Raw genomic sequence first — 70,061 nt, forward strand, 5'->3', positions numbered from 1 at the left:
ATCAAAAACCATGGCGGAATATACCTGGACCACGAAAATCATGAAAGAACATACCTAGACATTGAAAATTATGGAGAAATATACCTGGACATCCGAAACCATGGAGGAATATACCTAGACATTGAAAACTATGTAAACACATACCTAGACATCGAAAGTTATAGAGCCATCGACCTAGATCACGGAAATGATGGAAAAATATACCTAGAGAACAAAAACTATGTAAATACAGACCTAGCCATCGAAAACTGTTGAGCGGTCAACCTAGACCACGAAAAATATCGAGAAACATACCTAGACATCGATAACTATGAAGCCGGCGACCTCGCGCACTAAAACCATGAAAAAAAAACGAAAACCATGGAGGGACATAGCTAGACATAAAAAAAATGATGGAATAATACACCTGGACATCGAAAACTATGTAGAAACATACTTAGCCGACGAAAGCCAAGGAGAAGCATACCCCGCAAACGAACAGTATGGAGCTGTCCACGTAGACATCGAAAACCATGGAGGAATCTACCTAGACCACGAAAACCATGGAGAAACATATCGAAACATCGAAAACCATGGAGAAATATACCTGAACCACGGAAACCATGATGGAACATGCCTAGATATTGAAAACCATGGAGGAATATACCTAGAAATGGAAACCTATAGAGGAATTATCCTAGACCACGAAAACCCGAGAGAAACATACCTGGACATCAAAAACTGTGGAGTCGTCGTCCTCGACTGCGAAAACCATGAAGAAACATACCTAGACCACGAAAACCATGAAGGAATGTACCTAGATCACGAAAACCATGGAGGAATATACCTGGACCACGAAAACCATGGAGGAACATACCTAGACATCGAAACCCATGGAGGAATTATCCTAGACCACGAAAACCCGAAAGAAACATACCTGGACATGGAAAACTGTAGAGCCGTCGACCTCAACTGCGAAAACCATGAAGAAACATACCTAGACCACGAAACCATAGAGGAATCTAACTCGACCACGAAAACCATGGAGGAATCCACCTAGACCACGAAAACCATGGAGAAACATATCCATACATCGAAAACCACGGAGGACTATACCTGGACCACGAAAACCATGAAGAAACATGTCTAGACATTGAAAACCATGGAGGAACATACCTGGACATCGAAACCCATGGAGGAATTATCTTAGACCACGAAAACCCGAGAGAAACTACTTGGACATCGAAAACTGTAGAGCCGTCGACCTCGACTGCGAAAACCATGAAGGAATCTACTTAGAACGAAAACCATGGAAAAACATATCCATACATCGAAAACCACGGAGGAATATACCTGGACCACGAAAACCATGAAGAAACATGACTAGACATTGAGAACCATGGAGGAATATACCTAGACAGCAAAACCCATGGAGGAATTATCCTAGACCACGAAAACCATGGAGAAACATACTCGGACATCGAAAACTGTGGAGCCGTCGCCCTCGACCGCGAAAACCATGAAGAAACATGCCTAGTCAACGAAAACCATGGAGGAATATATCTAGATATCAAGAAATATGGAGAAATTCACGTGGACATTCAAAACCATGCAGGAATATACCTAGGCGTTAGTGGACTATGGAGAAATATACCTGGATATCCGAAACTATGGAGAAATACACCTGGACATCAGAAACCATGGAGGAATATACCTAGACATCGAAACCCATGGAGAAATTATCCTAGACCACGAAAACCATGGAGAAACATACCTTAGACATCGAAAACTGTGGAGCCGTCGACCTCAACCGCGAAAACCATGAAGAAACATACTTAGACCACGAAAACCATGGAGAAACATACCTGGATATCGAAAACTGTGGAGCCGTCGACCTCGAACGCGAAAGCCATGGAGGAATATACCTAGACATCAAGAATAATAGAGAAATACACTTGGACATTAAAAACTATGGAGAAATACACTCTCACATCAGAAACCATGGAGGAATATACCTAGACATCGAAATCCATGGAGGAATTATCCGAGACCACGAAAACCATGGAGAAACATACCTGGACATCGAAAACTAAGGAGCCGTCGACCCAGACCTCGAAAACCATGAAAAAACATACCTAGACGACGAAAGCCATGGAGGAATATATCCGGACATAAAATATTATAGGGTCGTCGACCTAGACATACTCGAAAAATCCTGCGGCGTCGACCAGGATTTTATATTTTTTTTATTTTTATTATTTATTATTTAATTTTATTTTTAATATTATATTTTTTCATTTTATTATATTATTATTATATTATAATATATATTGTATAATATAATATATATATTGTATCATACATTAATTATAATAAAATATTTATTATAATTTATTTTATTATTTATTAATAAATAAAATATATATTATATAATAATACGAGTTATGCGTAAGCCAGGAGCTGGTATTGCCCCCGCTGTCCGCACATTCTCTGTCTCTCTCGCTCGGCGACGCGCAAGAGAGGGGGTAGCCGCGTTCAGCGTACTGTGTGACAGGAGAGCCGAGAAATGTATACCAGGCCTGCAAAGGCCGTAAGTCCGAACGTAAACATGCTCAACTTACGCCTCTCTGTCTCTAAGAAATGAAATTTATCGTAAAGCGTTCGGTCTCAATTCTTTAAAGAGACATATCTCGGGAATGGCTGAATGGATTTACTTCCAACAAAGACCAATGGAAAGGGAAAAATCGAAAAAAAATTCTCACCAATTTTTAGATTTTTTAATAATATGGTTTGTCCGCAAGCGCCGTTTGAAAACTCTGTGACGTCAAAAATCGGCATATTCGCGTATATAAGAGTGCGGCAGGGCTCGCGCTGGCTTTTTCTTTACGCGCTGCTGATTTTCCTTTTAATACTTGGCGTCGAGCCGCTACCGCGTCTCTTGATATCGAAAAATATAAAATTGTCGAATATATATTGAAAAATATGAAGGCATCCACCTAGACGTCGAAAACCCTATAGTCGCCAACCTAGACATCGAAAACAATAGAGCCATCGACCAAGATATCGAAAACCATGCAGTCGTCAATCTAGACATCGAAAACCATGCGGTCGTCAACGTAGTCATCCTTAGAAAAACTGACTGCACCATCGGAAACTATGGAGCCGTTGACCTTCATACCGGAAACCATAGACAAATTCACCTCAACATCGGAAACTATGAAGTTATCGACCGGGATAGTGAAAACTATGAAGTCGTCGATCTAGTCCACGAAAACAATGGGAAAACATACCTGGACATTGAAAACTGCCGAGCCGTTGATCTAGACCTCGAAAAGCATGGAAAAACATACCGAGACGGCGAAAACCATGAAAAAATATACCTATCCATCGAAAACCATAAAGCTGTCGACGTAGCCATTGAAAACAATGGAGCCGACGACCTAGACCATGAAAACCATGGAGAAACATATCCAGACAACAAAAAGTATGGAATTGTTGACTTAGCATCAAAAACCATGGCGGAATATACCTGGACCACGAAAATCATGAAGGAACATACCTAGACATTGAAAACTATGGAGAAATATACCTGGACATCCGAAACCATGGAGGAATATACCTAGACATTGAAAACTATGTAAACACATACCTAGACATCGAAAGTTATAGGGCCATCGACCTAGATCACGGAAATGATGGAAAAATATACCTAGAGAACAAAAACTATGTAAATACAGACCTAGCCATCGAAAACTGTTGAGCGGTCAACCTAGACCACGAAAAATATCGAGAAACATACCTAGACATCGATAACTATGAAGCCGGCGACCTCGCGCACTAAAACCATGAAAAAAAAACGAAAACCATGGAGGGACATAGCTAGACATAAAAAAAATGATGGAATAATACACCTGGACATCGAAAACTATGTAGAAACATACTTAGCCGACGAAAGCCAAGGAGAAGCATACCCCGCAAACGAACAGTATGGAGCTGTCCACGTAGACATCGAAAACCATGGAGGAATCTACCTAGACCACGAAAACCATGGAGAAACATATCGAAACATCGAAAACCATGGAGAAATATACCTGAACCACGGAAACCATGATGGAACATGCCTAGATATTGAAAACCATGGAGGAATATACCTAGAAATGGAAACCTATAGAGGAATTATCCTAGACCACGAAAACCCGAGAGAAACATACCTGGACATCAAAAACTGTGGAGTCGTCGTCCTCGACTGCGAAAACCATGAAGAAACATACCTAGACCACGAAAACCATGAAGGAATGTACCTAGATCACGAAAACCATGGAGGAATATACCTGGACCACGAAAACCATGGAGGAACATACCTAGACATCGAAACCCATGGAGGAATTATCCTAGACCACGAAAACCCGAAAGAAACATACCTGGACATGGAAAACTGTAGAGCCGTCGACCTCAACTGCGAAAACTATGAAGAAACATACCTAGACCACGAAACCATAGAGGAATCTAACTCGACCACGAAAACCATGGAGGAATCCACCTAGACCACGAAAACCATGGAGAAACATATCCATACATCGAAAACCACGGAGGACTATACCTGGACCACGAAAACCATGAAGAAACATGTCTAGACATTGAAAACCATGGAGGAACATACCTGGACATCGAAACCCATGGAGGAATTATCTATGACCACGAAAACCCGAGAGAAACTACCTGGACATCGAAAACTGTAGAGCCGTCGACCTCGACTGCGAAAACCATGAAGGAATCTACTTAGAACGAAAACCATGGAAAAACATATCCATACATCGAAAACCACGGAGGAATATACCTGGACCACGAAAACCATGAAGAAACATGACTAGACATTGAAAACCATGGAGGAATATACCTAGACAGCAAAACCCATGGAGGAATTATCCTAGACCACGAAAACCATGGAGAAACATACTCGGACATCGAAAACTGTGGAGCCGTCGCCCTCGACCGCGAAAACCATGAAGAAACATGCCTAGTCAACGAAAACCATGGAGGAATATATCTAGATATCAAGAAATATGGAGAAATTCACGTGGACATTCAAAACCATGCAGGAATATACCTAGGCGTTAGTGGACTATGGAGAAATATACCTTGTAACGGTACGCTTTTATGATGTCACCCGTTACGCGTGTTTTCGAGCTACTAAAAATTTAGGAGCAGGCATGAAATGAACGAGAGATTAAGGATTTGTGTGTAAAATTATAATAATAGTGTTTATTCAAAGTAACTTTATTAAACAAATGAGAATGCGATGCGAATCGTTGGTGTTTCGTGGTACGAATGAAAATATTTCTCTAATTTCAAAACCAGGAAAAAAATTCTATAGAAATAATAAACGAAAAATTAAGTTCAAAAAAATCCAACAAAAATAAAAAAACAATTGAAAAAAATTCTGTAAAGAAAAATAAAAAATTTTCAAAAAAATTCATAAATATTGAACAAATTGAAAAATGTACTATCCAAGTTACATGCAGTCTAAAAATGTATGATATCAATTGGAGGACAAGTTTTTATTGATAATTTGGAATATTTATCGAACAAATCGGAAACTTTCATTGAAAAATTGACGTTTTACGCATAGGAGCCACTAATCATTCATGATAATTATTTTCAAGAAAAAAGTTCTTGAAAAAAAAGTCATAACGGAAGTTACGTGCAGTACTAAAATGTATTATATCAATTCGAGGCCAAGTATTTATCATTTATTCGAAATATTATCTCCGGCGACAAATGAGCGTTGAGAATCCTCGTCGGGCTCAGAACGTTTTATCAAAATTACTAAAAAATTAATGGAAATAAAAAATCGCAGAATCTTTCTTTCGAATAATAAGAACGATGTCAAACCATTTCTTTTTAACCAGACCATATAAAAATCGTTAAAAATTCACATGAAAGTCATTCGTTACTTCAACAAGGTACAGACTTTAAAGAATCGATTCCCCTCCGACTTTCAGGATCCTCTGGTATTATTCACAACATTCAACTTCGATTGGATCGGTACAAATTATGTTCAAATACGTCTTAAACGTACTTGTCCGGCCCATCACTTTTTATTCAAATTGCTCATTCGAAAAAAAATCAGGGCTGTTCTATAATCCCAAATATAATAAAATGGATAGAAATAAAAATAATATCTCCAAGTAATTTGAACTTGATTGTTCTCAGGTTCGTATAGCAATATCCACTTCTCATTTCCTTCAGGGAACACATACCATTCGGTAAGAACCAATGGAAATGAGAAATAATCAGGCACATTACAAGAAATTTTCGAACCTATTCAGCCGTGCAATGTTTTTTTTCGATAGTCACGTACACATTTTGATAAATATCACTAGTCGAGTACGACACGTGGATTCCTGGAATTTGGAGAAAAATGATTTTGTTGTGAATTATGACTCCATACAATATAAATAGATTAATCAACTTCATCTTCCATTTTCGTTTCATTTTGACAAGAGCGATTTCAAGGAAAATTATTTTCTCGGGAATTACTGTTCCTTAATATTAACACATGCATTAACTTCGTTTTTGATTTTTTTTCGAATGAGCAATTTGAATAAAAAGTGATGGGCCGGACAAGTACGTTTAAGACGTATTTGAACATAATTTGTACCGATCCAATCGAAGTTGAATGTTGTGAATAATACCAGAGGATCCTGAAAGTCGGAGGGGAATCGATTCTTTAAAGTCTGTACCTTGTTGAAGTAACGAATGACTTTCATGTGAATTTTTAACGATTTTTATATGGTCTGGTTAAAAAGAAATGGTTTGACATCGTTCTTATTATTCGAAAGAAAGATTCTGCGATTTTTTATTTCCATTAATTTTTTAGTAATTTTGATAAAACGTTCTGAGCCCGACGAGGATTCTCAACGCTCATTTGTCGCCGGAGATAATATTTCGAATAAATGATAAATACTTGGCCTCGAATTGATATAATACATTTTAGTACTGCACGTAACTTCCGTTATGACTTTTTTTTCAAGAACTTTTTTCTTGAAAATAATTATCATGAATGATTAGTGGCTCCTATGCGTAAAACGTCAATTTTTCAATGAAAGTTTCCGATTTGTTCGATAAATATTCCAAATTATCAATAAAAACTTGTCCTCCAATTGATATCATACATTTTTAGACTGCATGTAACTTGGATAGTACATTTTTCAATTTGTTCAATATTTATGAATTTTTTTGAAAATTTTTTATTTTTCTTTACAGAATTTTTTTCAATTGTTTTTTTATTTTTGTTGGATTTTTTTGAACTTAACAATTTTTCGTTTATTATTTCTATAGAATTTTTTTCCTGGTTCTGAATCTTTTTTCTATATCATCAAACAAGGGATCATCAATGGACTTGTCCCAACCTTTTTTTCCCTAGGGGAAGTTTATGGTTTGATATCACGCCTTTTTTCTCAAAAGTTCCTCATTTATCTTATGGTGGCTATAGGATTTTAGTTTAAATTTCTACGAATTATTTGCTTAGTACATTTTTATAGATTCCATTCTCATACGAACATTTTTTATGGGATAATCTTTTTTATGAAATTATCAGCAAATAAGGGACCATCAATGTACTTTTCCCAACCTTTTTTTCCCTGGGTATGATGTTCGGCTTATAAAGTTGGTTTCCACCATAAAAGACCAATTTTTCGTAAAAATTGTCGTGAAAATATTTTGTCACAAGTCCGTCCTTGAACTTCGACGATTTTTTCCTTATACTCTAATATGTTATGCCTATTAGGAACCTAACAATATGCAGGAATCCGGGATGAGCCCCGAGAAACGAATTTCGGTTTATAATCAAGAGACTCGGTAGAGTCTCGGGACAAGTACATTGACAGCCCTGTCGTCCGCTGGCCCGAGGCTCTCGTCGAGACTATACTTTCTCTGAATAAAACGATTCGCGGTGGTGGGGGTAAAATTGGCATGTGATTTTCTTTAATTGCGAAGCCTATGAGTTATGTACGACTTTGAAAATTGAACTTTCAGCTAATTAAGAAATTCTCTTTCGATTGCGCCCAAAATCAATACGATCGGTGGCGTAATTGCTGAGAAAAAACTTTGCACGGGCTCAAGATTATGCAAAAGTTACTAACACATCTATGGATTTACTGTGTCTGTGCAGAACACCATCAAAGGCCTCTTGATGCCAGCTATAACCCATTTCTATGGAAGCTCGGGTCCCGGGATCACGGCTACAGAAATAATGAGTTGTGATTGGTCAGGACACTTGCTGTACCGTTCCAGCGGAATACAGTTTATGAATATATATACAAGACCATCAGTCAGCCGTCAGTTATTGATGTTATAACAAACGGATTTTCGACATTACGAAGTGCGGGGTGACAAAAAAATATTTTTCATCTAATAAAGTGTTAAATATGTATTTATTTTATTAAAAATAGTGGTATGTGGTGTCATACAGTATTACGAAAACCAGACATATAGTGACTTTGACGTGATATATAATACATCCATCTGTCAGTTTTTGATGGCATGAGCAAATTAATAGCAACAGCGATCTGAATGATAAAATTTCGGAGAAATAGTGCGAGCTGTATGAATTCGATTCAAAATTCTTATATGACTATAAAAAAAAAATGTTATGTAAGTTTTGTGAAAACCATGTCGGTTAGTTTACGCTCATCGCAATCGGTTCGCGAGTGTTTGTTATATAGAACATATATTAGTATTGGGAAATTTCTCCTTGTACAAATTCTTTGATATTTTACGTTTATTTATGACATAATTTTGTTGCAATCCTGGTTCTGGTTCTTCAAAAATTTTCAACGGGAGTTATGTGAGAAAAATAAACTTTCGCTCATTATATAACCTCTCAAACGTTCTTTCCAAACAGAAATTTTATGTTGTGTAATTACATTATAGAAAAAATATGCGTGATTGTATGTAAATGAAAGCAAATAAATGTTGAAAAACTTCGGTCAAGTAAAAGTGTCTAATTCAATGTATTATTGTCATATTTTCTTTCATTTCGTTTGGCCGTGTTCACCGGGCCCTTTTTCCCACCTCCTTAGCTTACAGTGTATCCATACCAATTTCTATTCATTCTCTAGACAATTCGAGTGACATTCGTATTTCTATTTCCTCATATTGATGTCAATAAATTGGAAAATTCATATAAAAAAATAAGTCATTGGTTGCTTATTTTTCGTGATATCAAAATTTGTATCTTCCAAATGCAATGAACACATCTTAAGTTTGACAACATGATGAAGCGACACGTATATTGAGTATTTCCAGACCATGTTTACGATTGACATTATGGATTAAAAAATTCATGTGTGTGAGTCTACGCCTGATCATTTCTGGATGTGATCAAATATTTTGTCTGTGTATAACCATGGAGACATACTAAATTACACTATTTGATTTACTTCAACATGCAGCGTATCTGTCTGTCACTTTTTACACTATTTGATTTACTTCAACATGCAGCGTATCTGTCACTTTATTTATTGAATATCCCATAATAAGTTTCAAAAATGTGGTTCGGGTAATTTTAAAGTTTTTTGCCCCATAGCACCAAAGTCTGTATTACTGGTACGCAGCGAGTACCTATGAACTATATTCCTGCGAAGCGGTAGGTGTGCCAATCTTTTCACTTTTTGGTTCCAACTGTAATATATGAATGAGATACATGAAACAATTATGCGTTCTGTTCACTTTCAAGTGCGCTGTCTTTTTTCCTTTTAGTTTTAGCATAATAAATTTTATGAATCGGTGGTAATTTTTTCTGTCTGTACCAAAATTTAGATGAATAAATCGCAGCGAATACTTGCAAATTTGGAAAATTCTGTGTATTGACATGCATGCCAGGTATTAGTACTTCCTTTTTTTGATTATGGAATATGGATATCTACAAATAATAAAAATTATACATGAATTATAGGATTTGGAAATGGATTATAAATAATAATCAATAATAAAAAATAATGATGAATGATACAAAAAGTCAGCGATGGCCTGTTTATGAATGGCATAAGAAGTTATGTTTTCAAAATGCAATGCTCATATTAAAAAGTAAGCAATTCTGTTGGTCTTGACGCACTTCATACTTTTTCTTTTGTCCGGTTGAACCTTGGTGGCTACATGCAGAGTTTGAAAATTTTGTGCATCGACGTGGGTGCGTCAACTTTCTATCTCTGGGAATGATAATACGAATGGAAAAGATTGCTTCAAAAAGTCCTTGGAAGCACGTTTTTTAATGAAATAAAAATAACTAGCATTAGAATTCATTAAACATATGTGAAAATTGCGAATTCTGGTGGACTTGGTGAACATTATATATATTTTTTTCTTTCTCCTTCTGTCAAATTTTAAGGAAAATCAATCGAAAAATTCGTTTCATTGAAAAATCTTCATGTTTTCTTTATTCACAATGATTTCATCAAAACAGATGAAAACAAAATTTATAAATGAAGGGGGAAAATTCCACAATGATACAAAATATTGAAAAACCTTACGGAATATGATTTTAATCCCAAAAAATTATAGACACATTCGAAATGGTTGAAAAATTGAGAATATCACTTCAAACATTCGAAGAATATCAAACTGTTATAAATTGTACAAAACTTAAAGAAAATCATTGGAGAAAGGAGAATTATTTTTAAATATCACAATAGAAACATTGGAGGACTTGAGAAAATCTTATTTAAGAATATTTTTTGTGGTTTAGAACTACCACAGAAAAAAGATTTGATATCAAGCCGTAAAAATCCTTTCTCGGAGAAAAAAAATTTGGACAATTACATTGATGATCGCTCGTTTTCGCATTATACCAAAAAAAATGTAAACAAAACTTCTTAAATCACACAACAAAAATGATTTCGAACCGTAAGAAAATATCAAATATATTACAATCCTACAGCATTAGTGTATAATGTTCTTCACTAGTATACTGATTGTGCGGTATCAGTCTTTTTTCAACGAATCAGATGTTACAAGCCAAAATCATATCTCGGCCTCCAACCCGCTTTCCACCGTGCTTTTGGGTTCCTAATTGACAAAACATATTAGAGTACAAGGAAAAAAATCGCTGAAGTCCAACAACAGACCTGTGACGAAATATTTCCAGTACAATTTTGACGAAAAATAGGTCTTTTTTCGTGAAAACCAACGTTATAAGCCGAAAATTATATCTCGGCCTCCAACCCGCTTTCCACCATGCTCTTTGGTTCTTAATTGACAAAACATATTAGAATACAAGGAAAAAAATCGCCAAAGTCCAAGGACAGACTTGTGACGAAATATTTCTAGCACAATTTTGACGAAAAATAGGTCGTTTTTCGTGGAAACCAACGTTATAAGCAGTAAATCGTAAATAATTCATAGCAATTTAAATTAAAATTATATATTCATCAAAACATAAATAAGGAACTTTCGCGAAAAAAGACGTGATATCAAACCATAAACTTCCCCTAGGGAAAAAAAGGTTGGGACAAGTACATTGATGGTCTCTTGTTTCTGGATGGCATAGAAAAAAGATTTAAAACCAGGAAAAAAATTCTATAAAAATAATAAACGAAAAATTGAAAAGTTCAAAAAAATTCAACAATAAAAAACAATCGAAAAAAATTCTGTAAAGAAAAATAAAAATTTTCAAAAAAATTCATAAATATTGAACAAATTGAAAAATGTACTATCCAAGTTACATGCAGTATAAAAATGTATGATATCAATTGGAGGCCAAGTTTTTATTGATAATTTGGAATATTTATCCAACAAATTGGAAACTTTAATGAAATTCATAATAATTATTTTCCCGAAAAAAGTTAATGAAAAAAAAGTCATAACGGAAGTTACGTGCAGTACTAAAATGTATTATATCAATTCGAGGTCAAGTATTTATCAGTTATTCGAAATATAATCTCCGGCGACAAATGAGCGTTGAGAATCCTTGTCGGGCTCACAACGTTTTATCAAAATTACTAAAAAATTAATGGAAACAAAATCATTAAAAATTCACATGAAAGTCATTGTTTACTTGAACAAGGTACACACTTTACAGAATCGATTCCCCTCCGACTTTCAGGATCCCCTGGTATTATGCTCAACATTCAACTTCGATTGGATCGGTACAAATTATGTTCAAATACGTCTTAAACGTACTTGTCCGGCCCATCACTTTTTATTCAAATTGCTCATTCGAAAACAAATCAGGGCTGTTCTATAATGACAAATATAATAAAATGGATAGAAATAAAAATAATATCTCCAAGTAATTTGAACTTGATTGTTCGCAAGTTCGTATAACAATATACACTTCTCATTTTCTTCAGTGAACACATACCATTCGGTAAGAACCAATGAAAATGAGAAATAATCAGGCCCATTACTAGAAATTTTCGAATCTACTCAGCCATGCAATGTTTTTTTTTCTATAGTCACGTACACATTTTGATAAATATCACTAGTCGAGTACGACACGTGGATTCCTGGAATTTGGAGAAAAATGATTTTGTTGTGAATTATGACTCCATATTATATAAATAGATTAATCAACTTCATCTTTCATTTTCGTTTCATTTTGACAAGAGCGATTCGAAGGAAAATTATTTTCTCGGGAATTACTGTTTCTTAATATTAACACATGCATTAACTTCGTTTTTGATTTGTTTTCGAATGAGCAATTTGAATAAAAAGTGATGGGCCGGACAAGTACGTTTAAGACGTATTTGAACATAATTTGTACCGATCCAATCGAAGTTGAATGTTGAGCATAATACCAGGGGATCCTGAAAGTCGGAGGGGAATCGATTCTGTAAAGTGTGTACCTTGTTCAAGTAAACAATGACTTTCATGTGAATTTTTAATGATTTTGTTTCCATTAATTTTTTAGTAATTTTGATAAAACGTTGTGAGCCCGACAAGGATTCTCAACGCTCATTTGTCGCCGGAGATTATATTTCGAATAACTGATAAATACTTGACCTCGAATTGATATAATACATTTTAGTACTGCACGTAACTTCCGTTATGACTTTTTTTTCATTAACTTTTTTCGGGAAAATAATTATTATGAATTTCATTAAAGTTTCCAATTTGTTGGATAAATATTCCAAATTATCAATAAAAACTTGGCCTCCAATTGATATCATACATTTTTATACTGCATGTAACTTGGATAGTACATTTTTCAATTTGTTCAATATTTATGAATTTTTTTGAAAATTTTTATTTTTCTTTACAGAATTTTTTTCGATTGTTTTTTATTGTTGAATTTTTTTGAACTTTTCAATTTTTCGTTTATTATTTTTATAGAATTTTTTTCCTGGTTTGTTGGTTTCCACGTAAAAGACCAATTTTTCTTCAAAATTGTACTGAAAATATTTCGGCACTGTTTTGTTCTTGGACTTTGGTGATTTTTCTCCTTGTCTTCTAATATGTTTTGTCTATTAGGAACATAAGAGCATGAAGAAATGCGTGTTGTGGGCCGTAATATGATTTTCGGCTTATAACGTTGGTTTCCACGAAATAAGATCTATTTTTCGTCAAAATTGTACTGGAAATATTTCGTCACAGGTCTGTCCTTGGACTTTGGTGATTCTTTCCCTTGTACTCTAATATGTTTCGTCTATTTGGAACCCAAGAGCATGGAGGAAAGCGTGTTGCGGGTCGAGATATGATTTTCGGTTAATAACGTTGGTTTCCACGAAAAACAACAAATTTCTCGTCAACATTGTACAGAAAATATTCCGTCACAGGTCTGTCCATGGATTTGGGCGATTTTTTCTCTTCTATTCTATCTAATATGCTATGCTTATTGGGAACCCAAGAGAACGGTAGAAAGCGGGTTGAGGGCCGAGATATGATTTTCGGCTTATAACGTTGGTTTCCCCGAAAAAAGACCGATTTTTCGTCAAAATTATACTGGAAATATTTCGGCACTGGTTTGTTCTTGCACGTCGGTAATATTCCCCCTTATTTTCTAATATGTTTTGTGTATTAGGAACCCAAGAGTGTGAAGAAATGCGTTTCATGGGCTGTAATATGATTTTCGGCTTATAACGTTGGTTTCCGTGAAAAAATATCTATTTTTCGTCAAAATTGTACTGGAAATATTTCGTCACCGGTCTGTCCGTGACCTTTGGCGATTTTTCTAAGTCTTCATACCAAGAAAGAACTGACGTAAAGATTTCCTTAATAGAACAGATTTTATTTATCCCTTTTCTTCAAAATTCAAATGAAAGATAGATCAAATTCAAGACACGAAAAATCCAACAGATTTGCCCACTTTAAATGTCGCTTTTGCATTCTGAATCTAGAGATTTCGTCTCATGCAAAACGTGCCCCTAATGAAATATATTTCCAAAGTTTGCAAGCGGCCGCTGAGGTTCAATTATCCACAGTTTGATAGTTGCTGAAAAAAAGTACCCGTAAACTTCTAACATTTATTATGCCAGAACTCAAAGCAGCAAAAAAACTAAGCGAACTTAATTCAACAGAGCAACAGAATTCAAAGACGTTTAACGTACCTGCATTGGTTTTGAAGGAAAACCATTTCAGGAGAATTTAGAAATTAATTTAGAAATTCGAAAACTCAGGAAGGAATAGAAAAAGGAACATTGAAGTATTTAGAAAAGCTGAAGACTTTTGTAATGAATTTTCTAGATTACATGATATGGTTGGAGTAAATGATTTGAATGATTGGCACACATGCTGCAACACAGAAATATCAAAGTTTAGAAGTATTCGCTGTATATCAGTCATACAAACTTCAATACTATTTGAAAAGAAACACTTAAAAACTTGCTGAACCAAGTTCCATTACATATTACCATAATCAAAGATAAGGGGTGATCCGTAGCATATATATTTATCCACAGAAATTTCAGAGTTCGCAGGTATCTGCTGCGGTTCAATGTATCTACGCAATGAGCTTCGAAGACAGCAATTTCAAATCTATCCATAAATGAGCAACTGAAGACTTTTATAATCAATTTTTTACTTCATATATATTGAGATGTAACACTCGCGTAGCGGCCCGAGCCCGCTTGAACTATTGAATATTGCGCGTACCAAAAACATCGCGGCGCGATGACGGGCGTGCGTCCCAACCGGCGGCCATGTTGGCGACTGGCACAAAGGCCCGAGCGAGCCGGCGGGCAACGCTCCGAACAGCGCCACTTAACAAAAAATCAAACTAAATCATAATTTCTTTATTCTAATTGTTTTCAAACTTTTTATTTATCGATATGAGCGTAATTAGGCTCAAAATGTCGGGAAAAATAGCCGCTATCAAAGAAAAATAGAGAAAAGATTAAAGCTTGTAGAAAATTTGTGTTATTTCAAATAAAGCGAAATGCTTGATCACAGCGCATGCGCAGAGCTAAGCGTTCATGGGCTATAGGAACCCGAACGTGACTTTTTCCAATTTTACGGATAAAATTAAAGTAAATGATATTAAATAAAACAATGAAGCCAAATCGCTTAAATAATTAAACAATAAGAATTGGCATTGAAATTTCATTATTTTTAAGTCGTGAAGAGCGGAAAATTAATCAAAGCGGAATTCGGCGCATCGGGCAAAATAGCGATCAGCCAATAGCAAGGCGCGAATTAAGGCAGCGAGCCAATAGGGAAGCCCGTTACAAAAGAATGCGCAGAACGCGTCCGAAACTGAGAAATTCGGCGTTTGAGAGAATTTAGAGTGGGGAACGGGGTATAAGAGTCGGTGCACGGCTCATTCGGGAGGCAGTTCACCCTACCTCTAGAACCAACTCGGATCTCCTAGAAGAGCTCTCCTAACATCAAATAGCAAAATACACTCTATTCTGATATAACCTAAAATCCTTTCTCCTATTATTCCTTTGGATGCCTGGGGTATTGGTGAGACTCGGCGACGTATCGATCCCGTAGTCCAGGGTCCATTCCACATAACCTATAATTTCCGAATTTTGCTGCACGGGGCATTGGTGAGACTCGGTGACGTATCGATCCCGTGGTCCGTGGGCAAAATTACCTAACCTAGTGAATGCTCAGGACATTGGCGAGACTCGGCGACGTATCGAGCCCGTGGTCTGGGGTTCACATCCTAACCTGTCTTGTGTTTTTGAGCATTGGCGCCATTCGGCGACGTTTGAGGCCCGTGGTCAAGCACAAACTTTCCACCTAGCATTTTTGGGTGTATTGAGAATAGAGGCGGTAAATAAATGATTTTATGATTAATTATTATTAAATTCAAAATTGTTTCATAATTTATCCGATTTGGTTGGGTCGAACGAATTGATTAGCGTTAGAATTCAATAATTTAAGAATCTATAGTCCATTGTACGACTCTAAAGTCAAGAAAAATTGTCCGAACCAATTATAACGAGTAGAAACAAATAACAAGCGGATAAAAGCATTAATTCAAGAGGCAGCGGTAAGACTAGAGTTTGTATAGCATCCTAGCGATCACAAATTGAAAAAAATTGTAAAAACAAAAAGCGTACAACACTCTTGAATTGCTAGCAAGCGTAAGGACTCAGGCTCAAGCGGTTAGGATTACAGGACATCGGTTGTCAATTAGTAGCGTTGCGAGTTTCATTATTTTTTGTTTGTTTTTTTTTGTTGTCTGAAAAATTTCATGCAAGCGGAAAGGAGAGGCAATAGAATAAGCAGGGACACGATAAACCTTAAAGCGTTCTTTATTGTATAAACAAAAAACAAAAACAAATTTGAAAATTCAATCGAAATTTCACACAGTAAAACGCTCCGTTTTTCCGGGTCTTTCGAGTCTTCTCTCGCCTGACTTGGTTAAACAACGCGGACAAAAAAAAAAGATTAAAATTAAAAACGCGTCATTTTCGCTATCATTTTGTAAAAACATAATTAAAATTAAAAACGCGTATCATTTTGTAAAAACGCGTATCATTTTGTAAAAACACAATAGTATTGTCTAATAAATTCATTTTGTTATCTTATCAACATAATTTTTGTCTCTCGTCTCGTTCATACCTGCTCCTTTAAAAATAAGGTAGCTCGAACCGACGCGTGGCGGCGTTCAGGCCGGGTCGGCGAGAGCGTTACGTTACAACTGGCGCCCGAACAGGGACAGGTATTGCAAACGAGCGTGAGATTTGTTGAATGAAATTAATTAATCACGTCAAAATGGCAGAGAAGACCGATAGAGACGAAACAGCGAGAGATTCCGGGTTCCAAAATCCCGATGAGCGAACGGCACAAAATGTCGATTTGACTACCTCAATTCCTCCTCCAGGGGCGGGGAACATTTTTAATGAATCTCGCGGCAACTTTGGAATTGAACAGCAAGAGAAATTTGACGATGATAATAAAGATCAAAATGAAGAAATTAAAATGGAGGAATTTGAAACCCCTAAATCGAATAAAGGAAAAATTGAATTCGCAGAATTAAATCATGAGCTATTGATGAGCCTAATCGACGCAATGAAAGAAATGAAAACACAAGTACAGAGCATGGCTAACGAGATTGCACGAAATAATCAGGCCACTAGCGATTTGAGGTCTGAATTTACGGAAAAATTCAAGACTCTGCAAGCTACAATCGCTAGTGATGTCCATAAAATCTATGACCCAATGAAACGCCACGTAACGGGCTTAACGAGAATAGTACAGGAAAATGAGTCAAAAAGTGCCGTTATTGAGGTTAGTGTGGCTCAAATACAACTTGACGTCAGCGCAATCAAGAAAAGGGTGGAGAATCTCGAATCTAAGGACAAAATCCATAGTCCGAACACTGAAAGCACCCGGATCGTCCCGAAGCCCAGTAAAGTAGTTTCAGATGACGAATCCGAAAACGAAGAGGAAAAATATGAGCCCGAAGAGAAAACAGAAAGGATTCGGACGATGCTGCCAATGGACATGCATCCAAACAAAATTAAAATTAAACCTCCCACATACGATGGATCGGAAAGGAAAAGACCGATGAAGTTCATTAAGGAGTTCCGGCGGTATTGTGAGGTAACAAACCCCACGATCACCGAAATGAAATATTTGCTGGGACAATGTTTAGAGAAAGCCGCAAAGGAGTGGTGGGTTCTTATTGAGGACCGTGTAGAGGATTTCGAGGAAGTGGAGAAGAAATTCGTTGAGCGTTTCTGGAGCACCGATGTCCAGAGAAAGGTGAGGAAAGACCTTGAATTCGGACACTACTCTGATAAGGATAACAAAACATCTAAAGTGGAGTATACAATCAACATTTTCGGAGCCGCGAAGGATCTTATCCCTCCTCCAAGCGACGAGGACATAATTGCATCACTCTCGCAACATTATACGGATGAAATCCAAGCAACGATAATTAGTCGAGGATTTAAAACGCTGGAACAATTAATTGAATTCCTGGGAAAAATCGATAGGCATGGACCAATAAATTCGAAAAAGGAAAAAGAGGCTTCTCCAAATCAAAATCAGAACAAAAATGAGCAAAGGCCATTCCGAATGCCTCAAAATAACAACTGGAATAACCAGGGTGGATTCCAGAACAATTTCAACCGGGGAAATCCAAACTGGAACCAAAATAACCGACCCAATGGAGGTTATAACAACAACAATGGCTGGAACAATCGACAGAACCGCAATTTCCAGCAAAATTACAATCAGAGGCCCAATAATGGCAATTATCAACAAAATTATAACCAGCGGTCAAACAACGGATATCCTCAGCAGAATCGAAATAACGGAAATAATAATCAACAGAACGGATATAACCGACAAAATCAGAATCCGAATTGGAGACCGCAACAGAACAATGGAGGATACCGACCGCCGAACAATCCAAACGATCATCGCCAAACTAACGAACGACAACGGCCAGAAATTCAAGCGATAGAGGTCCACCAAGAGCCTCAGCCGTCGACATCTCGGGCGGGAAACGAATAAACGTTGTACCCGTGCTTAATAACAAGGATCAGAGTGATAATAAAGGAAACAAACGAGGTACAACGGAGGAAAAGAAGAAGATTAAGAAAAAAGGATCTCAGGATGGTTTATCGGAGGACCTCCACCAAATGAGAGATGCAAACAAACCGAAAAACGAAATTCAGGACATAAAAGTGGCAATAAACACGATTTTTACGGATACTAGGGAATTTTTAATGGAAGAAGGAATAAACGAAGAAGCTTTGCCAATTATAGAGTGTCCAGAGATTTATGCTAAAATAGAAGGGATCCAGGTCACAGCATTAGTAGATTCAGGTTCTAGAGTTACCACGATCTCTGAGGAATTTTATTTGGAAAATAGAGAGATTTTGAAAGATTGTCCACTTTTGCCTGTCACGGGAGTGACGGTGAAAGGAGCAATAAAAGGGAAATTAACGAAGGTTAGAAATCAAATAATGGCGATGACTGACATTGGAAAGATTAAAACATACATAAAATTTTTGATAGTGCCCGGCTTGATTAGGGATGTGTTGCTTGGTGTAGATTCTTTGCAACCGCTTAAGAGTTTAATTGACCTGGGAGCAATGTCTCTCCATGTGAAGTATAATGAAAAAACTTCAATAAGTAAAAAAGGCACGCCAAGTATTAAAAGGTCGTGACCGTCGTTTTAAATGATTTTCTATATTCGCATTGTCAATAAATAAATTTTAAAAAATGTTTAACTGTGAAAAAATATGAGATCTATTGTAACATATTCAGTGAATGAATTACGTTTTCTGTAGGAATTCTGAATTTTGGAAATAAAAAAAATGAGATCATTTTTTAACGTAGCCAAGTACAGTGAATGAATTAAGGTTCTTGTGGAATTCATTCGTGTACACTTTTAGCCCTAATCCCTCACTTATTCAGAAAAATTGTCTAGCAAACGTCACAGAGCAACAAAGGTTTCTCGAATGATTCTGCAATTATTAAGAGATTATCATCTGTTTTTATGCTAGCTCGGGTTATAAACTTAAAACAGTTTACGCGTACAAGTGCATGCATTGTATCTATACGATGAACTGCACAAATTCATTTTCAACATTACACACAAGCTTGGCGTGCATGGTTTTCAATCGGAAGCTCGGGAAGAGACAATTGTTCAAATTTACTATGAAAACAATAATTAATTAGAATTGTATGAACGAGTGGGAAAAAAACCGATCCCCCAATAAAATAAGAGGGGCCCTGTTATATAATGATGTGGTAAACAATACAGATGGGTGAAATTTGTGGATAAAATTGAACAATTAAACGAACGGATAAAGAAATGAAATCAATCAATTCCTTTATATGCCTTTATCTTGTACGGATAGATACGGCCATTCTTTCATGCCCATACGCATTTTAATTTATCCACGGGTCACTTTCACTCGTTTGTCCGTACACTCTTTTTTTTACCAAATGGGCAGATGATTGGATGAATTACACAAGTATTGAAATGGATGAACAAAGAAGTAAGCTGTCTAAACATTGATTTGAGAAAAGAAAACGCGTTGAATACGAAACATTTGGAGTAATGAATTTATCAGTCAAACTAGTCAAGAATGGATATTTTTCTTTGTGTACACAGCGCGGGATCTCACGTCGAACTACTCAATAAAATAGTTGGATGGAAAAGGGATGGCAAATTAAAAAACAATTACATGAGAGGATCATCAAGTTTTCTTCAAATATATGGACGGATGAGGCATTCCTTCGCCGAGCTTCCGATTGAAAACCATGCACGCCAAGCTTGTGTGTAATGTTGAAAATGAATTTGTGCAGTTCATCGTATAGATACAATGCATGCACTTGTACGCGTAAACTGTTTTAAGTTTATAACCCGAGCTAGCATAAAAACAGATGATAATCTCTTAATAATTGCAGAATCATTCGAGAAACCTTTGTTGCTCTGTGACGTTTGCTAGACAATTTTTCTGAATAAGTGAGGGATTAGGGCTAAAAGTGTACACGAATGAATTCCACAAGAACCTTAATTCATTCACTGTACTTGGCTACGTTAAAAAATGATCTCATTTTTTTTATTTCCAAAATTCAGAATTCCTACAGAAAACGTAATTCATTCACTGAATATGTTACAATAGATCTCATATTTTTTCACAGTTAAACATTTTTTAAAATTTATTTATTGACAATGCGAATATAGAAAATCATTTAAAACGACGGTCACGACCTTTTAATACTTGGCGTGCCTTTTTTACTTATTGAAGTTTTAATATTTACTGATTTCACTTCTTTTTGCGAGACGTGACAACTATATAGGAATCGTATTTCATTCACTATATTTGTCAACTTCAGAAAACGATCTTATTTTTTTTTATATTTTGAAGTTTTTTATTGATAATGCAAATATAGAAAATTATTGGAAACTACGGTCGCGACCTTTTAATAATTGGCGTTCTTTTTTTACTTTGTCAATTATTTTTTTTTCTAATTTAGCTTATTTTTTAGAGGCGTGACAATATTTACTTAAGAAAAAAAATACATTCCTCGTCTTCGACGAAAATTTTTAAAACGATTTGTTCCAAGTTGAGTGCTTTTCTCTATGTGCCAAAAGCAATCGACACAGCCAATTTTTCTATGTAGACAGACGAAAACTGTGCGGTTATGTTCATGTGAGTTGAAACCTTTTACAAGCAATAATGGTGACGATTTTGATTATCCATTCAGCAAATCGAATTTTCCAATGAAAGATTGGGAAATTCCTATGCAATGGGATGATATTTTCATTTTCTATTCATTTTTTTGAAAAGCTCCTCTTGTTTACTTGGAAAAATGATTTTTGAAACTATCTTCTTTTCATTCATGGATTCCATGTTGACATGGATACTGTCAATGGTTTGCAATGTCCAAAGAGATGTTTCCATGGTATTCAATGTCTAAGACCACAGCTTTATGGTTATTGGTGTCCAGTGATATTTTTTCATGGTCTTCTGTAACGTCTGAACCTGCCTCGTCAATGCAAACTATTAAATCGCAGATCTAGATATCGATAACTATGAGGAAATATATCGTAAACCATTGCACCGTTTACCTAAATATCGGGAAATATAAAATTGTCGAATATATATTGAAAAATACGAAGGCATCCACCTAGACATCGAAAACTATAGAGCCGACGACTTAGATATCGAAAACCTTAGAAAAACTCACCACACTATCGGAAACTATGGAGCCATTGACTTTCATATCGGGAACCATGGACAAATTCACCTTAACATCGGAAACTATGGAGCTATCGACCGGGATAGTGAAAACTATGAAGTCGTCAACCTAGTCCACGAAAACAATGGGAAAACATACCTGGACATTGAAAACTACGGAGCCGTTGATCTAGACCTCAAAAAGCGTGAAAAAACATACCAGGACGACGAAAGCCATGGAGAAATATACCTAGCCATCGAAAACCATGGAGCTGTCGACGTAGACATCGAAAACAATGGAACCGTTGACATAGACCATGAAAACCATGGAGAACCATAACCAAACATCGAAAACTATGGAATTGTTGACCTAGCATCAAAAGCCATGACGGAATATACCTGGACCACGAAAACCATGAAGGAACATACGTAGACATTTAAAACTATGAAGAAATATACCTGGACATCCAAAACCATGGAGGAATATACCTAGACATTGAAAAATATGTAGACACATACCTAGACATCGAAAAGTATGGAGTCATCGACCTAGATCACGGAAATGATGAAGAAATATACCTAGAGAACAAAATCTATGGAAACTCAGACCTAGCCATCGAAAACTGTGGAACCATCAACTTAGACCACGAAAACCATGGAGAAACATACCCAAACATCGAAAAACATGGAGGAATATACCTGAACCACGAAAACCATGATGAAACATGCCTAGATATTGAAAACCATGGAGGAATATACCTGGACGACGAAAACCATGGAGGAATATACCTGGACCACGAAAACCATGAAGGAACATGGTTTTCGTGGTCCTTCATACTTGGTCATTGAAAACTGTGGAGCCGTCGACCTCGACTGCGAAAACCATGAAGAAACATACCTAGACCACGAAAACCATGGAGGAATCTACCTAGACCACGAAAACCATGGAGAAACATATCCATACATCGAAAACCATAGAGGAATATACCTGGACCACGAAAACCATGAAGGAACATGTCCAGACATTCAAAACCATGAAGGAATATACCTAGACATCAAAACCCATGGAGGAATTATCCTAGACCACAAAAACCATGGAGAAGCATACTTGGACATCGAAAACTGTGGCGCCGTCGACCTCGACCGCGAAAACCATGATTAAACTTGCCTAGACATTGAAAACCATGGAGGAATATACCTAGACATCAAGAACTATGGAGAAATACACCTGGACATTAAAAACTATGGAGAAATACACCTGCACATCAGAAACCATAGAGGAATATACCTAGACATCGAAACCCATAGAGGAATTATCCGAGACCACGAAAACTATGGAGAAACATACCTGGACATCAAAACCTGTGGAGCCGTCAACCTCGATCGCGAAAACCATGGAGGAATATATCTGAACATAAAAAACTATGGGGTCGTCCACCTAGAAATCGAAGTTCGCGATAGAATGTACCTAAACCTAGTCCTTCAAAACCCATGATCTATCGCCCTAGACATCCTCGAAAAATCCAGCGGCGTCGACCAGAATTTTATATTTTTTTATTTTTATTATTTATTATTTAATGTTATTCGTATTATTCAATTTTTTTGTTTTATTATATTATTATCATTTTATATTATATATTGTATAATATAATATATATATTATATTATATATTAATTATAATAATTATATACATATTTTATGCGCAAACCAGGAGTTGGTATTGCCCCCGCTGTGCGCCCATTCTCTGTCTCTCTCGCTCGGCGACGCAGAAGGAGAGGGGGTAGCCGCGTTTAGCGTAGTGCGTGACGTAGAGTGTGACAAAAGTAAGAAATCGTGCAAAGGACGTAAGTCCAAATGTAAATAACTGTAACTTACGCCCCTCTGTCTCTAAGAAAATGAAAATCCCGAAATGATGGATTTTAAATCACTAACGTTACATATCTCAGGATCTACTGGACGGATTTACTTGCAACAAAGACCAATGGAAAGAGAAAAATCGAAAAAAAATCGTCACAAATTTTCAAGTTCTTTTATGAAATGGTTTATTTGTGAGAGCCATTTGAAAATTCTGTGACGTCATAAAACCGGCATATTCGCGTATATAAGAGTAGCGGCAGGACTCGCGCTGGCTTTTCTTTTGCGCTGCAGTTTTTCCTTTTAATACTTGGCGTCGAGCCGCTACCGCGTCTCTTGATTATTGATGTAGTGCCCACGATTGGGACTACAGAAAAAGAAAATTTTTTACGCGAAATTGTTTTTGAAAAGAAAGTTAAAGAAGTAGAAGAAGAAGAAAGAGAGAATTTTAAGCCGGAGCAAAATTTGAAGTTTGAAAAGAGAAATATTGAGAAAATTTGTGAGCCAATCCAAAATTTGATTCTTGATAATAGAAGTGAAGAGGAAATAACTCTTGAGGAGATTAACGAGATCGTGGAACAAACTGAGCTCTCATTAGAACAAAAGCAAGTACATAAAGAAGTAATTTGGAATAGAAGAGAAGTTTTTCGTAAAACAACCGGTAGAATTTCAGTTTATGAACATCGATTAGATATCACAACGGATAAGCCAATAGTTGCACACGCTTACGAGGTTCCTCTAATGCATAGGGAAAAAGTAGATAAAGAAATAGAAAAGCTACTAGATTTTGGAATAATACAGAGATCGAATAGTCCGTGGATTAATCCGATAATCCCGGTAATTAAAAAAGATGGTACAGTTAGACTTTGTTTAGACGCTAGAAAGTTAAATCAGGTTATGGCAAACGACCATGAGTCAGTACCAAATATGGAGGAAATATTCCAGAAATGTCATTCGGCAAAGGTTATGACAACGCTAGACTTAACAAACAGTTTTTGGCAGATCCCTCTTCATCCAGATTCAATGAAGTATACTGCATTTCGATATAGGGGAAAAGTTTATGAATTTACAGTAACACCATTTGGGCTGAAAACAAGTACCGCCGCATTACTGAGAGCATTAGACATTATTCTCCATGGGTTGGGAGATAATGTAATAAATTTTGTTGATGATCTACTGTGCATTTCCTCTAATTTTGACGAACACATGAGACATTTAGACGAACTACTAGAACGACTGCAACAACACGGAATGACAATTAAATTGAAAAAGGCTAAATTCTTTCGGAAAGAAGTAGAGTTTCTAGGTCACATCTTGACAACTAAGGGTATAAAGCCACAACCAGAAAAGATTCAAGCAATTCATGATTTCCCTGCACCTAGAAATTTGAAACAGTTGAGAGGGTTTTTGGGATTAATCAATTATTATACTAAATTCACAAAAAAACATGCAGAGGAAACAATCCCGCTTTTGAAATTATTGAAGAAGGAAACAAAATGGCGGTGGGAAGAACCAGAGAAAATTGCTTTCCAAAGAATTAAAGATTTATTCGTAAATGACGTTCTTTTACAACATCCAGACCCAAAAAAGGGATTCATTTTACAGACTGACGCAAGTAGCTATGCTTTGGGGGGCACCCTTGCTCAAAAAGATGAAAATGGCGATTTGGGAGTGATAATGTTTGCCAGTAGAACACTGAAAGGGGCCGAGCTAGCTTACACAACCACCGAAAAAGAATTGTTAGCAATTATTTGGTCATTAAAGAAATTCCGAACGTATTTGCTTGGTGCTAAAATCAACGTCATTACAGACCATCGAGCCATAACATTTTTGAAAAATTGTCAGTTGTTAAACGAGAGACTAACTCGATGGATTCTAGCGATTCAAGATTACAATATCGAATTCGAATTTTGTCCCGGGGAGAGAAACGTAGTGGCCGATGTGTTAAGCAGATTAAATCCACCAGATACTGGGGGGCGAAAGGGCAAGGAGATAGTGATCAGCACAATGTTAGCGATCAAACCATCGAAGGAATTGGAACAAATGATTAAACAAATAGGAGTTTGGCAGGAAAGGGATGACAGAATTAGGGAAATCAGGGAAGGTTTGGAAAATGAAAACAACGACAAACACAAAATTGAAAATAATATTTTATTGAAAAAAGTTAATCAAGAGTCCTGGAAAATTGTTCTGCCAAGAGAGATCCTCCATCCTCTGGTATCTGAAACACATCAAATGTATGGTCATGTAGGAGCTAAAAAGATATGGAAAATAATTACAGAAGATTTTACTTACCCGAGACTGTACCACTCTATCAGACAGATTCTTGCTTCTTGCGATTCTTGCCAAAGAAATAAAGTCCCAAACCAGCATTCATATGCGGCACAGCAGAATATCGTTCCGGAGGGACCGGGAGATATTGTTTCAATTGATTTTTTTGGTCCTTTACCCGTGACAAAAGGAGGAATGAAACACATCCTCGTCACAATTGATGCTTTTTCCAAATTTGTTGTTTTATATCCCTTAAAAGCGGTAACAGCGCCAGCAACAATTAACAAAATTTTTAACCATTACATTCCCGAATTTGGAAAACCGAAAAAGCTTCAATTTGACCATGGCACTCAATTTACTTCGCGATTATGGCTAGGGAAATTAGCTAGCGAGGGAATTCAGCCAGTTTTCTCCTCTATTAGACATCCGCAAGGAAATATAGTAGAGAGAGTCAATCGAGAGATCGGTAGATTTTTTCGAACATTTCTAACCGATAAACACACCGACTGGCTGAAATGGGTTAAGGTTATCGAGGACTGTATGAATGAAACACACCACGAAACGACTGAAATGACACCAGTCGAGATACAGAAAAATGTTAAGCCTCAAAGAATCTGGAGGAATTGGATTAAAATAGAGAGAGATGAGGAATTAGATGAGGAAGAAGGGATCGAAGCCAAACTGATGCTTGCTAGGAATAGGATAGAGAGAAAAGGTAGAGAAAGAGCTAGAAAGTTTGATTCAAAACACAAATTAATTCAATTTAATGTGGGAGATTTGGTTTTGGCCAAAGCGTGCAACGTTAGCGACCCTGTAAATAAAAAAATGGCCAAATTCTTCTCGATTTACGAGGGGCCATATAGAATAAAAAAACAAATAGCCACAGCCACGTTTATCCTGGAGAATCCTGAGACTGAGATGGAGAGAGGCATGTACCACGCCGCAAATCTGAAAAAATACAAAAATTGATTAAAAACACGAATTACAAATTAAATTACCAGGATGTAATGTTCTAAGCTATATAACTTACCTTTGTTTATTACTTCCAAACGTATCCGCTGAAAAAAGATTTCAAATTAATAAATAATGAATAATTTCACAGTCAGAGTGACGTAACACTCATACTCACCTGTTGAATCCATAATTCTTCTACGGGACAACCTAAAACACATAAAAACAATAGAAAAACACAAAAAAATAAATAAAATAGAAAAGAAAAGAGAAAATTATATGTTTATTACTATTTTTATAAATAATAATAATTTTATATTCAAAAATTCAATTTCCGATAATAAAAATGTTGATTGTTCAAAAGTTACGTGCAACCACACTGAATTACTAATTTAAATACTCTCAATTTCAAAATAACGTATTTACGCAAGTCAAATTATTGAAAAATTGGAAGCTGTGTACAAAACAAGCAGTGTCATGCTCCGTCTCGCTCTACAGGTTCCCTAGATCACGAAAAACATGTTTCCGATAGTAAAAATATCAATATTTTTGAAGATAATCATCAAGAAAGGTTAATTATGCATCATTATGGCTTAATTAAATGAGTTATGACTCGGAAAACTGTTAAAACAGTCAAAGACGCAAATTTCTGAACTCCGGTAACGAGACGCTTCTGAAGCAGCAAACTTCAGACGGTACCCGTAGCTAGGACTCTAAGTTTTAGTCCCCGAGTAATCCGTACGTGGCAAGTGGCGCTGAAAGCAGCCGAACTCGCGTGGTAACGGCCAAATTTGAACAAGCGTTCGCGACGGTTTTTTGACCACACTCAACATCGAACTTTCGGTCGAACAACAATAGCTCAGGGATTAAAAACAAAAGGACGTTCGATACAAAAAGGAGTGGAGACAGGTAAAGAAATGATTATGTAGGCATGCTGATTTCAAATAAAACAATGGATGGATGAAAAATGAATTAAAATACAAGGAGGGATAAAATAAAGGCGAAAAGAAAAATAGTGAACAATTGTCAAAATTGATGAAACAGGAGCACAGGATGGACGTGTCAACCCAAACAGCGGTACCAAAGAGGAATTTCTCACAACAGACGGGTGAAAGCGGTGACTGGGACATCGAGCAAAAAAATGTTGGAGCAGTGGTCACGAGAGAACGTTATGCGAGAGGGGAGAGGGTTGAGGTTATTCCTATCATTAATCTGGAATTAAGCAACAAAGGAAATCAAAACCAAGGAACACAAACAGGAGAATATTTAAAAAACAAAGCTGTCCAAACGCTCTGGCATCTCTATGAGATAGAACTAGAGGAGAAGCATAGATCGAACAGAAAGAGCGTTATTGAATTGATTGTCAGAAATCAATTTTTCAAACGAATAGAGGAGGAATTTAGCGTGCCCTCCATTCTCTCACCCATTCGAGAAGAGAGGGAGCACAATATTGCAGAGGACCCTGAGGACTGGAAAACTTGGAAAGCAGGACAATTTTTCTGGCAAACCAAGAAAGAAGACATAAAGAAACAGCCGATCCGAGAGACGAGTAGTGATAAGAAGAGAGAAAAGAACGATGAAAAGGACACAGTCCAGATAATGGACATTGAGAAAAAGAAGGAAGCAAACAATAAGGAAAATCAAAGTGCAAATATAGAAAAGAAGAGAAAAGAAAACGACGGAGATGACAAACCAAAAGTAAAAAAAATGAAAAGGGAAGATTTAGAAACTCTACAAGAAAAAAAATGGCTGAATGATGAAATAATAAATTCATATTTGGATTTGCTTAGTGAGGATGAGACTCTCGGTCATAGGATATATGGAATGAACTCCTTTTTCTTTCCTCGACTGCACATCAGTGGCTACCAAGCTATAAAGAGATGGACAAAAAAAATAAATCTCTTTGAGTTCGACAAAGTGATCGTTCCCATTCATTTGGGCCATCATTGGTGCCTCGCGGTCATCAATTTCGGAAATAAGACGATCAAGTATTACGATAGCCTGGGAGGAGAAAATCGCCAGTATTTGGAGGAATTGCTTCAATACCTGATGTTGGAGGCGAGCAAGAAAGGGCAAAGAGATTTCAACAAGGAAGAATGGAAGCTCGTGATAAAAAAAAATATACCCCGACAACTAAATACGTACGATTGCGGGGTTTTTATCTGTATGTTTGCGAGGTACGAAGCAGAGGGCAAGAGGGTTGATTTTGACCAAAGGGACATGTCTCAGCTGCGCCGGAAAATCAAAAAAGAATTGGAGGCCGGAAGTCTCGAGAAATAATTAGATTTATTTTGAACGCTATGATTTGTACAAATACTAATGGGGAGGGATCTCAATATCCAAATTATTACAGAATTTATGTTTATAAAAAGTAAAAAAAAAAAAAAAAAAAAAAAAAAGTCATTAAAAACGCAATAAAGGACGTTGTTTGTGTCGGTTTGAACCTGTATTATGCTTGTTTCTTTTTTTTTCTCTCTCTCTCTCCCTTTATCTAAAAGAAAAGCATACCATCGATGGCCTCTGTTTCTGAAAAAGAATAATACTTGCCAAAATTGATGACTCCTCTGCTAAAAAAAAAAAAAAAAAAAAAAAATTAATTAATACTTACCTGATGATCCGATGTCCTGGAGTCCGCGAACCTAAAAATAATTAAAATAGCTATAGAATAAAAAGAATACTTACCTGAAAGATTACTCCGAACGCTGAGAAACCTAGAAATAAGAGGAAAAAGGACAATAGGAATGAAATGAAGGGGACAAAAATGAAAGGGGAAAGGGAAATGGGGTGAAAGAGATTAATGAGAAGTAAAAGGAGAAAAAAGAGGAGAATGGGGGAGAAAGGAGAAGAATTTGGGGTAAAATGAATCAAGGTAAAAGGAAATAAGGGATAAGAAGAATTAAGGGAGTACGAGGAGTATGGAAATGGAGTGGAATAGGGGATAGAAATTTGAGAACGGGGTAGGAAGAATCCTGAAAATAAGACAAAGAACCTGAAAATCAAAGAAAATAAATTGTAGAACAATAAACCTGAAAATAAAAGAACATAACCAGTAAAATAAAATAAACCTGAAAAACAATAAAAAAGAAACAATAAATGAATATAGTGGGACTGGAAAAACCTGAAAATAAATAAAGTGGGGATAAAAACAATAAAGGGGGTGAAATAGACGAATAAAGAGAAAGTGGGAGTAAAAGGAGATAAAATGGACAAATAGGGGTATGAAGAAACGGAACAGGAAAAATAGGGTAAAAAAGGACGTGTAAAAAGGCTGCGAGTGAAAGAAGGGGAAATATGAACTAATGGAGAGACAAAAATAATAAAAATGGGGCAAAATGGGCGAATGAAGTGCGAGAAGGAACTGAGAAAGGTAAAGTGGGGTAAAATGGACGAATGAGGTGCGAGAAGGGACTGAAAAAGGCAAAGTGGGGTGAAATGGACAGAAATAGAGAAGTGGGGGAAGTGAAAGGAGTGGGGATAGAGAATGGGTATAAAAGTCGGAGCAGCAGGCTCCGGAGCGTCATTTGAGCCACAGTCAAGCTTCAAACAACACCGGGAGCTACCCAAGCGATTGGACGACATCGGGAGCTCTACCTCGTTATTCAAAGCGACTTTGAGAATCTAAATCTCTACAACCACCAAGATGCGGATCGACCCAATCATCCCGGGAGTTCCAACACCTTCTCCATGGCCAGCGACCTGGGAAGGAAGCTTCGAGATCATCATATTGGAATTCCTTAACCCAACGAATTTTTCCTACACAACTCTGACAAAATTTGAGGAGCTGTGTGCATTCGAGGAGCAGTTATTCACCGACATCGCAGAAAGAAACCACTATCCAAGGGTTTATGCTTCCATCGACCGGATATACGCGGTCGTCAGTCAAGAAACGGCCTACAGAGGAAAATTGGTCGACGTGGAAGATGGAGAAGCTACCTTACTGCTTATCGATAGAGGGGTTACTCTCATGCATCCGGTTCATGAGCTTCAGAATCTACCTCATCAATATGTCAACGTGCCTTCTTTCTGCACGAAAGCATTCATTTCTGGAATCAGGCCATTTTATGGAAACAGATGGGAGATGACCTGCAGCCTCCATTATCAACGGAAGCTGGTTGATCAAAAAGCTAGAATCACTATCATCGGCGATCATCCTACGAAGAAGGGCCACGAAGTTCACCTTTTCATAACACCTCAACGGGTCAATCTGGGAGAAAGCTTGGTCAGGCACCAATATGCTCTACCTGGCGAATATCGATTCAGCCTTCGGGACGACGTAAAGTGTGCAACGCCTGAAGAAATACAAAGATTGGCGAATGGAGAGCAACTACAGGAGCCTTTCAATCCTATTGCGGCAGAGCTGAGACAACTAGAACATCTGCAACTCCTAGACTTGGAAGAAGAACAAATGAACGAGGTCAATCAACTCCGCTGATGGAAGACAAGCTGAAAAACATCAAGAAACCTGCAAATCATCATTTTCAAGACATCATCGCCCTGTCCTCCCTTTATCCCCGAGTCAAAATTGCATTTTTAAATTGTCTACGGTCCCAATCCCATTTCCGGTTTTCGAGAATTTGAATTTCTGTATTTTTTCTTTTTGTTTAGACTCCTTAAACGAGTTTTTGAGAACAAAAAGCATCATTTCAACGATCTTTTTGTTCTGGGGGGCATTTGAGATGTAACACTCGCGTAGCGGCCCGAGCCCGCTTGAACTATTGAATATTGCGCGTACCAAAAACATCGCGGCGCGATGACGGGCGTGCGTCCCAACCGGCGGCCATGTTGGCGACTGGCACAAAGGCCCGAGCGAGCCGGCGGGCAACGCTCCGAACAGCGCCACTTAACAAAAAATCAAACTAAATCATAATTTCTTTATTCTAATTGTTTTCAAACTTTTTATTTATCGATATGAGCGTAATTAGGCTCAAAATGTCGGGAAAAATAGCCGCTATCAAAGAAAAATAGAGAAAAGATTAAAGCTTGTAGAAAATTTGTGTTATTTCAAATAAAGCGAAATGCTTGATCACAGCGCATGCGCAGAGCTAAGCGTTCATGGGCTATAGGAACCCGAACGTGACTTTTTCCAATTTTACGGATAAAATTAAAGTAAATGATATTAAATAAAACAATGAAGCCAAATCGCTTAAATAATTAAACAATAAGAATTGGCATTGAAATTTCATTATTTTTAAGTCGTGAAGAGCGGAAAATTAATCAAAGCGGAATTCGGCGCATCGGGCAAAATAGCGATCAGCCAATAGCAAGGCGCGAATTAAGGCAGCGAGCCAATAGGGAAGCCCGTTACAAAAGAATGCGCAGAACGCGTCCGAAACTGAGAAATTCGGCGTTTGAGAGAATTTAGAGTGGGGAACGGGGTATAAGAGTCGGTGCACGGCTCATTCGGGAGGCAGTTCACCCTACCTCTAGAACCAACTCGGATCTCCTAGAAGAGCTCTCCTAACATCAAATAGCAAAATACACTCTATTCTGATATAACCTAAAATCCTTTCTCCTATTATTCCTTTGGATGCCTGGGGTATTGGTGAGACTCGGCGACGTATCGATCCCGTAGTCCAGGGTCCATTCCACATAACCTATAATTTCCGAATTTTGCTGCACGGGGCATTGGTGAGACTCGGTGACGTATCGATCCCGTGGTCCGTGGGCAAAATTACCTAACCTAGTGAATGCTCAGGACATTGGCGAGACTCGGCGACGTATCGAGCCCGTGGTCTGGGGTTCACATCCTAACCTGTCTTGTGTTTTTGAGCATTGGCGCCATTCGGCGACGTTTGAGGCCCGTGGTCAAGCACAAACTTTCCACCTAGCATTTTTGGGTGTATTGAGAATAGAGGCGGTAAATAAATGATTTTATGATTAATTATTATTAAATTCAAAATTGTTTCATAATTTATCCGATTTGGTTGGGTCGAACGAATTGATTAGCGTTAGAATTCAATAATTTAAGAATCTATAGTCCATTGTACGACTCTAAAGTCAAGAAAAATTGTCCGAACCAATTATAACGAGTAGAAACAAATAACAAGCGGATAAAAGCATTAATTCAAGAGGCAGCGGTAAGACTAGAGTTTGTATAGCATCCTAGCGATCACAAATTGAAAAAAATTGTAAAAACAAAAAGCGTACAACACTCTTGAATTGCTAGCAAGCGTAAGGACTCAGGCTCAAGCGGTTAGGATTACAGGACATCGGTTGTCAATTAGTAGCGTTGCGAGTTTCATTATTTTTTGTTTGTTTTTTTTTGTTGTCTGAAAAATTTCATGCAAGCGGAAAGGAGAGGCAATAGAATAAGCAGGGACACGATAAACCTTAAAGCGTTCTTTATTGTATAAACAAAAAACAAAAACAAATTTGAAAATTCAATCGAAATTTCACACAGTAAAACGCTCCGTTTTTCCGGGTCTTTCGAGTCTTCTCTCGCCTGACTTGGTTAAACAACGCGGACAAAAAAAAAAGATTAAAATTAAAAACGCGTCATTTTCGCTATCATTTTGTAAAAACATAATTAAAATTAAAAACGCGTATCATTTTGTAAAAACGCGTATCATTTTGTAAAAACACAATAGTATTGTCTAATAAATTCATTTTGTTATCTTATCAACATAATTTTTGTCTCTCGTCTCGTTCATACCTGCTCCTTTAAAAATAAGGTAGCTCGAACCGACGCGTGGCGGCGTTCAGGCCGGGTCGGCGAGAGCGTTACGTTACAATATGTTACGGTTAGAGTCAAAATGTAAAATGAATGGCACAGTATAGAAATTGTATAGTTTGCAGATTTTCGCTGTATTTCAATGATCCGAATCTACAGCATTATAATGAAAAGTTGTCAAAAGTCATGATGTTGCATTAAAATGACATAGCGCACATTGCATTCAGAAATTCTGTAAGTTTCTGGGGATGTTGGTAGGCATTATATTTGATCACATCCAAAACTGAGCAACTGTAGACTTATCGGCATGAATTTTTTTTATAATAATTCCATATCTGTAGTTTGCAAAGTGGAAATACTCAACATACATGTCATTCCATAAGTTTTGTTATCAAAATTTGTGTTTGCACACCGCATTCCGAAGATACGACTTTTCATATCATCAGCAAAAAAAGCATCCAAAGGCTTTCTGGAACAAGTTTCCAAATTTATCACTCGACAGACCTAATGGGAAAAGAATAACTATCCAGTATACCAAGACCAGAAATTTTTTTGAAAATCTGATTTACAAAATGTGCAATTCAAGATTATGGTTAAAAACCTCTCGAATCATGTTACCACAATCATCATGAAGAAGGAGTAGAAAATCATAGGTCACATATTAGGGAACGAATTAATAATATGTATCGATCCGCTGCAAACTGATGGGGTGAAAACAAGGGGATCGGAGAGGGCAGAGCCAAACTGAATATCAAGCAAAATATGGGGATGTTTAAAAATAATGATGACACAAGAAATAAATTAGAAAACATTTATTCAAGTAAAGTTTCTAATATCATTCTAACAGTTCCGTGTGTTTTTGTTCTATTTATTTCGTATGTATAACCTATTTACACATGATATATAACCACGCCAGTGACGATATATTCGCACTGGACAATATTTCTCGTAATCTGGTTTAATTGAAGGATTATTTCAGTCAACACTTATTTCCAATCGAACGAAATAATGAAATCTTGAAAAGTTTCGTTGACATATGCATCGCGCATTTTTTATATTCTTTTTCACACACACATCACAGACTACATTTACGCGGCCGCTTTGATACCGGTTTAATATATCACAAATTTTAACAAAATAAATAGTAATATGCACTTCTTTAGATGACGAAAATTATTTTTTTATTTATCCCGCACGCACTTCGTAATGTCGAAACTCTGTTCATGCGATCAAAAACTGACACATGGTTTGTACATATATATATGTATATCGATCGAATTTATGACTGCTGTTACCAGCTGTGCTGCGCCGTGTGCTACGTTATGAAGTTGACGTCAGATTTCCAATCGTCAACAACTAATTTCAACAACCAATCACAACGTCTAAAAATGGATGTCGTCAGATCCAACCAATCAGAAACTTGATAGCATCAAAGTGCCTTTGATGGTGTTATAATATAATATACAGACACATCCATTTTTGAATGTGTTGGTAACTTTTGCATAATCTTGAGCCCGTGCAAAGTTTTTTCTCAGCAATTACGCCACCAATAATGCTGATTTTGGGCTCATTCAATAGAGAATTTCTCAATTAGCTGAAAGTTCAATTTTCAAAGTCGTACATAACTCATAGGCTTCGCAATTAAATAAAATGACATGCCAATTTTACCCCCACCACCGCGAATCGTTTTATTCAGAGAAAGTATAGTCTCGGCGAGAGCCTCGGGCCAGCAGACGACAGGGCTGTCAATGTACTTGTCCCGAGACTCTACCGAGTTTCTTGATATAAACTTGTCCAAGAAACTTGTCCAATTTATGATTTCTCTCTCGAATATCAAGAAACGTGTCCAATTGTAATTATTTCTGTTCTCTTTGATAAATTCTTATAAGTTCTGATCTGTGAGATCAGAAATTAATTCCTATTTCTCTCAATTCTCAAATTTAATCAATCCGTCTAATTCTCTGCTTCTATACAATTTTAAATGATATTTGCGGACAGGCTCGATACAAATCAACTGAGATTGATTAATTTTTGGACAAATAAATTTTCTTTTTCTATCAAAGTTTTGTCTCTGTAAATAATTGAAATAATTTTGGAGAATTGAATCGGTTCTCGCCTCCAAGAGGATCGTGAAGCTTTTATTTTCAAATTAAACTAATCTTTTGCTTCCAACAAAAAAAAAAAAAATCAAAAATGGTGTTGAGGAAAAGGGGCCTATGCCAAGAATCTTCAGACCCCACGGAATCGCAGGGTCCCCTCCCTCTTTAACATAGGACAGATGGATCAAGTTAGAGAATCTTCAGACCCCACGGAATCGCAAGGTCCCCTCCCTCTCTAACTGAATGAATGGGAAATCACCCTCGAATCTTTGGCCTGAACGGAATCGCTCAGTCCCCTCCCTCTCGGCGTGATTGGAAAGGAATTTCACCCTCGAATCTGCAGATCGTACGGAATCGCACAATCCCCTCCCTCTCGGCGTGAAATTTGGAATTTTATAGGGTGTTGGAGCTTGTTTTCCAGAGTCACTACCTCTGTGTTCGAAGCGAGAGCTGATTCAAGAATGAGCTGCCGTGGTTGCTCCGCACGGCCTTTTATACTCGTTTGAACAAAGGAATAATGATAATAATTCCGTTTAAAAATAACTTGGACTTTGATTCGCTTAGAAAATAATCTCGAACCAGAGTTCCGATTGCTAAATTCTGGGATTGGTTCTCCAATTCCCGCTCGAGCTGTAATTGGACAAACTAGAGGCTGTTTTCCCTCGCTTTTGTAAAATAAATGATTTTCGTATAAAATCAACTGCTTTTAGCGAACAAAAATTGTGTTTTGTATTTTAAAGCTTAAATAAAGCAAGTTTTTCTTTAATCAACGTTAAATTAATAAATTATGATCACTTTCGATCATTATTTCCCCTGGAACCAAATGCTCGCTCGTGACTGGTCATTTCTGTTGGAGCCAGCACGCTATTGGAGTTTTCTGGACAAGTTTTCTCTGGACGCTCTCAATTGCTTTTGACACCGACTTTTTAACTTGTTTTGTTTAATTGAATCTTGCCTCGTATCAAAAGGAAATGAATTGTGTCATTTAAAACATAAAATGAAAGTAATTACGAGAGAAAAGAGTTTTTCTTATTTAAGCAATAGCCTTTACGCCGAGCCACGGAGAGTCGCGTCGAGCGGCTGAGTACGAGCTCGCGTGGCGCGAAGTTCAAACGTCATATTTTCTTTATTTAAAAAGGGAGTGCCGTTTCAACCTGGATATCCGAAACTATGGAGAAATACACCTGGACATCAGAAACCATGGAGGAATATACCTAGACATCGAAACCCATGGAGAAATTATCCTAGACCACGAAAACCATGGAGAAACATACCTTAGACATCGAAAACTGTGGAGCCGTCGACCTCAACCGCGAAAACCATGAAGAAACATACTTAGACCACGAAAACCATGGAGAAACATACCTGGATATCGAAAACTGTGGAGCCGTCGACCTCGAACGCGAAAGCCATGGAGGAATATACCTAGACATCAAGAATAATAGAGAAATACACTTGGACATTAAAAACTATGGAGAAATACACTCTCACATCAGAAACCATGGAGGAATATACCTAGACATCGAAATCCATGGAGGAATTATCCGAGACCACGAAAACCATGGAGAAACATACCTGGACATCGAAAACTAAGGAGCCGTCGACCCAGACCTCGAAAACCATGAAAAAACATACCTAGACGACGAAAGCCATGGAGGAATATATCCGGACATAAAATATTATAGGGTCGTCGACCTAGACATACTCGAAAAATCCTGCGGCGTCGACCAGGATTTTATATTTTTTTTATTTTTATTATTTATTATTTAATTTTATTTTTAATATTATATTTTTTCATTTTATTATATTATTATTATATTATAATATATATTGTATAATATAATATATATATTGTATCAAGAGACTCGGTAGAGTCTCGGGACAAGTACATTGACAGCCCTGTCGTCTGCTGGCCCGAGACTCGCCGAGACTATACTTTCTCTGAATAAAACGATTCGCCGTGGTGGGGGTAAAATTGGCATGTGATTTTATTGAATTACGAAGCTCAGGAGCCATTTAGCAACTTGAAAATTGAAGTTTAAGCCAATTGAGTAATTCTCTTTCGATTCCGCCCTAAATCAGCATGATCGGTGTTGTAATTGCTGAGAAAAAACTTTGCACGGGCTCAAGATTATGCAAAAGTTACCAACACATTCAAGAATTTATGCGTCTGTATTTATAAACACCATCAAAGGCACTTTGATGCTCTCGAGTTTCTGATTCGTTGGATCTGACGACATCCATTTTTAGACGTTGTGATTGGTTGTTGAAATTAGTTGTTGATGATTGGAAATCTGACGTCAACTTCAGAACGTAGCACACGGCGCAGCACAGCTGGTAACAGCAGTCATAAATTCGACCGATATACATATATATATGTACAAACCATGTGTCAGTTTTTGATCGTATGAACAGAGTTTCGACATTGCGAAGTGCGTGCGGGATCAATAAAAAAATAATTTTCGTCATCTAAAGAAGTGCATATTACTATTTATTTTGTTATTTGTGATATATTAAACCGGTATCAAAGCGGCCGCGTAAATGTAGTCGGTGATGTGTGTGTGAAAAAGAATATAAAAAATGCGCGATGCATGTATGTCAACGAAACTTTTCAAGATTTCATTATTTCGTTCGATTGGAAATAAGTGTTAACTGAAATAATGCTTCAATTAAACCAGAGTACGAGAAATATTGTCCAGTGCGAATAAATTGTCAGTGGCGTGGTTATATATCATGTGTACATAGGTTATATATACGAATAAATAGAACAAAAATACACGCAACTGTTAGAATGATATTAGAAACTTTAATTGAATAAATATTTTCTAATTTATTTCTTGTGTCGTCATTATTTTTAAACATCCCCATATTTTGCTTGATATTCAGTTTGGCTCTGCCCTCTCCGATCCTTGTTTTCACCCGCCCTGTTTGCAGCGGATCGATTCATATTATTAATTCGTTCCCTAATATGTGTTCTATGATTTTCTACTCCTTCATGATGATTGTGGTAACATGATTCGAGAGGTTTCTAACCATGATCTTGAATTGCACATTTTGTAAATCAGATTTTCAAAAAAAAATCTGGTCTTGGTATAGTGTGTAGTTATTCTTTTCCTATTAGGTCTGTCGAGTGATAAATTTGGAAACTTTTCGAGAAAGCCTTTGGATGCTTTTTTTGCTAATGATATGAAAAGTTGTATCTTAGGAATGCGGTATGCAAACACAAATTTTGATAACAAAACTTATAGAATGACATGTATGTTGAGTATTTCCACTTTGCAAACTACAAATATGGGATTATTATAAAAAAAATTCATTCCGATAAGTCTACTGTTGCTCAGTTTTGGATGCGATCAAATATGATGCCTACCAACATCCCCAGAAACTTACAGAATTGCTGAATGCAATGTGCGCTATGTCATTTTAATGTAACATCATGACTTTTGACAACTTTTCATTATAATGCTGTAGATTCGGATCATTAAAATACTGCAAAAATCTGTAAACTATACAATTTAAATACTGTGCCATTCATTTTACATTTTGACTCTAACTGTAACATCTATATGAAGAAAAAAATTGATTATAAAAGTCTTCAGTTGCTCATTTATGGATAGATTTGAAATTGCTGTCTTCGAAGCTCATTGCGCAGATACATTGAACCGCAGCAGATACCGGCGAACTCTGAAATTTCTGTGGATAAATATATATGCGACGGATCACCCCTTATCTTTGATTATGGTAATATGTAATGGAACTTGGTTCGGCAAGTTTTTAAGTGTTCCTTTTCAAATAGTATTGAAGTTTGTATGACTGATATACAGCAAATACTTCCAAACTTTGATATTTCTGTGTTGCAGCATGTGTGCCAATCATTCAAATCATTTCCTCCAACCGTATCATGTAATCTAGAAAATTCATCACAAAAGTCTTCCGCATTTCTAGATACTTCAATTTTCCTTTTTCTACTCCATTGTGAGTTTTCGAATTTTTAAATTAATTTCTGAATTGTCCTGAAATGGTTTTTCTCCAAAACCAATGCAGGCACCTTAAACGTCTTTGAATTCTGTTGCTTTGTTGAATTAAGTTCGCTTAGTTTTTTTTGCTGTTTTGAGTTCTGGCATAATAAATGGTAGAAGTTTACGGGTACTTTTTTTCAGCAACTATCAAACTGTGGATAATTGAACCTCAGCGGCCGCTTGCAAACTTTGGAAATATATTTGATTGAGGGCACGTTTTGGATGAAATAAAATCTCTAGATTCAGAATGCAAAAGCGACATTTAAAGTGGGCAAATCTGTTGGATTTTTCGTGTCTTGAATTTGATCTATCTTTCATTTGAATTTTGAAGAAAAGGGATAAATAAAATCTGTTCTATTAAGGAAATCTTTACATCAGTTCTTTCTTGGTATGAAGACTTGGAAAAAATCGCCAAAGGCCAAGGACAGACAGGTGACGAAATATTTTCAGTACAATTTTGACGAAAAATAGATCTTTTGTCGCGGAAACCAACGTTATAAGCCGAAAATCATATTACAGCCCACGAGACGCATTTCTTCACTCTCTTGGGTTCCTATTACACAAAACATATTAGAAGATAAGGGGGAAAATCACCAACGTGGAAGAAGAAACCAGTGCCGAAATATTTCCAGTACAATTTTGACGAAAAATAGGTCCTTTTTCGTGGAAACCAACGTTATAAGCCGAAAATCATATCTCGGCCCCCAACCCGCTTTCTACCATTCTCTTGGGTTCCCAATAAGCATAGCAAATTAGAGTAGAAGAAAAAAAATAGCCCAACTCCATGGACAGACCTGTGACGGAATGTTTTCTGTACAATGTTGACGAGAAATTTGTTGTTTTTCGTGGAAACCAACGTTATAGGCCGAAAATCATATCTCGGCCCGCAACACACTTTTCCCCATGCTCTTGGGTTCCAAATAGACGAAACATATTAGAGTACAAGGAAAAAAATCGCCAAAGTTCAAAGACAGACCTGTGACGAAATATTTCCAGTACAATTTTAACGAAAAATAGATCTTATTTCGTGGAAACCAACGTTATAAGCCGAAAATCATATTATGGCCCACAACACGCATTTCTCCATGCTCTTGGATTCCCAATAGACAAAACATATTAGAAGACAAGGAGAAAAATCACCAAAGTCCAAGACCAAACCAGTGCCGAAATATTTTCAGTACAATTTTGAAAAAAAATTGGTCTTTTACGTGGAAACAAACATTATAAACCGAAATTCATTTTGCGGGCCTCATCCCGGATTCCTCCATGCTGTTTAGTTCCTAATAGGCATAACATATTAGAGTATAAGGAAAAAAATCGCCAAAGTTCAAGAGCAGACTTGTGACCAAATATTTTCACTACAATTTTTACGAAAAATTGGTCTTTTATGGTGGAAACCAACTTTATAAGCCGAACATCATACCTAGGGAAAATAAGATTGGGAAAAGTACATTGATGGTCCCTTATTTGCTGATAATTTCATGCAAAAGATTATCCCATAAAAAATGTTCGTATGAGAATGGAATCTATAAAAATGTACTAAGCAAATAATTCGTAGAAATTTATACTAAAATCCTATAACCGTCATAACATAAATGAGGAACATTTGAGAAAAAAGGCGTGATATCAAACCATAAACTTCCCCTAGGGAAAAAAAGGTTGGGACAAGTACATTGATGGTCTCTTGTTTCTGGATGACAGAAAAAAGATTTAGAACCAGGAAAAAAATTCTATAAAAATAATAAACGAAAAATTGAAAAGTTCAAAAAAATTCAACAAAAATAAAAAACAATCGAAAAAATTCTGTAAAGAAAAATAAAAAATTTTCAAAAAAAAATCATAAATATTGAACAAATTGAAAAATGTACTATCCAAGTTACATGCAGTATAAAAATGTATGATATCAATTGGAGGCCAAGTTTTTATTGATAATTTGGAATATTTATCGAAAAAATTGGAAACTGTAATGAAATTCATGATAATTATTTTCACGAAAAAACTTAATGAAAAAAAAGACATAACGGAAGTTACGTGCAGTACTAGAATGTATTATATCAATTCGAGGTCAAGTATTTATCAGTTATTCGAAATATAATCTCCGGCGACAAATGAGCGTTGAGAATCCTTGTCGGGCTCACAACGTTTTATCAAAATTACTAAAAAATTAATGGAAATAAAATCATTAAAAATTCACATGAAAGTCATTCGTTACTTCATCAAGGTATACACTTTAAAGAATCGATTCCCCTCCGACTTTCAGGATCCCCTGGTATTATTCACAACATTCAACTTCGATTGGATCGGTACAAATTATGTTCAAATACGTCTTAAACGTACTTGTCCGGCCCATCACTTTTTATTCAAATTGCTCATTCGACAACAAATCAGGGCTCTTCTATAATGACAAATATAATAAAATGGATAAAAATAAAAATAATATCTCCAAGTAATTTGAACTTGATTGTTCGCAAGTTCGTATAGCAATATCCACTTCTCAATTTCTTCAGTGAACACATACCATTCGGTAAGAACCAATGAAAATGAGAAATAATCAGGCGCATTACTAGAAATTTTCGAACCTACTCAGCCATGCAATGTTTTTTTTTCTATAGTCACGTACACATTTTGATAAATATCACTAGTCGAGTACGACACGTGGATTCCTGGAATTTGTAGAAAAATGATTTTGTTGTGAATTATGACTCCATATAATATAAATAGATTAATCAACTTCATCTTTCATTTTCGTTTCATTTTGACAAGAGCGATTCGAAGGAAAATTATTTTCTCGGGAATTACTGTTCCTTAATATTAACACATGCATTAACTTCGTTTTTGATTTGTTTTCGAATGAGCAATTTGAATAAAAAGTGATGGGCCGGACAAGTACGTTTAAGACGTATTTTAACATAATTTGTACCGATCCAATCGAAGTTGAATGTTGTGAATAATACCAGGGGATCCTGAAAGTCGGAGGGGAATCGATTCTTTAAAGTGTATACCTTGATGAAGTAACGAATGACTTTCATGTGAATTTTTAATGATTTTATTTCCATTAATTTTTTAGTAATTTTGATAAAACGTTGTGAGCCCGACAAGGATTCTCAACGCTCATTTGTCGCCGGAGATTATATTTCGAATAACTGATAAATACTTGACCTCGAATTGATATCAAGAGACTCGGTAGAGTCTCGGGACAAGTACATTGACAGCCCTGTCGTCTGCTGGCCTGAGACTCTCGCCGAGACTATACTTTCTCTGAATAAAACGATTCGCCGTGGTGGGGGTAAAATTGGCATGTGATTTTATTGAATTACGAAGCTCAGGAGCCATTTAACAACTTGAAAATTGAAGTTTAAGCCAGTTGAGTAATTCTCTTTCGATTCCGCTCTAAATCAGCATGGTCGGTGGCGTATTTGCTGAGAAAAAACTTTGCACGGGCTCAAGATTATGCAAAAGTTACCAACACATTCAAGAATTTATGCGTCTGTATTTATAAACACCATCAAAGGCACTTTGATGCTCTCGAATATCTGATTCGTTGGATCTGACGACATCCATTTTTAAACGTTGTGATTGGTTGTTGAAATTAGTTGTTGATGATTGGAAATCTGACGTCAACTTCAGAACGTAGCACACGGCGCAGCACAGCTGGTAACAGCAGTCATAAATTCGACCGATATACATATATATATGTACAAACCATGTGTCAGTTTTTGATCGTATGAACAGAGTTTCGACATTACGAAGTGCGTGCGGGATCAATAAAAAAATAATTTTCGTCATCTAAAGAAGTGCATATTACTATTTATTTTGTTATTTGTGATATATTAAACCGGTATCAAAGCGGCCGCGTAAATGTAGTCTGTGATGTGTGTGTGAAAAAGAATATAAAAAATGCGTGATGCATATATGTCAACGAAACTTTTCAAGATTTCATTATTTCGTTCGATTGGAAATAAGTGTTCACTGAAATAATCCTTCAATTAAACCAGAGTACGAGAAATATTGTCCAGTGCGAATATATTGTCAGTGGCGTGATTATATATCATGTGTACATAGGTTATATATACGAATAAATAGAACAAAAATACACGCAACTGTTAGAATGATATTAGAAACTTTAATTGAATAAATGTTTTCTAATTTATTTCTTGTGTCGTCATTATTTTTAAACATCCCCATATTTTGTTTGATATACAGTTTGGCTCTGCCCTATCCGATCCTTTTGTTTTCACCCGCTCAGTTTGCAGCGGATCGATTCATATTATTAATTCGTTCCCTAATATGTGTTCTATGATTTTCTACTCCTTCTTCATGATGATTGTGGTAACATGATTCGAGAAGTTTCTAACCATAATCTTGAATTGCACATTTTGTAAATCAGATTTTCAAAAAAAAATCTGGTCTTGGTATAGTGTGTAGTTATTCTTTTCCCATTAGGTCTGTCGAGTGATAAATTTGGAAACTTTTCCAGAAAGCCTTTGGATGCTTTTTTGCTAATGATATGAAAAGTCGTATCTCAGGAATGTGGTATGCAAACACAAATTTTGATAACAAAACTTATAGAATGACATGTATGTTGAGTATTTCCACTTTGCAAACTACACATATGGAATTATTATAAAAAAAATTCATTCCGATAAGTCTACTGTTGCTCAGTTTTGGATGCGATCAAATATGATGCCTACCAACATCCCCAGAAACTTACAGAATTGCTGAATGCAATGTGCGCTATGTCATTTTAATGTAACATCATGACTTTTAACAACTTTTCACTATAATACTATAGATTTGGATCATTGAAATACAGCAAAAATCTGCAAAACTATAAAATTTATATACTGTGCTATTCATTTTACTTTTCGACTCTCACTGTAACATAAACATAAAGTGAAAAATTCATTACAAAAGTCTTCAGTTGCTCATTTATGGGTGGATTTGAAATTGCTGTCTTCCAAACTCATTGCACGGATACATTGAATCGCAGCAGATACCTGCGAACTTTGAAATTTCTGTGGATAAATATGTGCTAAGTATCACTCTCTATCTTTGATTATGGTAATATGTAATGGAACTTGGTTGAGCAAGTTTTAAAGTGTTTTTTTTCAAATAGTATTGAAGTTTGTATTATTGCGGTATGGAGCGAATACCTTCAAACTTTCATATTTTTGTGTCGCAGAATTTGTGCCAAACATTCAAATTATTTACTCCAATCATAGCATGTAATCTGGAAAATTCATCACAAAGGTCTTCAATTTTTCTGAATTTCTTAATTTTCATTTTTCTATTCTATTCTGAATTTTTACCTTTCTGAATTCATTTCTAAATTCTCCTGAAATTGTTTTTCTCCAAAACCAATGAAGGTACCTTAAACGTTTTTGAATTCTGTTGCTCTGTTGAATTAAGTACGCTCAATTTTTTTTGCTTTTTTGAGTTCTGACATAATAAATGTTTCCGGGTGCCTTTTTTCGGCCACTGGCATACTTTCGAAATATATTTCATCGGGGGCACGTTTTGGATGACACGAAAATATCTAGATTCAGAATGCAAAAGCAACATTTAAAAATGGACAATTCTGTTGGATTTGTTGTGTCTTGAATTTGATCAATCTTTCCTCTTTTCCTTTCTTTTTGCTAACTTTCTAACGTTATAAGCCGAAAATCATATCTCAGCCCGCAACACGTATTTCGGCATGCTCTTGGGTTGCCAATAAGCATAACATATTAAAGTATAAGGAAAGAAATCGCCAAAGTCCAAGGATAGACCTGTGACGAAATATTTCCAGTACAATTTTGACGAAAAATAGGTCTTTTTTCGTGAAAACCAACGTTATAAGCCGAAAATCATAAATAATTTATAGAAATTGAAACTAAAATCCTATAGTCATCTGAACATAAATAAGGAACTTTCGAGAAAAAAGACGTGATATCAAACCATAAACTTCCCCTAGGAAAAAAAAGGTTGGGACAAGTACATTGAAGGTCCCTCGTTTGCTGATAATTCCATCCATAAAAAAAACTTAAAATTTTTTTTTTTTTTAATTGTAAAAAAAATTATTTTACAAAAAAAAAAGTACAGGACAATTCGAAAAAAAAATTTCAAATCTTGAAAAAACATTATCTTTGAAAATAACTAATTTATATCTATTATTTAAAGTGTCAAAAGAATCAAAAAACAAGTAAAAAATAAAAAACCGAAAAATCATGCTTGAAATCATTTTGGAAACCGATGCCTCATTCTTCTTATTTGATTCGAACAATTAAATCAATTGAAAAAATTCCATCTAATTTACGTGCAGCATTAAAATTTATGATATCAATCGGTGGACAAGTATTTTATTAGTAACTCCAAATTTTGACATTATTAAATTGTTCTAAGAAGCTTTTAAATCGAAAAAAATGACATGAAAGCTAGTCATTTGTTACTCTATGGTGGCAGAGACTTATAAGAAAATCGATTCTTCTCAGACTTTCAGGATCCTCTGGTATTATTCACAAAATTCGACGTCGATTGGATCGATACAAATTATGTTTAAATATGTGTTAAAAGTACTTGTCCGGCCCATCACTTTTCGTTCAAATTGTTTATCCAAATAAAAATCCGTGCTTGTCTAGAACTGATGAGTCACAAGTATTCATGTAGAGGGAATTGAGAGAATTATCTTCAAGTAATTGTTGCTTAATTGCACTAATTTAATAAAAAACGGAAACAAATTGTTTCGCAATATACAAGGGATATTATTGTGCATCGATAAATGAAAAAAATTGTACATAATACATATGTTTTAGCTTCCAAAATAACTCTCCAGTTTATATTCAATAACGGCAATTTTTACTTCCCACTTATTCTTCCAGCGAACGAATTCCATTCGGAATAAGAACTAACCTATACTATTATTAAGAACATTAAACTAATAATGAATCGCATTTCAATAAATGTTTAACCGGATTCTGCCATACAATTCCATTTTTTCATGATTGATTTTTATTTAAATGAATAGTGATGGGCCGGACAAGTACTTTTAACACATATTTAAACATAATTTGTATCGATCCAATCGACGTCGAATTTTGTGAATAATACCAGAGGATCCTGAAAGTCTGAGAAGAATCGATTTTCTTATAAGTCTCTGCCACCATAGAGTAACAAATGACTAGCTTTCATGTCATTTTTTTCGATTTAAAAGCTTCTTAGAACAATTTAATAATGTCAAAATTTGGAGTTACTAATAAAATACTTGTCCACCGATTGATATCATAAATATTAATGCTGCACGTAAATTAGATGGAATTTTTTCAATTGATTTAATTGTTCGAATCAAATAAGAAGAATGAGGCATCGGTTTCCAAAATGATTTCAAGCATGATTTTTCGGTTTATTATTTTTTACTTGTTATTTGATTCTTTTGACACTTTAAAAAATAGATGCAGATTAGTTTTTTTTTAAAATAACGTTTTTTCAAGATTTGTAAAATTTTTTTCGAATTGTTCTGTATTTTTTTTTATGAAATAATTTTTTTTACAATTAAAAAAAAATTTTGTTTAAAGTTTTTTTTATGGGTGTAATACATTCTAGTACTGCACGTAACTTCCGTTATGTCTTTTTTTTCATTAAGTTTTTTCGTGAAAATAATTATCATGAATTTCATTACAGTTTCCAATTTTTTCGATAAATATTCCAAATTATCAATAAAAACTTGGCCTCCAATTGATATCATACATTTTTATACTGCATGTAACTTGGATAGTACATTTTTCAATTTGTTCAATATTTATGATTTTTTTTTGAAAATTTTTTATTTTTCTTTACAGAATTTTTTCGATTGTTTTTTATTTTTGTTGAATTTTTTTGAACTTTTCAATTTTTCGTTTATTATTTTTATAGAATTTTTTTCCTGGTTCTAAATCTTTTTTCTGTCATCCAGAAACAAGAGACCATCAATGTACTTGTCCCAACCTTTTTTTCCCTAGGGGAAGTTTATGGTTTTTATACATAAATTATAATAAAATATTTATTATAATTTATTTTATTATTTATTAATAAATAAAATATATATTATATAATAATACGAGTTATGCGTAAGCCAGGAGCTGGTATTGCCCCCGCTGTCCGCACATTCTCTGTCTCTCTCGCTCGGCGACGCGCAAGAGAGGGGGTAGCCGCGTTCAGCGTACTGTGTGACAGGAGAGCCGAGAAATGTATACCAGGCCTGCAAAGGCCGTAAGTCCGAACGTAAACATGCTCAACTTACGCCTCTCTGTCTCTAAGAAATGAAATTTATCGTAAAGCGTTCGGTCTCAATTCTTTAAAGAGACATATCTCGGGAATGGCTGAATGGATTTACTTCCAACAAAGACCAATGGAAAGGGAAAAATCGAAAAAAAATTCTCACCAATTTTTAGATTTTTTAATAATATGGTTTGTCCGCAAGCGCCGTTTGAAAACTCTGTGACGTCAAAAATCGGCATATTCGCGTATATAAGAGTGCGGCAGGGCTCGCGCTGGCTTTTTCTTTACGCGCTGCTGATTTTCCTTTTAATACTTGGCGTCGAGCCGCTACCGCGTCTCTTGATAATTGTATTTCACGCTACCAACATTGAAGTATCTCATGAGTTCGGGTGGAGGTGGGAGATTACCGAAGCTGTCAAAGTATGTGACTCGTTGACCATTTTTTTTATATGCAACCCAGTGTGTCCCAGGGCCCACATTTTCATCCAAATTCACGATTGCTGATTCTTGCTTGTGTGGTCCATTTTCAGGCAAACTGTCACGCATGAAAACCCCACGAAAGTTACGAATTTTCATGGCTCTCGCATACTTTAGCAGATCGATGTCGGTGAGTGGTTGATGTGGTAGCGTGATTATACGTTTTTTGTCCCGAGGTAAAGACCCAAACCCTGTTTGTATGGTTTCAGATGTAAACCTTTACCCAAAGCGATGGCCTCGAGTGTTCGGTTGTGACGTTTACTTTCCTCCAATTCCTTTTTAGCCGCTTGAGCAGCATTTACAGCTTTGACTATTGCAGCACTTCCACCAGACAGTGCACCAACGGCGCTAAGGTCGGCAAAGATGGGTACGAGGAAGGGCAATAAACCGCCGATTTTGCGAGGTACAGGTAGAACCCGAGGCGTGCGTACTTTAACACCTTTAACACTGGCACGCGCACCTTTCAATGCTGACATGACGATTTCACGGGGGTCACCACTACGAACCATGGCTTTCTTTGCAGCACTGATGATCTTTTTCAGGCAAACACTTTTTTTGATCTTTTTCGTCACTCCTTTCATACCTAGACCAAATTTCTTTTTCGCCTTCATAATGTTTGTCACGGCCCAAGCAATTGCTATTTCACCAAGACTTGCGTCTTTCGAGGTTACACGTTGCCAGGCTTGTTCAGCCAAAATTTTATCCGCCAGATGTCGTGCTTCCAAGTTTTCACGATTTTTCGAATATGCGATATCGTGTTCTTTACAAGCAGCGTCCAGCGCGTTTATACCAGGATCACCACGAGCAAGACGTTTGATCAATTTCGTACCGGGTCCACAATATTGATATCCCGGTAGATGTAGTTCCACGGGGAGATTGTTGATTATACTGTTTACCAAACCTTTACCAGGTTTATCATGTACAATCATCACTCTGCAGTGGTTACAACTCGACTGACTATTCCAACATTATAAAGTTGCATTTATATGATTTTTTCAATCAGTCGCACGCGAGATGAAGTCGAAGAAACAAGTTTCGAGCGGTCAACTCCCCATAATAAATTTCGATGAATTTATTGTTGGAGCGGGTAGTGTGAAGAAGCGTCATGGAAACTTACTACCTAACAGCATTCGAGCCGTATTTTGTGGCCCCTCGAATTGTGGAAAAACGAATGCCTTACTCACGCTCCTAATACATCCAAATGGTTTGAGATTTGAGAATATATATCTATACTCGAAATCTTTGAAGCAGCCTAAATACCGATTGCTCGAGCCAATGCTTAAACCTGTGGAAGGAGTGGAATTTTTTCAATTTAACGAGCATGAACAAGTTGTGGCACCTAGTGAAGCTCGCCCAAACTCCATATTCATCTTTGACGATATAGCGTGTGAGAAACAGGACAACGTGAGAGCATTTTTTTCCATGGGAAGACACGAGATTGTGGATAGTTTTTATCTCTGTCAGACGTATACTCGTATTCCGAAACATCTCGTGAGAGACAATGCAAATTTTATAGTGCTATTCAAACAAGATGATATGAACCTCAAGCATGTATATAATGATCATGTCAATACGGATATGACTTATGCAAGTTTCAAAAAAATGTGTGTCAAGTGTTGGAAATCGGACAAGTATGGATTCATCACGATTGACAAGGATAGTGAGTTGAATGCTGGAAGATATAGAAGGGGATTTGATTCTTTCCTCACTATCGATGATGATGATGATGATGATGATGATAAATAATTGTTCCCCTGGATTTTACAAGACAGTCTAAAGTCTGACTTACTCGTGTCAACATGAAGCGCAAAGAACTTTTAAAGGAGACGGCTGTATTGAGTGAACTTGCCAAGGCGAGTGATGCAATCAGACGAAAACATCGAATGTTGAAAAGTGGACGTGATAGTGCTCAGCAGAAAATGCAAGATGTGTTTAAACCGATTGTTGAACCATTAGAAGAACTAGTTTCATATACGAAAAAACCTAAAATTAAGAATGAACGTGTAAATGTTAAAAAGGAGGAAGAGGAGGAGGAGCAGGAGGAGAAGAAGGAAGAGTCTCCAAATTTCGGAGAAAATAGCATGAAGCAAGATATTTCTTTCAAAGATGATATTTGGCATGATGCAATTACTGATGAGAATGTCGGTGTACCCTTAACTAAAAATAGTGATAATGATATTCATGAAGATAATAATGATGATGATGAGGACGATGATAACTTGGAATCATCTAGAGATGTTGATAATTTGATACGTGAATATCTGGGCTTACTGCGTAGTAATAACAAAACAAGATTAGATGGCGTGTATGGAGTACGAAATCTCGCTCAAAACAGATTAATGATTGGTGATTCACCAATTCATTTCGAACTCGATCATATAGTGGTTGGAGATGAAAAGTATCCCAAAAGTATTGGCTTGGTGGAACTGTTGTTTAAAAAAGAGCCCGAACTCAAATATCTAACACCAAATGACTTGGAGAAATATCAGAAAATTATCATCACAACGAATGCTCATAAAAAATTTTATAAACGCACGGGTGCGGTACGTCAGGATAAAAATAGTAAATTTAAAAATGATATATCCCAAATGCTCGGTAGCAACGATAAGAAAGGTGGTGCTCTGCCTCAGTATAAGGTAGCACGAAAGCATACCTCTGTCGACTATGTTCATTGGGATGATCCAAATGAGCTGGTAGATCGTCTTCGCTTATTGCTCGCATCGCAAGCTGCTGGAAATTCATCACATTCGAATGAAATTATATCGATTATCGAGGAGTTGCGTGAAGCTGAAATCATTTATTAACATGTGATGGCTTGCTTTCATCCACATTCCCAACATGAGCGTCGATGTGTTTGGACGAAAGTTGAGTAGACATGGTGCAGGTCCTCCGGGTAAACCAGGTGCTGGATTCAAAATTACATCGGACGGTCATTACGACTTGGAACGAAAACGACTGAGCAACGTTGGCGAGCCAGTAAATGCTCGAGATGTTGTAACACTCGGTGCATTCAGCAAACACATTCATTCTATAACTCATAGTGTGACTCATACAACGAATCAAAAGTGTGAATCGAATGTGGCGGCTGCAGAAAAGCGTGTGAGAACCGAGCTCGCCCATCTCCGTGAAGAAATTGATAATATAAAGAGAGAAATCTCAGAACTTCATGATGATATGAAGTTTTTACGAGATCATCTAATGATAAGTCAGTGAAAAATCCTCCAGACTCTTATCTTCTGCAATTGATGAGGACTGTGGGGGGGAGAAGAAAAAATGAGTGAAAAGAAGCTTGCGGTGGTTGAAGAACTGCATAAGCCAGCTCGGCGGAATTATCCACGTCGACATGTAGATATACGCGGCCTGGATGAGACTTGGCAAGCTGATCTTGTAGATATGTCTGCATATGCACAACACAACTCCAACCATAAATTTCTCCTCACCGTCATCGATATATTCTCCAAATTCGCCTGGGCCGCACCGTTGAAGAGTAAAAGTGGAAAAGATGTGAGTGCTGCAATGGAGACGATTCTCAGCAAAGGGCGCATACCGAAAAATCTTCACGTCGATCAAGGAAAAGAATTTTATAATACTGACTTTAAGGCTTTGATGAAAAAGTATAATGTACACTTGTATTCTACATTTAGTAATTTGAAAGCATCAATTTGTGAGCGCTTCAATCGTACACTTAAGAATAAAATGTGGATTCAATTTAGTTTTCGCGGAAACTGGAAATGGATCGATATTCTCGATACATTAATTATAAAATATAATGATACATTACATCGTACGATAAAAATGAAACCGAAAGATGTGAACACTGCGAATGAAAAACGCCTGTTGCGTAATGTATACAATAGATCAGAAGTTGGAAACCAAGCAAAATTTAAAATCGGTGATAAAGTACGCATAAGTAAATTTAAGAATGTATTCGAAAAAGGTTATACACCAAACTGGACAACGGAAATATTTACAATATATCGAGTTAGAAAAACTAATCCAGTTACTTATAATATAAAAGATCATCAAGATGAACCCATCGCAGGTAGTTTCTATGAGCAAGAGCTGCTTCGAGCAAAATATCCCGACATATATCTTATTGAAAAAGTATTGAAGAAACGTGGTAGTCAGTTGTTCGTAAAATGGCTAGGTTTCGACAAAACACACAATAGTTGGATAAGTAAAAATGATTTGTAAACAATAAAGATGGAAAATTCAAAAGTCTGAGTGATTTTTACGACCTTTCCCCAACTCCGCATGAAAAGCAGATTAAAGAAAAAGAATGACAGATTTTCACAAAAAATTTTTATTTTACATAAATTACAACATATATTTACAAATTTACAAGTTTTTGAGGAAAAGTCCTCTCGCACAAAATTTTTTTTATTTCATATCAATGTTGAGAACAAGTTCTCACTCTCACAATTTTTTTTTTTTCGCATTCAATGTACAAATATTCTCGCAATCTCTAACATTCACAAGCACACATTCGTATTTACAATGATCTATGCCTCCATAGCTTCTGGAAATTCGGGAATATTGTAATGGCCCCATGGTAACGTGTCTACCGTTCCAGGTATAACATATCGCTTGTCATCGTGTGGACTTAGAGCAATTTTTGTCTCCGTGATGGTATAGACATTGTGTAATGTCGAGCGAATTGAAGATTGAGAACGCTTCATTTCGATCTGCTCATTGAGACATTTCACGTAATCTTCGAATGTTATGGTCCTCGCCACAACATTACTTTTTACTCCTTTTGCTTTTTTAACATCGTTCTCACCCTCAACTCGCGTCGCATACATCTTCGATCTAAGTCCAACGAATTCGGTCATTATGGCCCCATTGTTCTCATCTTTCATGAGACCCGGGATCTTTTTGTTGACTAGCGGTATACCATAAACGTTGTCATGGGGATAGTCACTGGTGTCATATTTGTCGAGATTACATTTCATGTCCTCGTACACATCTTCACATTCAATGTGGTAAATTAAACTATCAGTATCCGTATACATGACTTTACATTTATTTTGATACGACGGCATCATGAACTCGTGATGGAATTCATATAAACAAGTTTTTGAAATATCTAAAATAGACATGCCAACATATATCGGTTTATTGAATTTGACTTGTAGATTTCGCAACTCTACAGCGATTAAATTTTCCGCAAAGATACTTCGACTGTGAAAGTTAGGTTTAGCAATCATAGCCTCTGCTCCGTATCGACCTGCCCATTCCGTTAACAGTTTAACTTGGACGTGACTACGAACATCCTCCATGGTTTTTCCAAACACGGCATTATTCATTAATTTGAACAGATTTTTTTCAAAATCATTTTTCGCACGTGTACGAAACTGTGTATTCAAATCAATGTATGTTTTGAGCCAGGAAGATTGCTTAAACTTCAAGACTCTATGAATTTTAGTGATTGTCAAACCATGTTTCAAACACTGCTGCAATGCACGATAGTGGATGACATATCGTTTTTTCGCATTCACCGTGGCAAGAAGCTTCTCTTGCTTCGCGCCCGGAGGTTTGTCATGCGTTGGACAAAATGGCAAATCACTATGTGCATCGTGCAAGTGTTTCGGATATTCCAGATCAACCTCAAGAATATAGCCAATTTCAGACTCAAATGGATGAGACTCGATGTTGAAGTTGGCAAGGTCTTCAATCCATTCGAAATCTGCATACGGCAGTGGTTGACTCATTGCCCAACCATACAAATTGTTCACATCAAAATACATCAAGTATGACGATGGAATAGATGGGTCATACGAGTTCATGTACTTGTTATTGGCACGGGCATGTCTTTTGGAGCATTGACTAAGACCACCTCGGATACCTCTCTCCACAAACAATACCATGTCGATGTCTGTGAGCAATTCAAACTTTACTTTTGTATATTTCATCATGGCATCCCAGGTATATCCGGGGAGAGTGTAGTAAAACGCAGGGTCAAGACCATAACTTTTCAGGCAAGTATCGCGAAAATTCTCAAAGATATCGGCTAATAGTAATACGTCAGTCTTCAAGTATAAATCGCTGTATTCACCGAGCGTTCGCGTTGAAAATCGTTCCCACACATTTTTCGCATGTGCATACTCCTTCTCGGAAACTGTTGAATCAGTTAAAGAGCTGTAAAATGCTTCCCGCGGTGGAAGCTCCGTTTCATCCAACTTTTCGAAACTGTCAATATACTCGTACGGGAAGACACCTTTCCGTGTTAATAAATGAAAATGGTCTACATCTTGGAATTGCAACTTTAAAGTCGCGAGTTTATCTACAGTTAAAAAGGATGCTAATTTGTCTAGGCTCGTATTGAGAAATCTGAGTGAGTCAATGAAACGCAATTTTATATTTTTCCGCGTGTCTTTGCCTGTTTGAACCGTTTTCGAGAAGGAGATGTACTTTTCTTTTGTTATTGGGAGCAAGTCGATTTTCCCCGCGAACGCAGTTGCTACTTCTTTAATTATAAAATGTGCATCATAACCGGATAAATTGTGGAAAACTATTGGCATGAAAAACGAATTCTGATAGTTTAAATTACAATTTGAATGAGCCGGACCTCTGAATTGCCCTGTCAGGTGGCAATGATCGCGAACACGCTCGTCACCCTCGACAAAAGGTTTCTCACAAATATGACACTTTTTGTCTTCCCGAAATTTTCTCCACTCTTGCGGACTTAATGTTTTCATCGGAACGTTCGTAAGAAGAATCTTTTCTACGCGCAAAGCTAATTGTTTAAGTTCTTCTACGAACCATTCCACGCAGTCCTCACCTCGGCGTTCGTGGTATCCCGAAAGCGAATCATCGTAGGAGCACTTTACATAATATCCAACGCTGAAGACGCGATGATGTTGGCTCTTATTTTTCTCCCTTTCTTCAGCGCTGGTCTTCTCCAAGATGCATTCGAGGTCGGCATATACCACGAACGGGAGACGCTCCTTCCGATTGGCATTGGTAAACTCCAACCACTTGTCGTTCTCAGCTGGTAGTCGAACGGCACAATCGTTGATAACGCCACAATCCACCTCATGGAACTGCAGCTTATCAATGGTTGGGAAGTAATGAAGGCATCTATAACAATAAAAAATTTCAAATATTTACAGTATATTATCATAATCGTAAAGAAATGTATACAGTTGTATATTAAAAATACTTACCGATCACAGATGTATTTCTTGTGCCCATCAGAATTGAGCTGTGAGTTGACGAGCCGGGATAAATTCTTGATCCACGCGAAGTGTCCAATTCCACATCCCGACACGTCTTCGATGTAAAGCAAGTTGAAGTGTCGCTCTTTCTTCTCCTTGCTCACGCGGACTGGTAGAATGACTTCCTCCTTCTCGCTATAGACATTGATTGAGAGATTATTCATCTTCTCAAATTTCCCAATCTGGTCCAACGTCATAGGGAAGTTGATGCCTTGGAAGTTGAATATCGTTGAATAATGCGGGTAAGAGGATGTGCGATCGCTGTTTTTTTCTGCTGGATGAAGTGCAGCAGTCATAGCCCATCCAAAACACGCATTATCCGCCGATTTCACATTTACCACCGCTCTTTTCAACTGTATACGTTTCGCCAATGAAACGTGACATCCCGCCCGCAAAGCGTTGTACTTGTTGATGTTCACAGTTAAATTTGTTATTGATGTTAATGTCCAGCCACTGTCACTCTCCTGGAACTCCTCGAGCGATCTCAGAGTCGGCTCCACGACTCGCTTCCGATACCACTCACTCAAGTCCGATGTTGTGAAAAGTTCAACATTTCCCGTGTTGACACTTTTATTTGCCCGCTTATCGCCCACGGTAAACTCTCCGTTAAACGAAGTGTTCACTTTTATACTATTATATTTGCAAATATGAGCCTGCACTTGTTCTTCAACAAGCTCATACGCATCCAATAGAAACTTTCGTGGGTCGATATGATCACGATTAATCACAGCACCGGTTGACAAGCGATTTTCAAATGCGCTGTCAATTTCACGCCATGTTAATCCATGATCATTTAATCCTCCGCCCCAATGTATGAAGCGTTGGCGTGTTGCCTGCTTCAAACATTCGAGACGCAAGATTTGCGAAGTGACCGAGTGGTGATATCCCAGTCGCGGTCGTTTCGATCGAACTTGCTCCTCCAGCGATTCGATGAGGGTATCACACTGGTATTCCCACACCAAAAATTGCTCCAACGTCCGCAGGAGAGTTGCTTGCATACGCAGCAATTGCTCGGTAGCGATGTCGACGGTGAGAGACATGATGCGCTGAACGAAATTTGACTCGAAATGTAACTGTTACGTCGTCTCAACAGAGTCTGAACCTTCCTCAAAATTGTTTCATTTTATATACGCGTTTTTTCGTTTCTGAGGTGGGGATGAGTAGGAGGGAGGAAAAATCTTGGCTTTTCTGGAAACTCGAATGTGGTACCCAGGTTCTAATCGAGGAAGTGCGGTTAACTTCAAAAATCCCTTCTTGCGCCTTTGAGAAATGCCTCTGCAGGTTAAAAATGTGCAACACCGGACACATAAATCTGTCATTGAGCGAGTGCATCTGTGTAAAGATTTCTAGTCCAATGTGAACATTTTTTTTCTCGGAAAACATTCTTCTAAACATCTCTCAAGTCAAAAGTTGGAGGGAAGGGCAGGTGCATTTTTAAAGAAATCTCATCACCATCTCACGAATGTAAAAATATGTAATATGGGACACATAAATTTCTCATTAGGGGTCTCCGTCACGGATTCCAATAATTGAGAGCACTTTTCTTCTCAACTGACTTTTCTTAAAACTCCGCAGGAAACATAAATCAGTCATTCGAGGGGGGGGGGGGGGGGGGGGGGGGGCATCCACGAGTTCTTTTTATTCCTGAAAATATACTTTGTCTATGCAATGCCGCAAACAGGACCGCTGCATCCCCTCTCCCCCTCTTTGTTACCCTGAGAACCTCCACACACCATGCAGCCCCCGCAATGCGCTTCCCCGTTGTCGCACTCCCCCTAAGAGCCCATCGGTTAAAACTGGTTTTGAAAACAGAAATCTTGTCGGAACTTGCACCACCTCAAGAATACAAAAAAATGTAACACAAAACACATAAATTTGTCATTAGTGTGACATGCAAACATCGTAGGTCACGGAGTACGATAATTGAGATCATCTTTGGAAAGAGCACAAAATTTCGTCCAATACAATCTGATACCGGAAACATAAATCAGTCATTGGTGGGTGCGGTGAAAAAAAACCTTTGTCTCAAATTTTTTGTCTCTTCAAAGTGCCGCCGCACCCCCGCTGTCCGAGAACCTTCCCCCTCCACATACCATGCAGCCCCGCAACGGTCCCCGCGCTCCCCCGTCCCCGCTCCCCCCTGAGATCCCGGAGTTAGAACTGGTATAGCCTTACTACTGTAGTTGAATCTGTGTGTCACGATGTTGGTTCACCGCTCGCGGTGTTTAACTAGCATGCCGTGAGACGTCCTACCGGTGGGCTTAGCTCTTCACGGGGCGGTCCAACTAATATCCCATCGTGGTGCTCTTCATTGAGTGTCGAGGTGGGCCGGTACGTTTACTTTGAACAAATTAGAGTGCTTAAAGCAGGCTATCTTCGCCTGAATACTGTGTGCATGGAATAATGGAATAGGATCTCGGTTCTATTTTGTTGGTTTTCGGAACACCGAGGTAATGATTAATAGGGACAGATGGGGGCATTCGTATTGCGACGTTAGAGGTGAAATTCTTGGATCGTCGCAAGACGGACAGAAGCGAAAGCATTTGCCAAAAATGTTTTCATTAATCAAGAACGAAAGTTAGAGGTTCGAAGGCGATCAGATACCGCCCTAGTTCTAACCATAAACGATGCCAGCTAGCGATCCGCCGAAGTTCCTCCGATGACTCGGCGGGCAGCTTCCGGGAAACCAAAGCTTTTGGGTTCCGGGGGAAGTATGGTTGCAAAGCTGAAACTTAAAGGAATTGACGGAAGGGCACCACCAGGAGTGGAGCCTGCGGCTTAATTTGACTCAACACGGGAAACCTCACCAGGCCCGGACACCGGAAGGATTGACAGATTGATAGCTCTTTCTTGATTCGGTGGGTGGTGGTGCATGGCCGTTCTTAGTTGGTGGAGCGATTTGTCTGGTTAATTCCGATAACGAACGAGACTCTAGCCTGCTAAATAGGCGTACTTTCTGGTATCTCGAAGGCCCCCGGCTTCGGTCGGGCGGTTTTTACTACCGACGTACAAACAAATCTTCTTAGAGGGACAGGCGGCTTCTAGCCGCACGAGATTGAGCAATAACAGGTCTGTGATGCCCTTAGATGTTCTGGGCCGCACGCGCGCTACACTGAAGGAATCAGCGTGTCTTCCCTGGCCGAAAGGCCCGGGTAACCCGCTGAACCTCCTTCGTGCTAGGGATTAGGGCTTGCAATTATTCCCCATGAACGAGGAATTCCCAGTAAGCGCGAGTCATAAGCTCGCGTTGATTACGTCCCTGCCCTTTGTACACACCGCCCGTCGCTACTACCGATTGAATGATTTAGTGAGGTCTTCGGACTGGTGCGCGGCAATGCTACGGCATTGCCGATGTTGCCGGGAAGATGACCAAACTTGATCATTTAGAGGAAGTAAAAGTCGTAACAAGGTTTCCGTAGGTGAACCTGCGGAAGGATCATTAACGTATATAAAAGCGCTTGCCGTGCAAACGAGCAACAGCGATAATAAAGTTTTGTAATTCAAATAAATAAAGTTCAACACGCTCACAAGCGCGGTGTTGTTTTTGAGATTTTCGATTGGCGCTACCGTGATCATGTTGACGCATTTTCACAGTCCTTGTGCTCGTGCCATTCGGACGCAAACGCGTGCGCTATCCTGATAGAAAGAAAAACATCACGGATAGAATCTCGGGTGCGACAGGGAAGGGAAGAAAAAAAAGGTCCCTTCCGCGCGCCCCATTTGAACGAAGAAACGGTCGCGAGCTTTGAAGAAAACGAATGTCGAGTGAGGATGGGGGGGGAGGAGAGAGAGGGCTTTGAAGCTTTTTTTTCCCTCAATATTCTCTATTCGTTTCTTCATCTCGTTGTTTCTCTGCATTACTGCGCCGTAAGGCGGTTTCTCGTGTTGCTGCTGCTCACCGTTGGGCAACCTAATTGAGCCCCACTATTGCTCAGTAAAGGAAGCTCGCTATGCGCTCACGCGTTGTGCCTGTTTTCCGAGGTTTTTCAATGAAATTTCGCCCAAGAGTAAAAATCAGCGTGAGCAGCGCCGGGACCGCTTTTATCTTAGCGACTACACAACCATTACATGGCAAAGACACACACACGCCGGGCTCGTTCCGGAGTCTTTAGTCGTCGCCGAGACTTGCGGCCGTTTTGCTGTCGCGGCCTTGCGCTTGCGATCAACTGATTGCGCGCGCTTGTACCAGCGACTTCGCTCGTCGCGTCTCCCTTAAATTTTAGGGTTGGCGGGCTTGCGAAACCGTCCTTGTCGACGATGCTCGAATTTTTAAGAACAAGATTTATGAATAATGCTGTTTGTAACGCACAAATATGTTATTATATGATTACCCTGAACGGTGGATCACTTGGCTCGTGGGTCGATGAAGAACGCAGCTAATTGCGCGTCAACTTGTGAACTGCAGGACACATGAACATCGACATTTCGAACGCACATTGCGGTCCACGGATACAATTCCCGGACCACGCCTGGCTGAGGGTCGTTTATGCATAAAATTTAGACTGCTCTCGCGATGATTTCGTCATCGCGTGTAGCGAATGTATTGGGCGTTCGTTGACCCATGCCCTTGTACAAAGGGGGGGGGGGGGGGGGGGTGCGCGTCTGCGTCGCTTGAAATTAACGCGCTCTCCCGCAAGTCTCGGAGATCGAGTCCCTTCGATCCGGATTTCGTGAGCCAGCGTGTGCGAATCGCGAATTCATTTTCTCCCTTTGCCGGGGAGAAGTTCAAAGCTATTCGCATTCGCCCGCGATACTCTATGAGAATCGAGCACAACCAAATGGCCGTTCCTTGAATTTTTCGAGTCGAGCGTGTGCGGAGATGATGGGAAAAGAGAGAGAGGGTGGGGCATGCCCCCCCGGACCGTGTTGTCCGTCGTTTTTTTTTTTTCCATTCTCGTGCGTAATTCGCCGCTACTTTGATAAGTGAGCAGGCACGCCGCCGCCGAACGGCCGGTCGATCGAGTTCCGGAGCTAATTGTTAGTTTTTAAAGGACAGATACTGACCGGATCGCTCGCGCAACGGGGGCGAGCCCGCATGTAGCGTGTTTTTAAAGAATTGTTCGCACATACGAGAATCGGAAGGTGTCATTTGACGAAAGAAAAACAGCGTGGTCGAGCACGTGGTTCGGAGGTTGGGTAATCGAACGCGAAATGTTTCCACTTTGATTTTCACTCGTCTCGAACTGATCGCATCGCTCTTCCGCCAATGAAAAATTCATACGGAGAGAGAAATGTGTGTTGTGTATGTTGTTATATAACATCGTACCAGGCACCCACGGATGTGTTGAAATTCTCATGGTTTTGAAGTAAAATCGACGACCTCAGAGCAGGCGAGACTACCCGCTGAATTTAAGCATATTACTAAGCGGAGGAAAAGAAACTAACCAGGATTTCCTTAGTAGCTGCGAGCGAACAGGAAATAGCCCAGCACTGAATCCCGCGGCACTGCCGCTGGGAAATGTAGTGTTCGGGAGGATCCACTTATCCCGGGGCGTATGCTCGAGTCCAAGTCCATCTTTAATGGGGCCAATTACCCGTAGAGGGTGCCAGGCCTGTAGCGACCGAGACGCGTTTCGGGAGGATCTCTCCTTAGAGTCGGGTTGCTTGAGAGTGCAGCTCTAAGTGGGTGGTAAACTCCATCTAAGGCTAAATACGACCACGAGATCGATAGCGAACAAGTACCGTGAGGGAAAGTTGAAAAGAACTTTGAAGAGAGAGAGTTCAAGAGTACGTGAAACCGTTCAGGGGTAAACCTGAGAAACCCAAAAGTTCGAATGGAGAGATTCATCGTCAGCGATCCTGGCAATTGTACGGTTCGCGATGTCAGGGACCTCGGTCCCGCGGCACGCGTCCGTATGATTTTTTTGCCGGGTGTCGTCGTCGTGCACTTCTCCCCTAGTAGGACGTCGCGACCCGTTGGGTGTCGGTCTACGACCCGGGTGGGAGCCTGTCATGTGTTACGCTTCACGGCGTCATGTGGCAGACCCCCGGTTGTCCGACCAGCTGCCCGGCGGTACTCGCACGGTATTGAGTCGCAATTTGAACTGCGTCCGGCCCGCCGCAAGCGAGGCCAGTGTTTCCCGGATGTACGGACTTAGCGCCGTCACCGGGCCTGGCCAGCTGTTGGCCGGCGGTGTCCTGGGACTGGCTCTAAATACCGGTCGGCGACGCTACTGCTTTGGGTACTTTCAGGACCCGTCTTGAAACACGGACCAAGGAGTCTAACATGTGCGCGAGTCATTGGGATCTGTTAAGCCTAAAGGCGCAATGAAAGTGAAGGTAGGTAGGCCTTGCGCCAACCGAGGGAGGATGGGCCGCGTCACGATGCGGTTCCGCACTCCCGGGGCATCTCGTTCTCATTGCGAGAAGAGGCGCACCCAGAGCGTACACGTTGGGACCCGAAAGATGGTGAACTATGCCTGGTCAGGACGAAGTCAGGGGAAACCCTGATGGAGGTCCGTAGCGATTCTGACGTGCAAATCGATCGTCGGAACTGGGTATAGGGGCGAAAGACTAATCAGGAGACTCGGTAGAGTCTCGGGACAAGTACATTGACAGCCCTGTCGTCTGCTGGCCTGAGGCTCTCGCCGAGACTATCTTTTCTCTGAATAAAACGATTCGCGGTGGTGGGGGTAAAATTGGCATGTCATTTTCTAGAATTGCGAAGCTCAAGAGATGTTTTGTTAAGCGAAAATTAGTTTGGAGACTAAATTTCAAAATCTCTTTCGAATGAGCCCGAAACCAACACGATCAGTAGCGTAACTGCTGAGAAAAAACTTTGCACAGGCTCAAGATTATGCAAAAGTTACTAACACATTTAGAAATTTGACATGTCTGTATATAATACCATCAAAGGCCTCATGTCCCTCGGTCTAACTTCGCGGCGGTGTCGCGGACTGACGTCACATGCCGAGAGCTCGAAAGTCACCAGCCGAAGTTTCACGTCATGTTGACGTTTGGGGTTATGATGTTATGAAGTGCGTGCGGGATAACTAAAAATAATTTTCGTCATCTAACGAAGTGCATATTACTATTTATTTCGTTAAATTTTGTGATATACTAAACCAGTATCAAAGCGGCCGCGTAAATGTAGTCTGTGATATGTGTGCGAAAAAGGATATAAAAAATGCGCGATGCATATGTCAACGAAAACTTTTCAAGATTTCATTATTTTGTTCGACTGGAAATAAGCGTTAACTAAAATAATCTTTCAATTAAATCAGAGTGCGAGAAATATTGTGCAGTGTAAATATATCGTCAGTAGGCTAGGTTATATATATGAAGGCGTCAGATTATATATATGAATAAATACAACAAAAACACACAGAACTGTTAGAATGATGTTGTAAACTTTAATTGAATAAATGTTTTCTAATTTATTTCTCATGTTTCCCATATTTTGCTTCATATTCAGTTTGGCTCTGCCCTCTCCGATCCTTGTTTTCACTCCATCGGTTTGCAGCGGATCGATACATATCATTAATTAATTGCCTAATATGTGTCCTATGATTTTCTACTATTTCTTCATGCTGATTGTGGTAACGTGATTCAAGAGGTTTCCAGCTATGATCATCAATCTCACATTTTGTACATCAGATTCTCAAAACAGTTTCTGGTCTTGATATAAGTGTAGTTATTCTTTTTCCACCTGGTCTGTTGAGTAACAAATTTTGAAACTTATTCCAAAAAGTCTTTGGATGCTTTGTTTGCGGATCATATGAAAAGTCGAATCTTTGGAATGCAGTAGGCAAATACAAATTTTGACAACAATACTTATGAAATGACATGTATGTTGAGTATTCCCACTTTGCAAACTACAAATATGGAATTATTAGCGAAAAGATCCATTACGCTAAGTCTACAGTTGCTCCGTTTTGGATGCGATCAAATATAATGCCTGCTAACATCCATGGGAACATACAGAATTTCTGAACACAATGTTCGCTATGTCATTTCAACGTAACATCATGACTTTTGCCAACTTTTCTCTATAATACTATAGATTTGGATTATTGAAATACAGCAAAAATCTGTGAATTATAAAATTGATATACTGTGCCACTCATTTTACTTTTTAAAACTAATTGTAACATATATTATGAAGTAAAAAACTCATCACAGAAGTCTTCAGTTGCTCATTTATGGATAGATTTAAAATTGCTGTCTTCGAAGCTCATTGCGCAGATACATTGAACCGCAGCAGATACCTGCGAACTCTGAAATTTCTGTGCATAAATATGTGTGTTAAGTATCACCCCCTATCTTTGATTATGAGAATGAGTAATAGAACTTGGTTTAGCAAGTTTTGAAGTATTTCTTTTTAAATACTATTGAAGTTTGTATTACTGCGGTATGAAGCAAATACCTCCAAACTTTCATATTTTTGTGTCGCAACATGTGTGCCAATCATTTAAATTTTTTACTCCAACCGTAACATGTAATCTCAAAAATTCATCACAAACGTCTTCAGCTTTTCTAAATTCCTAAATTTTCCGTTGTCCATTTTATTCTGAGTTTTTAAACTTTTAAATTCATTCCTGAATTCTCCTGAAATTGTTTTTCTCCAAAACCAATGCAGATACCTTAAACGTCTTTGAATTCCGTTGCTCTGTTGAATTAAGTAAGCTCAGTTTTTTTTGCTTCTTTGAGTTCTGACATAATAAATGTTTCCGGGTGCCTTTTTTCAGCAACTATCAAACTCTAGATAATTGGATCTCAGCGGCCACTTGCAAACTTTGGAAATATATTTCATCGGGGACACGTTTTGAATAACACGAAAATGTCTAGATTCAGAATGCAAAAGTAACATTTAAAAAGGGCCAATTCTGTTGGATTTGTTGTGTCTTGAATTTGATCTATCTTTCCTCTTTTCCTTTCTTTTTCCCAACGTTATCAGGGGAAAATCATATCTCGGCCCGCAACACGCATTGCTCCATGCTCTTGAGTTCCCAATGGACGAAACAGATTAAAAGACAAGGAGAAAAATCACCAAAGTCCAAGAATAAACCTCTATCGAAATATTTTCAGTACAATTTCGACGAAAAATAGGTCTTTTTTCGTGAAAACCAACGTTATACGCCGAAAATTATAAACAATTCATAGATATTAAAACTAAAATCTTATTGTCATCTGAACATAAATAAGGATCTTTTGAGAAAAAAGACGTGATATCAAACCATAAACTTCCCCTAGGGAAAAAAAGGTTGGGACAAGTACATTGATAGTCCCTCGTTTGCTGATAATTCCACCCATAAAAAAAACTTTAAACAAAATTTTTTTTTAATTGTAAAAAAATTATTTCATAAAAAAAAAATACAGAACAATTCGAAAAAAAATTCACAAATCTTGAAAAAACATTGTATTAAAAAAAAACTAATCTCTATATATTTTTTAAAGTGTCAAAAGCATTAAATAACAAGTAAAACTTAAAAAACCGAAACATTTCGCTTGAAATAATTTTGAAAATCGATGCCTCATTCTTCTTATTTGATTCGAACAGCTAAATCAATTGAAAAAAATTCCATCTAATTTACGTGCAGCATTAAAATTTCTTATATCAATTCGAGGCCAAGTATTTTCTAATGAATTGAAAAAAGTTACCACTTGAGTTACGTGCAGCATTAAAATTTATGATATCAAACGAAGGACAAGTAATTTATGAGTAACTCCAAATTTCAACATTATGGAATTGTTCTAAGAAGCTTTTAAATCCAAAAAAATCACATGCAAGCTAGCCATTTCTTACTCTATGGTGGCAGAGACTTATAAGAAAATCGATTCTCTTCAGGCTTTCAGGAGCTTCTGATATTATTCACAACATTCGACGTCGATTGGATCGATACAAATTATGTTTAAATATGAGTTAAAAGTACTTGTCCGGCCCATCACTTTCCATTAAAATTGTTTATTCAAATAAAAATCAGGGGTTTTCAAGAACTGATGGAGCACAAATATTCATGAAGAGGGAATTTAGAGACTTATCTTCAAGTAATTTTCCCTTAATTGCACTAATTTAATAAGAATGGAAACGAATTGCCCTGCCATATACAAGGGATGTTTATGTGCATTGATAAATAAAAAACATTTTGCCCATCAAATATGTTCAAGTTTCCAAAATAACTCCCCAGTTTGTATTCCTATGACGGCAATTTTTACTTCTCATTTTTTCCAGCGAACGAATTTCATTCGGCATAACTAACCTATACTATTATTAAGAACATTAAACTAATACTAAATCGCATTTCATTAAATTTTTTACCTGATTCTGCCGTTCAATTTCATTTTTTTGATGATTGATTTTTATTTGTATGAATAGTGATGGGCCGGACAAGTACTTTTAACTCATATTTAAACATAATTTGTATCGATCCAATCGACGTCGAATGTTGTGAATAATATCAGAAGCTCCTGAAAGCCTGAAGAGAATCGATTTTCTTATAAGTCTCTGCCACCATAGAGTAAGAAATGGCTAGCTTGCATGTGATTTTTTTGGATTTAAAAGCTTCTTAGAACAATTCCATAATGTTGAAATTTGGAGTTACTCATAAATTACTTGTCCTTCGTTTGATATCATAAATTTTAATGCTGCACGTAACTCAAGTGGTAACTTTTTTCAATTCATTAGAAAATACTTGGCCTCGAATTGATATAAGAAATTTTAATGCTGCACGTAAATTAGATGGAATTTTTTTCAATTGATTTAGCTGTTCGAATCAAATAAGAAGAATGAGGCATCGATTTTCAAAATTATTTCAAGCGAAATGTTTCGGTTTTTTAAGTTTTACTTGTTATTTAATGCTTTTGACACTTTAAAAAATATATAGAGATTAGTTTTTTTTTAATACAATGTTTTTTCAAGATTTGTGAATTTTTTTTCGAATTGTTCTGTATTTTTTTTTTATGAAATAATTTTTTTACAATTAAAAAAAAATTTTGTTTAAAGTTTTTTTTTATGGGTGGAATTATCAGCAAACGAGGGACTATCAATGTACTTGTCCCAACCTTTTTTTCCCTAGGGTCGAACCATCTAGTAGCTGGTTCCCTCCGAAGTTTCCCTCAGGATAGCTGGCACTCGCGTGTTCTAAGAACTTATGCGAGTCTCATCTGGTAAAGCGAATGATTAGAGGCCTTGGGGCCGAAACGACCTCAACCTATTCTCAAACTTTAAATGGGTGAGATCTCTGGCTTGCTTGAACTGTGAAGCCATGAGATTTCGGATCAGAGTGCCAAGTGGGCCAATTTTGGTAAGCAGAACTGGCGCTGTGGGATGAACCAAACGCAGAGTTAAGGCGCCTAAGTCGACGCTTATGGGATACCATGAAAGGCGTTGGTTGCTTAGGACAGCAGGACGGTGGCCATGGAAGTCGGAATCCGCTAAGGAGTGTGTAATAACTCACCTGCCGAAGCAACTAGCCCTGAAAATGGATGGCGCTGAAGCGTCGGGCCTATACTCTGCCGTCAGTGGCAAGTGAGGCGGTCGGCTTTGTTCTCAGAGTCACCGTCATGAAGCCCTGACGAGTAGGAGGGTCGTGGCGGTGTGTGCAGAAGGGTCTGGGCGTGAGCCTGCCTGGAGCCGCCGTCGGTGCAGATCTTGGTGGTAGTAGCAAATACTCCAGCGAGGCCCTGGAGGACTGACGTGGAGAAGGGTTTCGTGTGAACAGCCGTTGCACACGAGTCAGTCGATCCTAAGCCCTAGGAGAAATCCTATGTTGATGATGGTGTTGAAGTCATTATGTTTTTTTATTTTATAATAATAACAAGACACACCCATTGGGCGAAAGGGAATCCGGTTCCTATTCCGGAACCCGGCAGCGGAACCGTATACAATTCGGGCCCTCGTAAGAGAGTTCGTCGGGGTAACCCAAAATGACCTGGAGACGCCGTCGGGAGATCCGGGAAGAGTTTTCTTTTCTGTATAAGCGTTCGAGTTCCCTGGAAACCTCTAGCAGGGAGATAGGGTTTGGAACGCGAAGAGCACCGCAGTTGCGGCGGTGTCCGGATCTTCCCCTCGGACCTTGAAAATCCAGGAGAGGGCCACGTGGAGGTGTCGCGCCGGTTCGTACCCATATCCGCAGCAGGTCTCCAAGGTAAAGAGCCTCTAGTCGATAGACTAATGTAGGTAAGGGAAGTCGGCAAATTGGATCCGTAACTTCGGAATAAGGATTGGCTCTGAGGAGCGGGGCGCGTCGGGCTTGTTAGGGAAGCGGGTTTGGCTAACGTGCCGGGCCTGGGCGAGGTGAAAACGGGGTGCCTTACGCAAGTTTGCGTAGCCTGTTGGATCCGAGCTCGGTCCCGTGCCTTGGCCTCCCGCGGATCTTCTTTGCTGCGAGGCTTCTTCGACGGCTCACGCCGTCTTGGTCGTCCTCTTCGGCCGCCATTCAACGCTCAGCTCAGAACTGGCACGGACTAGGGGAATCCGACTGTCTAATTAAAACAAAGCATTGCGATGGCCCTCACGGGTGTTGACGCAATGTGATTTCTGCCCAGTGCTCTGAATGTCAACGTGAAGAAATTCAAGCAAGCGCGGGTAAACGGCGGGAGTAACTATGACTCTCTTAAGTAACTATGACTCTCGGCGGCAAACCCGCGCCGGAATACCTGCGCTGGGGCTCGTTCCAGACCCTCCACCGCGACATCAACCCACTTTTGAGTGCCCTAAATGTGATCGTTCATTTACCACCAAGATCGGTCTTGGCGTTCACCGACGTTCTGCACATCCCGAGGAGGCCAATGCTGACGTCCAAGTTGCAGAAGTCAAAAGGCGTTGGAGCCCCGAAGAACTACGGCTCCTAGCGAGAGAGGAAGCCCTTGCCACCGCGCGAGGCATAGCCTTTATGAACCAACATCTTCATGGGCTCTTCGGCGGTGACCGGACTCTTGAAGCTATCAAGGGTGCCCGGCGGGGTGCCAGGTATAAGGCTCTAGTGGCCGCGGCATCCCAAGATCTCCTGGCGGTTCCGGAAGGTCCGGGCTCTGCATCAACATCTCCAGAGTCGACCGCAGGGGGTAACAGGGGCCTCTCATCTAGCAGTGGGACTTCGGACGTTGGTACGCCACCGACATCCGACCGGCCTGCTGAATACTCTCCACGCGCTGCAACACCTCGACGCTGGAGCGCGGCACTTGGTACACCTCAGGAGGCGATCGACCGACTTATACCGGTCGTTCGGCAAATCCAGGGCTTTGAGTCAGAACGACTTATTGGAGTCGCTCGCGATCTCCTTACGGGGAGAGACGTCACAGAGCAGTGCTGCGCTTGGCTTGAAGCCATATTTCCACCATCTCCAGCGGATCGTAGACAGAGGCCAAATCGGGGTCCGGTGCCTCAGAACGTGCCTAAGAGGAGACGAAGACGCTGGGAATATGCCCGCACACAACGACTCTTTAAAACATCAATGGGAAGAGCCGCCAAGGAGATCCTCGACGGTCCGGTTGAAGCACGTGTCCCGGGCGTTGCTGAAATGGCAGCTTACTGGGGCCCATATGTGTCTCAGCCATCTTTACCGGCTGCGAGGATCAATCCTCCTATTCCACGGGCGGACCTTGAGTGTGTGTGGCACCCCGTGGCTTGTGAAGAAACAACTGCTGTCACAGTGAGTCTTTCTTCGGCACCAGGCATTGACGGGATTACTGCTAGACAGTGGCGTGGCGTTCCGGCCAGCGTCAAGGCCCTCTTCTTTAATATTGTGTTGACCCGGGGGGGGGTTCCCCGGAAGGCTTCTCGTGAGTAGAACCGTGTTCGTGCCAAAGAAGGCAGGGGCGGAGCATCCGTCGGATTTTCGGCCGATTAGTATTGCTTCGGTCGTTGTCCGGCACCTCCACAAGGTTCTAGTGCAGCGTCTGCGCGAAACGGATCTTGTGGATGAGAGTCAACGATGCTTCGACGATGGCTGCGCGGAAAACATCTCAGTGCTGGCGACGCTGTTGGACGACTCGAGGCGTAATCTAAGGGAATTGCATGTTGCTTCCCTGGATATAGCGCGAGCGTTCGATAGCATCAGTCACCATGCGCTACGCGCAGTCCTCGAAAGGCACGGTCTCCCACAGGGATTTAACAACTACGTGACCCTGACTTACGAAAGCAGTTCAACCGTATTTGAGTGTGAGGGTGCTCGGTCCGGAATCGTTCGCGTCAGCAGAGGGGTGCGGCAAGGAGACCCGTTATCCTCAATGCTATTCTGTCTTGCAGTCAACG

The 70,061-nt window shown here is 38.4% G+C and overlaps 3 protein-coding genes, 1 long non-coding RNA gene and 1 other non-coding gene across 5 annotated transcripts in view; 4 read left to right on the forward strand and 1 right to left on the reverse strand.

Annotated features, from left to right (window-relative positions):
* The first annotated feature begins 17,142 nt into the window (after positions 1 to 17,142).
* On the forward strand, positions 17,143 to 18,891 carry LOC122408877 (G-quartet DNA-binding protein TGP1-like). Its single transcript, XM_043415961.1, has one exon. It carries the CDS (start codon positions 17,143 to 17,145, stop codon positions 18,889 to 18,891), a length of 1,749 nt encoding a protein of 582 aa, XP_043271896.1.
* A 9,315-nt stretch (positions 18,892 to 28,206) lies between these two features.
* Positions 28,207 to 29,433, forward strand: LOC122408878 (sentrin-specific protease 1-like). The gene has a single exon (XM_043415963.1). The coding sequence runs from the start codon at positions 28,207 to 28,209 to the stop codon at positions 29,431 to 29,433; it is 1,227 nt and encodes a 408-aa protein (XP_043271898.1).
* A 2,259-nt stretch (positions 29,434 to 31,692) lies between these two features.
* Positions 31,693 to 56,085, reverse strand: LOC122408879 (uncharacterized). The gene is made up of 3 exons (XM_043415964.1): positions 55,817 to 56,085; positions 55,299 to 55,730; positions 31,693 to 31,762 (listed from the first exon to the last, which is right to left on the reverse strand). Exons 1-3 carry the CDS (start codon positions 56,062 to 56,064, stop codon positions 31,693 to 31,695), a joined length of 750 nt encoding a protein of 249 aa, XP_043271899.1. The 5' UTR covers positions 56,065 to 56,085.
* A 4,110-nt stretch (positions 56,086 to 60,195) lies between these two features.
* On the forward strand, positions 60,196 to 60,350 carry LOC122410328 (5.8S ribosomal RNA). Its single transcript, XR_006260903.1, has one exon. It is a non-coding gene; the product is annotated as a 5.8S ribosomal RNA (ribosomal RNA).
* Positions 60,351 to 67,658: 7,308 nt separating this feature from the next.
* LOC122409536 (uncharacterized) overlaps positions 67,659 to 70,061 on the forward strand; it is a 4,172-nt gene continuing 1,769 nt past the window's right edge. Inside the window, exon 1 of the long non-coding RNA XR_006260722.1 lies at positions 67,659 to 68,425. This is a non-coding gene — a long non-coding RNA (uncharacterized lncRNA). The remainder of the gene's footprint in view (positions 68,426 to 70,061) is intronic.

This window comes from Venturia canescens, chromosome 4 (assembly GCF_019457755.1).
Source record: "Venturia canescens isolate UGA chromosome 4, ASM1945775v1, whole genome shotgun sequence".
Lineage (NCBI taxonomy): Eukaryota > Metazoa > Arthropoda > Insecta > Hymenoptera > Ichneumonidae > Venturia > Venturia canescens.

What these genes read in the sequence shown, in the direction of transcription:
- LOC122408879 (XM_043415964.1), bottom strand. Translation starts at nt 56,064, where the DNA reads ATGACGTTGGACCAGATTGGGAAATTTGAGAAGATGAATAATCTCTCA. An exon ending in AAGAAATACATCTGTGATCG is followed by an intron (nt 55,731 to 55,816) that starts GTAAGTATTTTT and finishes TTATTGTTATAG; the next exon opens with ATGCCTTCATTACTTCCCAA. An exon ending in AAATTTCGGGAAGACAAAAA is followed by an intron (nt 31,763 to 55,298) that starts GTGTCATATTTG and finishes AACTCGTTTAAG; the next exon opens with GAGTCTAAACAAAAAGAAAA.
- LOC122408877 (XM_043415961.1), top strand. Translation starts at nt 17,143, where the DNA reads ATGGCAGAGAAGACCGATAGAGACGAAACAGCGAGAGATTCCGGGTTC.
- LOC122408878 (XM_043415963.1), top strand. Translation starts at nt 28,207, where the DNA reads ATGGACGTGTCAACCCAAACAGCGGTACCAAAGAGGAATTTCTCACAA.